At 33.4% G+C, this 72,089-nt stretch overlaps 1 pseudogene; it reads right to left on the bottom strand.

The window, feature by feature from the left end:
* Positions 1 to 31,618: 31,618 nt before the first annotated feature.
* LOC136131884 (nuclear receptor coactivator 7 pseudogene) lies at positions 31,619 to 45,260 on the bottom strand (annotated as a pseudogene).
* Positions 45,261 to 72,089: the final 26,829 nt, after the last annotated feature.

Genomic DNA, 72,089 nt, shown 5'->3' with positions numbered 1-72,089 from the left:
TACCTGCCGTTGGTTGATTCCATAGATGTGGATCCCAGGAATAAGGAGAGCTGTACATTCATCTATAGAGTTGTGCATATGTGCAGGTGTTTTTTGTGTATGTGGAAAAATAGCTAGAAGTTGCTCATTTAAGTCAAATTTATATACAGTTTCAATTTGGAAAAATACAATTAAATATTTCACTCTATTTTTTCTTTTAATTTAAACTTTAATGAAATAAGATACAAATTTATTATCAGGTACTTCTTTGTCAACACTGAATGTTACCAATATTTTATATTTTGCATAATCTGATGGTTTAATAATGACATATTAGTAAACATTAGCACAGTCTATACTGTACATATGTATATATATCAACCATTTGTGGGGTTTTTTTTGCGGTTCGCGGGCCTCTCACTGTTGTGGCCTCTCCCGTTGTGGAGCACAGGCTCCGGACGCGCAGGCTCAGCAGCCATGGCTCACGGTCCCAGCCGCTCTGTGGCATGTGGGATCTTCCCAGACCGGGGCATGAACCTGTGTCCCCTGCATCGGCAGGCGGACTCTCAACCACTGCGCCACCGGGGAAGCCCAACCATTTGTGTTTTTGATGTGCAATTTATCTGGAAATAACGTTAGAATTTTTAGAAAAATTTTGTATTACTTTTCTCAAAAATTTTAAAGATCTTATATTGGAGTTAATAATTTGTTATACATACTGCTAAAAATATCTGCCTCTTTCACGTCTTCTTTTTCATGATATCTTCTTTTATATAAAAAATTGTTTTGTTTACTGTCAATCTTTATGCCTTCTGATTGCGTGTCTAATTTAGGAATGCAGGAAAGACAGCCTAAGCTTAATACCAAAGCAATTATCAAAAAAGAGTTGCTTGATAATTTAATAATGTAAAAATTAAAGAGCTTCTCAACAGGATAAAGAATTCAAATAAGATAAAGGACAAGTTAAAAAATGGAAAAAATATTCACAATACACGTGGTAGAGGGTTCATGTCCATCATATACAAAATTCTTTTACAAAATTTTAAGAAAAGAATTATGAAAGGTAAAAGATTTTAAATATACATATGAAAACTTCCATTGTCCAGGAGGTTATTAAGAAATAGGTAATCTAACAGACTGTAAGAAAAGATCTCTTATGAAATTTCTGGAAGGCACTTGATAAATATGAATAAAGTTATGCAAAATATACATAACCATTGACCCAGAAATTCTACTTCTGGGAATTCATTTCAAAGGAAGAATTTAATAATTATATGACATGCTCATATATATATTAATTGCAACATTGTTTATAGAAACAGAAAATTTTAATATAACCAAAATGGATTAAATATATTTATATCCATAAAATGGAAAATTGCCACAGATCAATTTGATTTGACAAGTAAAAATAGATAAGGCAAATTTCACATGAAAAAGTTATTATCAAATACATATTACTCCTATTTTAAATGTATAGATTTAAAATATATTTCTGTACAAAAATACATATCTAGGCAGACTAAAAATAATTAGAACAATAATAATAATTAGAAAAATTAGTAGATATACTTTGAATGCTAAAATCAATTTTTTACTTTTATCTTTATATATTTTGGAGATTTTTAATATATTATAAAGATTTACTTTGATAGTAAAACAATTGCTAAAACATTTATTTTGATGATAAAAATATTATGACAGAGGCTGTGACTAATTTGGGGAAAAGCAAGGAAAGGAGAAAGTTCTGAAGCAATAATCATCAGATTAGAGTTTTTAAATAATCAAAATGTTTAAATTAAAAATAAGATTTTTCACTTCACTGGACTATTTTTTTTTTATGTTCTTTTCTCCTTTTTAGTATATCTTGGTGCATAATTGCTTTGTCTTTTTGTGATTGCCACCACCATATACTGTTCTTTTTTTTTTCTTCTCAGTTCAATATTCTGTTTCTCAGCATTTCCTATCAATTCCTGTTTGCCACTCCACACTAATTTGCATTTCAAGTTGTTACTAAGACCACCCTCTTGTCATTTCTTTTCTGTTAAAGACATTACATAAATTTTCCTTTCTTTATTTCTCATTCTTTTCTCTCACTTTAATTCAAAACCAGTTTTATTTAGCCAGGAAATTTAGAAAAATGTCTAAATGTGCATTCATTTTGTTAGAACTCAAGAGTATGTGTTTGTTGGTGGATGCTACCATGGATCTATTTTCACCAATATAACTGGTGTGAATTCTGACAACTCTGTGTTTATATTGAACTTAAAATTCAGAACTGAATTATTGGAAGATCAACAGTATGAAATAGTTGTATTTGTGCTATCTACTTCTCATTAGAGCAAAAAAGATTCTCTGTCTTTTTGACCTTGCCATTCAGAAAAGTTCATAACAAAGTAATTTTTTAAAAAATGTCCAAAATTAAAATATCAAAAGGAGATGAAGCATGTATGAATTTTAATTTCTTGGCACATGGTAATAAAATTACATCAATCTGAAACTGTGTAGAGCTGAGTTTTAAAACTTTCAAATATCAAATGATGGCAGAGTTCAATGTTTTATCTATCTAGCCCGGGATGCATAAACATGTCATAGTATGGCATCAAATTACAGATACAGGTTTCTCCCCATTTCACTAGGTATTCAATGATACAAATATCCTGGAGTTCTCTGGAGGTCTGAGTGCAATATCTACAAGCTGAGTAATGGTTCCATTATTTTAAAAACTTTCTCTATAGAGAAAGTTATTATATTGGGACTTATTATGTCTACATTCACTTTACAGAATGTCATGTCATGGGTTGTTTCTTATGATACATTGACCTTCTCTAAAGCACTGAACTGCTGAGAGACCTCACCCAAAATGCAAAATCCTAGATCTAGTGTCATCCTCTACTTCCAGCCACTTTTACATTTGATTACTGTTCACATTTTCACTATCCCTTATAATCAAAAGTTCTAAATTTGCTCTTTTAAAAATCATATATGATGACCATATGGCCATGTCGACTGAATTGTTTTAAAAAGTCACAATGAGAGTTGTAAGTTTAAGTTTTATTTGGGGACCTTACTGAGGATTATAGCCTGGGAAACAGTCTCTCTGTAGCTCTGAGGGCACTGATCTGAAGAGGTAGGAGGAGAGGCCAGTATATATATGATTTTGGCTAAGGAATATGTGCAATCCACATTCATCTTGGTAGAAGGTTACTGCTAGTTATGAGGAACAGGTATCTCAGTTAGTGATTTGAGTGCTTTTCTATGTATGGGAAGATGCAAGAATCTGCATTCATAATTTTTTTTTTACCTAGAGATACTCCTGTCTAACTAAAGAGCCAGTTTTTCCAAAGGACAGAGCGCCTCATTCTGGTTTTTGTCATGAATTCCTTTTAGGGTGCACTGTTGGTCAATAACTATAGTGGCTAATGACTTAATCCTTGTAGAACTGAAAGGTGAGCAACATTCTTTGTTTTCTAGCCAAAAGAGCTAATGATCTTAGAACGGAACTCTGAGCTTCAGCATCACAAATATATTTAGTATGCATTTAAAAATATCCTATATCCACTTCCTTAAAAGAAATGATAAGTGCTTTTATTCCTTCATGATCCCTTTTTCTTCCTCTAGATTTGTTTGGAAAGCTCCTTCACATCATATCAACAATCAAACAATGAAAAAAATGAAAGAACAATCAAATAAAACCCAATTTGAAAACTCAAAATATGATGCTATAATTAATTAGGAAATACAAAATAATAAGAGATGCTGAATAACCAGAATTATAAGGATAATATAAAAATAGCATAAGCTGAAACAGATCATATATTCATACATAGCTTGCTCCAACTATTCATTCTGATTTATTTTTATAAATCCAAAATCATTAAAAATTAGCCCACATATAAACCTTTTTACAGTTATTAAAAGTGACTTTAAATTATTAATACAAATTTAGTGGTTGGGATGGTATAATTGTTTTATTTTTTCTTCTAATTTTTATTATGTTGTATTATATTGCAAAAATCATAGTTAAAAAAGAAAAAACTCAATAGAAATAAGAATTAAAAATAATCTATAGTATCCATGAAAGATAATGAAAAAACCTTTTTGTCTTGGGTTAAAAAATGATAAAATATCCTGAACAATTATATTTCCATTCCCTTCCCTACAATAAAAGGAAGTAAAAGTTTTCAGTTATTATTACCATAGTATTATATTTAGAAGAAATCAAGGAAGCAATCATTGTTTACCTTTGTTTGCCAACTATGTCCTGATAAAGAGGTATTGTACATTATACAAATAGATGTTCTTTGAATATAAGCAATTATGAAATAATTTTTAGAAATTCTGATTTAAACAAAAGTTAACCCACTTACTATAGAGATTTTTGGGTGCTTCAAATTTCTATTGGTAAGAATTATCCATGGTAATGCCTTATGTTTATGTACTTTACTTGATCAGAAATTTTTCCATCAAACATTGAAAAAATTTCTCTTATATTTCATGAAATACCAGCATGCTAGCCTAACAAATTTTAATTTGCGTGCTATCTCTTCTTAAAAAGATATCTTACATTCTAAGTGACTTAAGAATTAAAGTATCCTTACTGTTTTTCCCAAGTCATACATTAATAAAAACTAACTGAACTCAGTGTTACATAATTGTCATTTATCTAACTCTACAATATAAAACAATGAATTTTGGGAGGTGTAACACAGCAGCTACAAAACTCATATCCTTTTTTTGGTAGTTTTGCTCTATTTATTACTAACCTTTATTAATAAAATTCTTCCATTTCATTGTTGAGAAAACTAGAAAATGAACATTAAACTCTGTTAATGGTTTAGAACCTGATTTCAAAGATGAGAGAGTTAAACTTGGACAACTTTGTTAAGATCGATCTACAACAGCAAAATCAGGTCTGTTCTCCATTGGACTACGTATTGATAAGGTTTGCCTTAAAACTTTGGGAATTTTAAACATGCTGCAAACAAAATCAATTCTGTAAAATTTGTCAAGCTTGAGTCTTTATTAGAATTAGTAATTATCTATATCATTTGATTGAGAAGACATATGATTCTGAGCACAGCAAGGGGTATGTAAAACCATTAACTGTCTCTCCCTCTAGATATTACAAGTGATGTATAGACCTAAACTCAGCAGGGACCATATTTATAACAATGCCCTGAGGGGAAGTGGAACATGCTTGAATGGAATACTGTTAAATGAGCCTAATATGACCCTTCTTTCTCTCCTCCTCCATGTACTTATTCTCTGTAGGCCTTGCTTTTTTAAATTCAGGAATTAACTTCCATTCCATCCATGTAAGACGTAACATGGTACATTACTATTTTAAACTAACCTAATAAAGATAAACATTGAACCACAAAGAATGTCAATGATGCAATGCAGTTATATTTTGAATTTTATAAAGAGCTCTGGTAATGTGAAAATTCATTTTGCAGCACAAACTATGATTTTAGCAGGACCATAGGTTTGGGCTACCCTAGAGAGCAATACAATATTTGCTCAGTGCCTTCTCTCAGAATGTGCCCTATGTCAATTGTCTCAGAGAAAAGAAGGAATTTAAATTGGCCTTCACCCCTGGGAGCTCTGCTTCTCTTCACACGACTTCATGAGAAGTTTCCTGGACTATTCAGTGCAAGAACCCTGAGCAGTTAATGCTCTTCCATGATAAAATAAATTCTGTTCTCACTCTATAGATCTACTGCTCCTCAAAAGAAAACTTTGGTTAGAAAAAAGAAAATCTTCCAAATTGAAATAACTCTAGGTAACATTTTTAGCTATGTTAATAGGTCTGTAGGGGAAGAAACAGGAAAAAGGCAGGGAACGTGAAATAGTCACACCTTGCAGGCATTTGCGCTTTTACACAAAGTGCATAGGGAATGCCTCTCATGATTTTTTAGAGAAATGAATTAAACAAGAGTGTGGACCAGTTAATTATCAAACTGTGGTTTGACTATGGTCTATATAGATTGTTGAGCCTGAACATAGAGAGCTGAAAGACCGTATTTTCAAAGATATAATTATTCTTGTCTGGCATAAAATGAAAACTAAAAAAATAAATAACCTTCATAAATATTAGAAATTATCCATAGGATCTATGCCATGTGAACCCAGAGTGAAAATTATGTTCTGGGGCACAATTTGGCTACTCAGTTTAAAATGTAAATGCAATAAATGTTTAAGATAGAATTGTCCAGTATTGAGAGGACAGAAAACATAATATAGAAGAGGTATGCTAACGAGAGAGAGAAATCACCAAACATCAGTAAGTAATATCCAATTCCATAATCTTAAAAAAGGAATTCATATAATTAATATAATTATAGTTCATATAATTCATAGTAAAATATAATATAATTATATAATTAATATAATTCTTATAAGATTTTGCATTTTCAAAGACAGTCATTTTATCAATCCAAAACTAGGTCTTTGAGAAGCAGTGCTCAGATCAGAAATATTACAAGTTGAGTAATCACTGAGAGAACTAAATTTGGCCAAGGGAAAACTGGCTCTGTTTTATAGGGCATATTCAATTCATAGGCTTGAACACATTTCTAAGTTCTGAATTAAAACATGGTACAAGGCATTAAAGTAAACTACAAAAGAAGATAAATTTGATTACTGTAGATCTTGACAGACGTGCCACTCCCCCTAATTTTAACAACACTTTTTTGACCACTGAGTATGGATAAAATTATTTATTTTCAACGACAGGTAAAAGTTTTAAAATCTTTAAAATGAACTCAGAATATTTGTCTTAAAAAGCTAGCAAAAGTAATATTTTCAGTGTATTTATGAAAGATTTATTTCTGAGAGGTCTGTTATCACAGAGAGAAAACTGTTTTCCATGTAATCGATAAAATATTATTAAAAGTATAATCAGGAAAAATGAACTGCCACCAGACAATCTGCCACAACATTTTTCAATGAACAGGATTTAGTTAAACTAATTAAAACAATGTGCTATTAAAATGATGGTGTAAAGCTTTTATGCATAATCATGTGTTTAATGTACCACACTACATAATAATGCATGCTTTATTCAAGTTTGTGAAGAATTTCTGAGTTTTTTTAAGGTTTCATAGAAATGCTTTCATATATTGGTTTGAAAAGGAAAAAAGTGTTCCATTTTCTGGACTCAAATATGAAGTTGCTCCAGAGTGATTAGCTGCACTATCATTTCCCTTTAAAAAGACATGAAACTAATATAATAACCAAAAAATAAAACTTCAATTGATACCCATTTTGGAATTCATCTCAGGGAAAATAGTATATTTTTATAAGAAAAAAAGGCAAAGCAAGTATTTATATGGCACAAGAGTGGTACACTCAGAGTAAATGCATGGAGAAAAGGAAATCTTAAGATGAAATTTCATCTAGAAACCATGCAAATATTAAAACATTAAATATCTCAGTGACGTGGGACTAGAACGATTTATCAAAATGTGATATGTGTATCTAAAACATTACTTTAAGAATTATTCCATATGATACTCTGCTTGTTAAACATTGCAGTAACCTAAATATAAGTGCATGGTTTGATGCTCAATTTAAAATATAGGAACTTCTCCAATCATTTAAATTGCACTCTTCTATTGTATTTGTTTAGTTTTTAAATTAGAACCAATTTTAGTTGTAAATTGAAAGCATCCGAAATCTATTTGTTCTGCAGGTCATCAAATCCTATTTCTTCATGGCTTCAACATGCTTTCCCTCAATTCATGTTTGGACCATCATACTTCAGGACCCATCAGACTTAATCTTGGTCTGTACAGAATTAAAGAATTCCAGTTCAATATTAAGACTGCACATCAAGTCATTTATTGAAGCTAGACTAGCTTTGATGTGTTTTATTCTCTATTTAAAAAAGAAAGTATGTTCATCCTGTTCCCCAAACCTAAGACCTGTCTTATAATCTAATTTGCTTAATTAGATTCCATTTGTTTCCTGTGCCTGTGATCCCCTCTATTAGTAGCTTGCTAGTATCTTTGTCCATGTAAGCCTAGGAGTCTGTCAAGCTTGTGACATTCTCTTGAAGTCATACTGAATTTATTCTGGTGGCTTTGGCCACCATAAGACAGATTTCTATAACATCAGTTGCATTCTGCCTAGCTGTCAAGTTCAATTGTCAAATTCAATTTCTAAATGGATCCAGATTTTATAATCCCTGTCGATGCAGCCTACTTATCCCTTGCTTGTTGTTGTTAAATTCCATGATACTTACTGAAGTTCCAATATCTGAAGTGCTGATTGTCATGTTCTAAATGCTGAGCTGAAATTCCCCCCATTACAGGATATTCCTAGTGTCTCCCACCTTCTAGCAAGAATATCTACTTACAGATTCCTTTCTCAACTCTCTTTTTGTTCCATAAAATTTACCAAGGTAGATTTAGCTATGTGCCGAGATATGACAGAACTGTGTAAGATGGCCACTTCTATAATGACTGAATGGATGCTTTTTTAGGATGTTATGATATTACTATGTTATTTCAGAATCTGCTTTGCAGTTATAATTTTTGCAGAGATTTTATCTTTATAAATTGATATCATTGTGTGTTTTTATACTTAATTGTTAATAGAAGCAGTACCTTTCTTGAGTTCCATATGTTAGAAAAACAAATTGTAGAACATTTTAAGTCCTTTTTAATTCAACAAGATTTGTGTTGACAAGTGTTTGATTCTTAGTTTTTTCTAATAAATACTGCAGCTTTAGTACAGGTTTATTTTAAAATAGGACATGAAAATAAAACATATAGCGGTTGAATAAAACACATAGCAGTTGAATACAAAACTGATATTATTCTGTTTTTAACTGGTATGGCATAAGAAAGATTAAAAAATATTTAGTAACATAAAGGAAACTATATAGGTATCAGAGAAAACCAGTTCCTAAGTGGTGGTATGCTAATTATTAGATGAAGATGATAATGATAGCCTTTGCAATGGTGTAGGGTAAGTCAAACAATGTCTGATTATTTAACTTCTAGCTGAATTTTTGTATCTCCTGAATGTTTCGATAACTTATTCAGTTCTGTTGAATTTATGTATAACAAAAAAGCACATGAGGTAATTATTTAAATATTTTTTAGGGACCAAGATATATGTTAAATTAATTACATATTCTGAGGCATAAACCCAAAGTATTCATTTATTTTTTACAGATGTTTTCTCTATTTCCGTAGAATATTCCTCTTCTATATAAAATAAGTTCCCATAATTTGAGCATCAGAATGAACAATGACTGGAAAAGATTCTAAAATATTCAATTAATAAAAATTTATGAGTCCATGATGACATTAAAAACGGGAGATAAGCATAAAGAAAAGCTCATTTGCCACCAATATTACCCAACTCTGTTGTCTGATTAAAGAGGCAGAATTAAACATAAGTGTTGCCCTTTAATCCAACTATAATTCATTTCCTGTTGATAATCAAAAGATCTTTTTTAAAGAGGGCCAGCTAAAAATATAAAAAGAACGATATAATTAGAAAATTATTTCTTATTGAATAGATGATTTAGTAAATGATCATTAATGCATGCAATAAAAAGTGAGTGAAGTATTATTGGGGATCAGATATTTTTAGGGTCAAAAGTACCTTACAAAAAAAAAAAAAAAGTACCTTACAGGTTGAGATTGACATATATACACTAATATGTATAAAATAGATAACTAATAACTGCTATATAAAAAATAAAATAAAATTCAAAACTTCAAAAGAAAGGCAAAAAGATGTATATCATAAGAGAGTAGTAAAAAGGTGAGGGTTTAAAACAGATTTTTTAAAAAATAAAAAGACATAACCACAAATGCAATGTGTGAAATATTTTAGATCATGATTGAAAATAAAATAGCTGTAAATGATATACTGGCAGACACATGGGGAATTTTGAATATGGACTGTATGTTAAGGTATTGGGAAAATATTATTATTTTTAGGTAGGATACAGGTATTGTGGTTGAAGAGTATTTCCTGTTTAGGAAATGCATGCTAATTTATATATATTATTTATATTTACATATATTTATAAATATAGAGTGTAATAAAGTTGTTCAGAAAAATATGTATATATAAATATTAATAAATAGATAAAGCAAAAAGACAAAATGTGAAAGAATTTTTAATCTAAGTAATGAATATGATACACTGGTGTTTGCTATAAGATTCTTTCATTTTTCTACATATTTCACATTTTTCATAATAATAAGATGAAATGGAAATGTACCAGAACATTTTCAGAATAAGCAAAGTAGGATTATGATGCTGAGTAATTTTCTACCTTAATATGCATATTTTCCTTGGTGTAGTAAATCAGAATTTACAACATTGTTTAAATGATGCCTTGAGCTTGAAACACAAAAAATCTAAATCTCAAAGAAGGTCTAAGATTATGAAAAGAATATTAATTACAGATTTACTAGATTGGTCTCCATTCTCCTTTGAACACTTCTAAATTTGTAATACTCTTCTCTAATTTATAAAACTGTCAAGACCATTATAATCTTGAGATTTTACACATAAACTTTGGTTCATCAAGTTGAAGCAAAGGTTTTTTTCTGCAGCTTAATGAGAGCTACTTCTGTTTTGCATTTAGTTCAGTCTTGCCTAATAAATCTCATTGAAAATCATCCTGTGCGCTGTTGATACAAACTTTGTTAGATAATAAATAAGTAAAAGATTTAAAAACTTAAACAAAAGCAAATCATGAATTATAGACAGTACTTTTGTGAACCACAATAATCAACTTTGCTTTTATGAAACCAAGTCTAACTCTGTGCAGTAGTCACATTCCATTTATATGTGGTATATTGTAGTATCAGTTTTGTTGAAAACAAAATATCTTTCACTAAAAATCAACAGGGTGTCCTAAGAGTATTTGCAGCTATTTTTTTTACTGGGGTATAGTTTATTTACAATGTTGTGTTAGTTTCTGCTGCACAACGAAGAAGTGAATCAGCTATATGTATACATATATCCCCTCCCTCTTGGACCTCCCTCCCACACCCGCCCCCCATCCCACACATGTAAGTCCTCACAGAGCACCGAGCTGAGCTCCCTGTGGTATACAGCAGGTTCCCAATAGCTCTCTGTTTTACCGATGGTAGTGTATATATGTCAAATCTAAATCTCCCAATTCATCCCATTCCCCCTTCCCCACCATGTCCACATGTCAGTTCTCTATGTCTGTGCCTCTATTCCTGCCCTGCAAATAGGTTCATCAGTACCATTTTTTTGGATTCCACATATATGCGTTAATATACGATATTTGTTTTTCTCTTTCCGACTTACTTCACTCTGTACGACAACTCTAGGTCCATCCACGTCTGTACAAATGACCCAATTTCATTCCTTTTTACAGCTTAATAATATTCCATTGTATATATGTACCACATCTTCTTTATCCATTCATCTGTCGATGGACATTTAGGTTGGTTCCATGTCCTGGCTATTCTAAATAGTGCTGCAATGAACACTGGGGTGCATGTGTCGCTTTGAATTATGGTTTCCTCAGGCTATAAGCCCAGTAGTGGGATTGCTGTGTCATACAGTAGTTCTGTTTTCAGTTCTTTAAGGAACGTCCATACTGTTCTCCATAGTGGCTGTATCAATTTACATTCCCACCAACAGTGCAAGCGGGTTCCCTTTTCTCCACACCCTCTCCAGCATTTATGGTTTGTAGAGGTTTTGACGATGGCCATTCTATTAGTGTGAGGTGATAACTGCTTTTGAAAAATGAATGGATAAATGTTTCTTGTGATTTCTAATTATTTGTTACTACATTAGGAGAAGATAGTGCAATGTATATAAGATGGATACAGGCAGAAATATGCCAAGTGCCAGGATCCCAAATAGCCTCAAATACCTGATCACACAATAGCTCAGATTCAGGTGGGATAAATCCTTGTTGTTTGGAAAAAGTTTAAATGAAGACTGCTAGAGATGTTTTAATCTTTTTTTAAATTTTCTTCTTTTTTAATTTCATTATTTTCTTAGTAGTCATCCATTTTATACACATCAGTGTATACATGTCAGTCCCAATCTCCCAATTCATCACACCACAACCCTCACCCCCTGCCGCTTTCCCCCCTTGGTGTCCATACCTTTGTTCTCTACTACTGAGTATCAATTTCTGCTCTGCAAACCAGTTCATCTGTACCATTTTCTAGATTCTACATATATACATTAATATACGATATTTATTTTTCTCTTTCTAACTTACTTCACTCTGTATGACAGTCTCTAGATGCATCCACATCTCTACAAATGACCCACTTTCATTCCTTTTTATGGCTGAGTAATATTCCATTGTATATATGTACCACATCTTCTTTATCAATTCGTATGTCGATGGGCATTTAGGTTGCTTCCATGACCTGGCTATTGTAAATAGTGCTGCAATGAACATTGGGGTGCATGTGTCTTTTTGAATGATGGTTTTCTCTGGGTATATTCCCAGGAGTGGGATTGCTGGGTCATATGGTAATTCTATTCTTAGTTCTTTAAGGAACCTCCATACTGTTCTCCATAGTGGCTGTATCAATTTACATTCCCAACAACAATGCAAGAGGGTTCCCTTTTCTCCATAACCTCTCCACCATTTGTTGTTTGTAGATTTTCTGATGATGCCTATGCTAACTGGTGTGAGGTGATAACTCATTGTAGTTTTGATTTGTATTTCCCTAATAATTAGTGATGTTCAGCAGCTTTTCATGTGCTTCTTGGCCATCTGTATGTCTAATATGGAGAAATGTCTATTTAGGTCCTCTGCCCACTTTTGGATTGTTTGGTTTTTTAATAATGAGCTGCACGAGCTGTTTATATATTTGGAGGTTAATCCTTTGTCCGATGATTTATTTGCAAATATTTTCTCCAATTCTGAGGGTTGTCTTTTCATCTTCTTTATGGTTTCCTTTACTGTGCAAAAGCTTTTAAGTCTCATTAAGTCCCATTTGTTTATTTTTGTTTTTATTTCCATTACTCTAGGAGGTGGATCAAAAAATATCTTGCTGTGACTTATGTCAAAGACTGTTTTTCCTATGTTTTCCGCTAAGAGTTTTATAGTGTCCGGTATTACATTTAGGTCTCTAATCCATTTTGAGTTTATTTTTGCATATGGTGTTAGGGAGTGTTTTAATTTCATTCTTTTACATGTAGCTGTCCAGTTTTCCCAGCACCACTTACTGAAGAGACTGTCTGTTCTCCACTGTATATCCTTGCCTCCTTTGTCATACATTAGTTGACCATAGGTGCGTGGATTTATCTCTGGGCTTTCTATCATGTTCCATTGATCTATATTTCTGTTTTTGTGCAAGCACCATATTGCCTTGACAACTGTAGCTTTGTAATATAGTCTGAAGTCAGGCAGTCTGATTCCTCCAGCACTGTTTTTTTCCCTCAAGATAGCTTTGGCTCTTCAAGGTCTTTTGTGTCTCCATAAAAATTTTAAGATTCTTTGTTCTAGTTCTGTAAAAAATGCCATTGGTAATTTGATAGGGATTGCATTGAATCTGTAGATTGCTTTGGGTAGTATAATCATTTTCACAATATTGATTCTTCCAATCCAAGAACATGGTATATCTCTCCATGTGTTTGTATCATCTTTAATTTCTTTCATCAGTGTCTTATAGTTTTCTGCATACAGGTCTTTTGTCTCCCTAGGTAGGTTTATTCCTACGTATTTTGTTCTTTTTGTTTCAATGATAAATGGGACTGTTTCCTTAATTTCTCTTTCATATTTTTCATCATTAGTGTATAGGAATGCAAGAGATTTCTGTGCATTAATTTTGTATCCTGCTGCTTTACGAAATTCATTGATTAGCTCTAGTAGTTTTGTAGTGGCATCTTTAGGATTCTCTATGTATAGTATCATGTCATCTGCAAACAGTTACACTTTTACTTCTTCTTTTCCAATTTGTATTCCTTTTATTTCTTTTTCTTCTCTGATTGCTGTGGTTAGGACTTACAAAACTATGTTGAATAACAGTGGTGAGAGTGGACATCCTTGTCTTGTTCCTGATCTTAGAGGAAATGCTTTCAGGTTTTCACCTTTGAGAATGATGTTTGCTGTGGGTTTGTCGTATATGGCCTTTATTATGTTGAGGAAGGTTCCCTCTATGTCCATTTTCTGTAGAGTTTTATCATATATGGTGTTGAATTTTGTCAAAAGATTTTTCTGCATCTATTGAGATGATCATATGGGTTTTTTTCTTCAATTTGTTAATATGGTGTATAACATTGATTGATTTGTGCATACTGAAGAATCTTTGCATCTCTGGGATAAATCCCACTTGATCATGGTGTATGATCCTTCTAATGTGTTGTTGAAGTCTGTTTGCTAGTATTTTGTTGAGGATTTTTGCGTCTATATTCATCAGTGATATTGGTCTGTAATTTTATTTTTTTGTGGTATCTTTGTCTGGTTTTGGTATTAGGGTGATGGTGGCCTCATAGAATGAGTTTGGGAGTTTTCCTTCCTCTGCAATTTTTTGGAAGAGTTTGAGAAGGATGGGTGTTAGCTGTTCTCTAAATGTTTGATAGAATTCACCTGTGGAGCCATCTGGTCCTGGACTTTTGTTTCTTGGAAGATTTTAAATCACAGTTTCAATTTCAGTGCTTGTGATTGGTCTGTTCATATTTTCTATCTCTTCCTGTTTCAGTCTTGGAAGGTTATACCTTTCTAAGAATTTGTTCATTTCTTTCAGGTTGTCCATTTTATTGGCATAGAATTGCTTGTAGTAGTCTCTTAGGATGCTTTGTTTTTCTGTGGTGTCTATTGTAACTCCTTTTTCATTTCTAACTTTCTTGATTTGAGTCCTCTCCCTTTTTTTCTTGATGAGTCTGGCTAATGGTTTATCAATTTTGTTTATCTTCTCAAAGAACCAGCTTTTAGCTTTATTGATCTCTGCTATTGGTTTCTTTCTTTCTATTTCATTTATTTCTGCTCTGATCTTTATGATCTCTTTCCTTCTGCTAACTTTGGGTTTTGTTTTTCTTCCTTCTTGAGTTCCTTTAGGTGTAACGTTAGATTGTTTATTTGAGATTTTTCTTGTTTCCTAAGGTAGGCTTGTATAGCTATAAATTTCCCTCTTAGAATTGCTTTTGTTGCATCCCATAGGTTTTGGATCATCGTGTTTTCATTGTCATTTGTCTCTAGGTAGTTTTTGATTTCCTCTTTGATTTCTTTAGTGATTTCTTGGTTATTTAGTAACGTATTGTTTAGCCTCCATGTGTTTGTGTTTTTTACGTTTTTTTCCCTGTGATTGATTTCTAATCTCATAGCATTGTGATCAGAAAATATGCTTGGTATGATTTCAATTTTCTTAAATTTACTGAGCCTTGGTTTGTGACCCAGGATGTGATCTATCCTGGAGAATGTTCCATGTGCACTTGAGAAGAAAGTGTAATCTGCTGTTTTTGGATGGAATGTCCTATAAATATCAGTTAAATCTATCTGGTCTATTGTGTCATTTAAACCTTGTGTTTCCTTATTAATTTTCTGTTTGGATGATCTGTCCATTATTGTAAGTGAGGTGTTAAAGTCCTGCACTATTATTGTGTTACTGTTGATTTCCTCTTTTATAGCTGTTAGCAGTTGCCTTATGTATTGAGGTGCTCCTATGTTGTGTGCATATATATTTATAATTGTTATATCTTCTTCTTGGATTGATCCCTTGGTCATCACATAGTGTTCTTCCTTGTCTCTTGTAACATTCTTTATTTTAAAGTCTATTTTATCTGATATGAGTGTTGCTACTCCAGCTTTGTTTTGATTTCCATTTGCATGGAATACCTTTCTCCATCCCCTCACTTTCAGACTGTTGTGTCCCTAGATCTGAGGTGGGTCTCTTGTAGACAGTATATATATGGGTCTTGTTTTTGTATCCATTCAGCAAGTGTGTGTCTTTTGAGTTGGAGCATTTAATTCATTCACGTTTAAGGTAATTATTGATATATATGTTCCTATTACCATTTTCTTAATTTTGGGGGGTTTGTTTTTGTAGGTCCTTTTCTTCTCTTGTGTTTCGCACTTAGAGAAGTTCCTTTAGCATTTGTTGTAGAGCTGGTTTGGTGGTGCTGAATTCTCTTAGCTTTTGCTCGTCTGTAAAGCTTTTGATTTCTCCATTGAATCTTAATGAGATCCAGGCTGGGTAGAGTAATGTTGGTTGTAGGTTCTTCCCTTTCATCACTTTAAGTATATCATGCCACTCCCTTCTGGCTTGTAGAATTTCTGCTGAGAAATCAACTGTTAACCTTATTGGAGTTCCCTTGTATGTTATTTGTCATTTTTCCCTTGCTCCTTTCAATAATCTTTCTTTGTCTTTAATTTTTGCCAATTTGATTACTATGTGTCTCAGTGTGTTTCTCCTTGGGTTTATCCTGTATGGGACTCTCTGTGCTTCCTGGAATTGGTTGGCTATTTCCTTTCCCATGTTAGGGAAATTTTTGACTATAATATCTTCAAAGATTTTCTTGGGTCCTTTCTCTCTCTCTTCTTGTTCTGGGACCCCTATAATGTGAATGCTGTTGTGTTTAATGTTGTCCCAGAGGTCTCTTAGCCTGTCTTCATTTCTTTTCGTTCTTTTTTCTTTATTCTGTTCCGCAGCAGTGAATTCCACCATTCTGTCTTCCAGGTCACTTATCCATTCTTTGCCTCAGTTATTCTGCTATTGATTCCTTCTAGTGCATTTTTCATTTCAGTTATTGTATTGTTCATCTCTGTTTGTTCTTTAATTCTTCTAGATCTTTATTCAACATTTCTTGCATCTTCTGAATCTCCATTCTTTTTCTGAGGTCCTGGATCATCTTCACTATCATTAGTCTGAATTCTTTTTCTGGAAGATTGCCTATCTCCATTTCATTTAGTTGTTTTGGGGGGGTTTTATCTTGTTCCTTTATCTGGTACATAGCCCTCTGCCTTTTCATCTTGTCTATCTTTCTGTGAGTATATTTTTTGTTCCACAGGCTGCAGGATTGTAGTTCTTCTTACTTCTGCTGTCTGACCTCTGGTGGATGAGGCTATCTAAGAGGCTTGTGGAAGTTTCCTGATGGGTGGGAGTGGTGGATGGTAGAGCTGGCTTTTGTTCTGGTGAGCAGAGCTCAGTAAAACTTTAATCTGCTTGTCTGCTGATGGGTGGGGCTGGGTTTCCTCCCTGTTGGTTGTTTGGCCTGAGGTGACCCAACAGTCTAGGCTACCTGGGCTCTTTGTTGGGGCTAATGGCGGACTCTGGGAGGGCCCACGCCAAGGAGCACTTCCCAAAACTTCTGCTGCCAGTGTCCTTGTCACTTGGTGAGCCATGCTGCCCCCCTTCCCTGCAGGAGACCCTCCAACACTAGCATGTAGGTCTGGCTCAGTCTCCTGTTGGGTCACTGCTCCTTCCCCTGGGTCCAGTTCGTACACTACTTTGTGTGTGCCCTCCAAGAGTGGAGTCTCTGTTTCCTCTAATCCTGCCAAAGTCCTGCAATCAAATCCCACTAGCCTTCAAAGTCTGATTCTCTAGGAATTCCTCCTCCCGTTGCCAGGCCCTCAGGTTGGGAAGCCTGATGTGTGGCTCAGAACCTTCACTCCAGTGAGTGGACTTCTGCGATTTAAATTTTCTCCAGTTTCTGAGTTACCTAGAGATGTTTTAAAATGCGATTAATGAAAGTATAACACAGTAAGAGTAAAATGTAGAGAAATGTAACAAAACTTATATTGGTGTCTACTAATAATTTATTGCAAATTTCTAATTTTATCTGGAAAAAGCAGCCCACAAATATTTTAAGTAATCTCACTTTTTTTCTGTATTTTGATTTTTCCTTGCAAATCTTGAAGCAATTAAAATTAGAAAACCCAACTATGTATGGCACCTTAACTATTCCTCTTGTAAATAATTGGATTTAAGTTATTGTTGAGTCAAATTTCTGAAATGTAGATGAAAGTTGTCAGTAATACCAATTTAATGTTTAATCAGTTATTTAGAAGGAAGTAGTGAGCACAGTTGCCATGGATATATATCCAAAACTATAGGTTTGAGTATCAAATATTTCCAATTTAAAAAAATCACTTATTATAAGTGAGTTTTACTGGATTTTGCTTTTAGTGATTTCAATTTTTTTTAAAGTGTATCTAATTGGAGAAATAAATTCTGCTTATTTAAGCCTGGTTGAGAAGGCTGAGTATTTTGTGATGTCTTGCCAGTCCTCACAGACAACAGTCTACACTGCTACAGTGAGGCAGCACCTTACTCTATGCTTTCTGTAAGGCCCTTAATGTATTTTATTTAAATGATTGATTTTCACATATGACTATCTGTGAATAATATAATCTCTTTAGGTGATGGATCATGTCTGATTTATCTTTAACTGACTGGACAAAGCACATACCTGATCCTTTTTTTTTACAACTTTATTGGAGTATAATTGCTTTACAATGTTGTGTTAGTTTCTGCTGTATAACAAAGTGAATCAGCTGTATGTATACATATATCCCAATATCCCCTCGCTCCTGTGTTTCCCTCCCACCCTCCCTATCCCATTCCTCTAGCTGGTCACAAAACACGGAGCTGATCTCCCTGTGCTATGTATCTGCCTCCCACTAGCTATCTATTTTACATTTGGTAGTGTATGTGTGTCCGTGTTACTCTCTCACTTCGTCCCCGATTACCCTTCTCCCTCCCCGTGTTCTCAAGTCCATTCTCTATGTCTGTGTCTTTATTCCTGTCCTGCCCCTAGGTTCATCAGAATCTTTTTTTTTTTAAGATTCCATATATATGTGTTAGCGTACAGTATTTGTTTTTCTCTTTCTGACTTACTTCACTCTGTATGACAGACTCTAGGTCCATCCACTTCAATACAAGTAACTCAGTTTCATTTCTTTTTATGGCGGAATAATATTCCATTGTATATATGCCACATCTTCTTTATCCATTCATCTGTCAATGGACACTTAGGTTGCTTCCATGTCTTGGCTATTCTAAATAGTGCTCAATGAATATTGGGGTGCGTGTGTCATTTTGAATTATGGTTTCCTCAGGGTATATGCCCAGTAGTGGGATTGCTATGTCATATGGTAGTTCTATTTTTAGTATTTTAAGGAACTTCCATACTGTTCTCCATAGTGGCTGTATCAATTTACATTCCCACAAACAGTGCAAGTGGGTTCCCTTTTCTCCACACCCTCTCCAGCACTGATTCTTAATATATTTCTGTTGAATGTAATTTAAGAAGCTGGAGAAGAGTTGCTGACTTGGTGCTGGCAGAGACCTGGCTTGTGTACCAGCTCACCTGCTCTACCACTTAGGGTCTCTGAGTGAACTTGAGAAAGTAACTTGGCATTACAGATTCTCAATTGTGTCATATTCAAATTGTCAATAAGGTCATCTACTCACAGGGTTGTCATGAGTATCAATTGTGATGATAGTAGTAATAGGTAATCTCTACTGAGTAACTTTTTTGAGTGCCTACTATGTAACAAGTGTGGTCCTTGATGTGATGTGCCCAATTCTCTCCTAAAAATTTTAGATAAATGATTTTATTTAGACCTCCACAGCTCCATAAATTGTGTATTATTACTTCCCAATTTTACAGATTGAGAAAATGAGACAAACGGAGTTTAAATAATTTGCTCAAGGTCAAACAGAAAGTGAACTAGGAACCCAGGTGATTTGATTCCAGAGGCTTGTGCTATGTAAAGGGTTTGTATATAATACACGATCAATAAAGATTAGATTTAAAAAGACAAAAGAAAAATACTTCAGTTGCTATTCATGAGTTTCCTTTCTTATTTTTTTAAATGCAGAGTTTCCTTTGGTTCAATAATTGCTAATGAGTGTGTCATTTTTATGAACGTATGAGTATACTTAAGCCTTCAAAGACTCTCACTTCTGCAAGTGATTGAACACTAAATGGATGTGAATAGCTGCAGGGAGATACTCTCTGCATAATAGGAGTGTCCTTTCTTTTAAAGAAAATCATGTGTGACTCGGGTAGGATGTGGCACTTCTGCCATATAATTTACAACATATCTGTTCCTTTAACTCCTCCTAGAAATTTCAAGTCAACTTATTCATGTTTCTGGCTTAAATTGCCCTTGCCTTTCTGTGGAGATTTGACATTTGAAAATATGAAATAACAAGTGTTATTTCCACTTAATTCTAAAAGAATTTGGTTTCCATCTAGACAGGCACCTGATTTAGAGAAAAGCAGAGGCTCTAGCCAGCTGGAAAGAAGGAAAAAGTAAAAAAAGAGTCAAGGTTTTCAAAAATGTGGGTCTCTCCCCACTTAAATTGTTCCAACCCACACTCACTTAAAAGCATAGACCAAAAAAGTCTTGACTCTTTCTCCATAGAACCTTTTTAATCATCTATGGCAGGCCAAGGGCTATAGCTTGAGGCAGCCACATGGCCAGAATCTCTGTTCTCATGTATTTGGCTATAAGAAAAGTCTGTAAACCAATTTCCAGACTATGTTAAAAGCAGTTTAAGTGTCAGAAGAAAAAGAAAGTACTTTGATGTTCAGTATTTGAAATTAAATGTTTGGTTTATATATGTGGACTTTTTAGGATTATTAAACCATAACCAGTCACTTATTCTTGAGACTCACATTGCTATACCTAACTAACAATTATACCACTTTTCAGCGGCCTCCAGTATTAAGTTTACAAGGGCCAGTTATAATTAAAAGTAATATTTAAAGAAAATTCACTTCACAGTTTATCCATAATACTACACGCATTCACTTTGTTGAGTTCCCTGTAGGTAAGCTACGCTAAACAGGTAAAGTTCTTCTAAAAACTGCCCTCCAATTTTTTCCCCCCAATATTTATAGCTTTACAAAAAAAGTGTTTTCCATTATTTTTTGACTTATAGCTGCTATGACATAGGAAAAACACTGGTTTGAGTGACTCAATTCTAGGAGAGTCTGTATTTATTTTCCCCAATATAGGAATATTTTTACCTTTGTGACTATTTCCTCCATTAATACTAGAGAGTCAGGGTACAAATTCCGACATAGAAATAAAACTTTTAGTATCTGAATAAAACTGAGACTAGTTAGCTTGGTACATCCCAGCAGAGCAGATGAGTTCTTCCTGAAAACAGTCTATTCTCTGCATTGCAAACCAGCTACTGAAGAACATTCATGAGTCTCTAAAGAGAAGTTCTATTTCCACAGGACTGTTTCTACAGAATACTATTAACTGGCAGCAATAAGGTGTTTGTGGTATGTTATTTTCCATCTCCATTCATTCCTCTAGGTCATCCCACGTAAATACCAAATCGAAATACACCGTGCTTGGTATTCAAAGGAAGCAGTGTTCAATTGATCATGAATTATATGCAAACCCTTTACATAGCACAAGGCTCTGGAATCAAATCACCTAGTGTTGAATCTTCAAAGGAAGATTCAACACTAGTCCCCAACAGTCTCCTTCCAGCCAGACTGGCTCTCCTAAGCCCCACTTAAATATACATTCTGAAGCTACCACTGGTGTTATTCCTTCTATTTTGAAACAGCTTAATCAAAATAAATTTTGAATGCAGTAGTTTTCTTATTCTCATGCTTTAAAGGTTTACCAACTTCACAGAGTCCTATTTGTGCTGCCTAAGTAAGAACGGTTAACATTTTTTTTCCTTCTATGAAATTAGGGAAAAGGGTTCTAATTTTGTGTAACTGTAAACCTTGGATGTAACATAAAAATTTGTTTCGAGTCTTCATCTCGACAGCATCACTTCTAAATTGTTTGAAATATTCAAAACTGATACATAGATTTTACTTAGTAACCAGACTTCTTATCAAACCCAAATTTATTGAACAATGTTTTAAAAATTAATTCTATAAAATACTTAAAGTAACCCCTGATGATGTCAGCATAGTTGCTGCATTTTTGTACATTAATGAATTAGAAACAATGAAAGAGAATAACCTTCAGTTATTCAGCAGGTACAAAGTGCTTACATATTTCATCCAGAGAATGATTAATACTTTCATACTTCTGCTTATTAAAGGAATATGATATTCATTTTGGCTTGTAGACCTTTCCTCTGTAATTCAATTGAACAAAACTTTTCTCATAGAGTCTCAATATAAGAAAAGTGTATTTGCCAATACAGTTTATGAACTCACAAACATTAATGTGTCCACTATTTGATTTATTGGGGAGATATACACATTGCTAACTTCCCTTAACTATATTATCCATTAGACTGTAAATGTAGAATGAGATCCAAGTAAGAACCTTTATTTTCAAGCTTATTTAGTAATTTCATGAATTTAATATAAATATTTTTTTGCCCATGATTGATATGTCATAGAGGCAGTATAAAAGAAGATGGCTTGTAAGCTACAATTGGTGGCTTGAAAAGTAGTTTTATTTTCTACTTCCTACTTTGTAAAAAATAGTGTGAAATTAATATAACTATGGTAAATTATTCAAATACAAATCAATGTAATTTCCCTAATATTTAACTTCAGCTTTATATTTAAATGTATATAACATGCATAAAGGTAAGTGAACCTATCAGAGGAAGACAGCTGGCAAGGTTTTGTTTGTGTTTGGTATGTCAAAAGAAGTACCCACATTTAACCATTAAACAGAGCAAGAAATAGAATTATATCTGTATTCTAGAACCCTCTACTATGGCAGGGAGGGGGGCTCCTTCTAGTTATAATGAACACAAAGGTAAGTACTTTTCTTACTTCCATAGATTTAGTCACCTGGTTTAAAAGTTTATATAATAGAATCATGTAGAATGCATCTTTTTGTGTCAAAAGTCTATCTCTCAAAATGTTTGGATTGTGAGATCTATCCATGTCAATACGTGTTACAGTATTATTTCATCTTCATTTCTGTGTTGTCTTCCATTGTATACATATACTGTAATTTATTTATCCACCTATTATTAATGAACATTAGGTTGTTTCTAAATTGGGGAATTTTGAATAATGCTGCTGTGATCATTGTTATGCATGTCACCTGTTGCACATATGTACCTGTAATTGGGTCAACATATGCATGTATGTAGAATGGAATTACTAAGTCATATGGTATCTGATGTTCAGCATTAGTAAATGCTGCCATTTTCCAAATGTATTCTACCAGTATATGCTCTGTTCAGCAGCGTATGAGTGTTCCAACTGCGCCGCATCTTTGGCAATTCTTAATAGCGTCAATGTTTTGTTTTGTTTTAATGTTCTTGATGGATGTGAAATGTCATCTTATTACAGTTTTAATTTTGTATTTCATAATCACACATTTACTGTTTTTTGAATATAATGTTTAGACAATGACCTATTTTATTAAGTTATTTGTTTTTTCTAATTGACTTGTAAGCAATCTTTAATCCAGATAGGACTCCTTTGTCAATCAAATATATTAAACATAACTTCTCTCATTTTACAATGATATTTCACTTACTTAATAATGCTTTATAATTTAAAACATATCACTATTAATTGCTATTAATATCATTATGAATGCTTTATAATTAAAAATATTAAAAATTAGCCTAAGTATCACTTTTTAAATTTTATAATTGATGCTTTTTGTGTCTAAATATCATTGTCTATACTCATGGCCTTGAAGATATAATTCACACACCATAAAATTTTCCCTTTTTAAGTGTACAGTTCAGTAGTTTTTAGTGTATTTATAATTAGTGCAAACGTCACCACAAATCTTATCGCCTTAAAATAAACTATCTCTTAGGAATCACTCTCCTGTTTCCCCTTTCCTTAGCACTCAGCCACAACTAATCTACGTTCTGTCTCTATGAATTTGTCTATCCTGGAAATTGCATATAAGTGGCATCATACCTAATGTAGCCTTTTATGTCTGGCTTCTTCCACCTAGCATAATGTTTTCAAGGTTTAATCATTTTGTAACATGTATTAATGCTTCTTTCCTTTTTATGGCTAAATATCAATAATTTACAATAATCCATTGTACGGATAAACCTTAAATATCTATTTATCAGTTGATAGGAATGTGTGTTGCTTCCACTTTTTAACTATTATTAATAATTCATCTATGAACATTTGTGTACAAGTTGTTGTGTAAACGTAATTTTAAAATTTTCTTTGATACTTATCTGGAAAGGAACTGCTGAGTCATGTGGTAAGTCTATGTTTAAATTTTTGTCAAACTTACGTCAAATTATGTTTAAACATTTTGTCAAATGTTTTTCAAAGTGGCTGGACTATATTACATTCTCATCAGCAATGTATGAGTGCTATAATTTAGTAGTGTATTCACAAATTGTTATGGTCCCTCTTTTTGATTAGAGAAATACTAGTTGATATAAAATAGTATCTCACTGTGGCTTTGATTTGCATTTCACTAGTGACTATTGATGTTGATCACCTTTTACTGTGCTTACTGTCCGTTTTCATAGGTTCTGTAGAGAAATATATTTAAACAGCCCATTCCTAAAGTTGGGTTTTCTCTTTATTGTTGAGTTGTAAGAGTTCTTCAACTCTTATGTGGACACTAGTCCTTTATGATTTTCAAATATTTTCTTGATTCTGTGGGTTGTCCTTTACAAATTACTGATGGTGCTTTGGAGCCCAATGATTTTAAATTTTTGTAAAGTCCAATTTATCTATTATTTTTATTTTGTTGCTTTGCTTTTGGAGAAATATGTAAGAGACATTGGCTAATTCAGAATTACGAGGATTCACACCTACGGTTTCTTCCATGACTTTTATAGTTTTAGCTGTTACATTTAAGTCTATGATCCATTGGTGTATTTTTGTTTATAAATGAGGAAAGAGTTCAGCTCATTCTTTTGCTTATGTATATACAGTTGTTTGGTCATCATCATTTGTTGAAAAGAGTATCCCTTCTCCATTGATTTGTCTTTAAAACTTTGTTTTTAATTAATTAACCATAATTTAAGTGTCTATTTCTTCACTCATTTCTATTTTGTTGACATATGTAGCTGTACCTATGCCAGTGCCATACTGTCTTGATTACTTGTAGCTTTGTAGTAAGTTTTGAAATCAGGAAGCTTGTGTCCTCCAATATCCTCCAAATTTATTATTTTTCCCCTAGGATTTTTTTGGCTGATCTGCATCCCTTAAAATTCCATGAAGTTAAAATAAGCTTGTCAATTTCTGCAGAAAAGGCAGCTGGGCTTTTGATTAGGATTGTCTTCAATCTGTAGAACAGTTTGGAGAGTGTAGGCATCATAACAGTATTAGTCTTCCAGTTGAGTTTTTTTCATTTATTTATGTCTTGTTTAACTTCTTTTAACAATGCTTTGTAGTTTTCAGTGAACAAATCTTGCATTTTTTGTTACGTTTATTCCTAAATATCTATTCTTTTTGATGCTATTGGAAAAGAAATTGTTCATTTTGGAACTTTTCATTGCTAAATTGTTGAAATGCAATTGATTTTTTTAATAGATCTTGTGGCCTACCAACTTGATGAACTTGTTGATCAGATCTAATACATTTTTGTTTATTCCTTAAGTTTTTCTAAACAAAAGGTCATGTAATATGTGTGCAGAGATAGTTTAATTTCTTTCTTTTCTATCTGGATGCTTTTTAAAAATATTTTTATTGCCTGAATACATTGACTATAACGTCCATCTTTATGTTCAATAAAATGGTATGGTGGACATCCTTGGCTTGTTTTTACTCTTATGATGAAATCTTTCTTTTTTCCATTCAGTTTGAGGTTAGCTCTGGGTTTTTCAAATATACGTCTTTTATCTGCTTGAGGAATTTCTCTTCTATTTCTAGCTTGTTGAGTGTTTTCATTATAAAAGGGTGTTGATTTTCTCAAAATTTACTATTGACATAATCATAAGGTTTTGTTATTTTTTCTATCACTGTAGGGTATTACATTGATTAATTTTGATATATTAAACCAACTTTGTCAGCTTGAGCTAAATCTACATAGATCATATTGCTGGATAAAATCTGTTCGTATTTTGTTGGGAAATTTTGTGTCTATATTCAAAAGGGATATTGTTTTGTATTTTTCACTTCTTGTGATTCTAAACCTGGTTTTAATTTCTGTTTAATCCTGGAATGAGTTTGGAAATATTTCTCCCTTTTCTACTTTTTGGGAGACTTTGTGAAGTATTGGTGTTAAATATTTAAACATTTCTTACAACTCAAAAATGAAGTCTTCAGGGCTGGACTTCTATTTCAGGGGAGTTTTTTGATCAATAATTCAGTTATTTTACTTGTTACAGGTTTATTCCAATTTCCATTTCTCCTTGAGTCATTTTTAGTAGTATGTGTCCTTCTAGGCATTTGTCCATTTCATCTAGGTTATCTAGTTTATTGGCATACATTTGTTCATAACATTTCCTTATAATTATTTTTTTAATTTCTGTAGGATTAGAATTAATATTCCATTTTTATTTAGTAATTTGGTTTTCTTATACAGTTTAGCTAAAGATTTTTTTTTTTAATTTTGTGGAAATTGGTAAAGCAACAAACTTAGGTTTCCGTGATTTTCTCTATTTTTCTATTCTTTATTTATCTACTCTAATTTTGTCTTCTTCCTGCTTGCTTTGATCTTAGTTTACTCTCTGCTGTAGTTTATTTATTAATTTGAGATATTTATTTGTTTTTAATATATGCATTAAATTTATGAATTTCCCTTTAAGCACTGCTTTAGCTAGACTACAAAAGTTTGGACATGCTGTGTCTTTATATTAATTCATCTCAAACTATTTTTTAAATTTCTCTTATGATTTCTTGTTTTGATCCCAGGGTTACTTTAGGAGTGTGTTATTTAATCTCTATGTATTTCCTCCTGTTATTTATTCCTTTTGAATTCCCCAAATTTCCTTCTGTTATTGTGGAATTTCCTTCCTTTGAGATTGAAGAAAAAATTTTGATGATGAGTCCTTTTAAAATTTTTGAGACTCATTTTATGGCCTGACATATGGTCCATCCTGAAGATTTGCTCGCTTTTTCATTCATTTTTCTTACTGTTCCTCAAAATGGGTAATAGCAATTGCTCTACCTCCAAGTATGCTGATTCTTTCTCTCTGTGGCTTGAGCCCCTTTAGTGAATTTTCATTTCAGTTACTGTACTATTCAACTCCAAAATTTTATTCCTTCTATCTCTTTATTGATATTCTCTGTTTGGTGATAATCACTATTTTGTTCTCATACTTTGTGTAGTTATCTGGACATCATTTGTTTGTTTTAGTTCTTTGAAGATATTTTAAATAACTGATCTAAAATTTTTGTCTCTTAATCCAGTGTTTGTGTTTCCTCATGGGCTGTTTCTTTCAACTGCTTATGTTCTCATGTATTGACCATATTTTCTACTTTTTATATATCTTCTAATTTTTTGTTAATGTATGTTTTAAATCAAATAATGTGGCAACTGTGTAAATCAGATTCTTTTCCCTCAATGTAGTTTGTTGTTGTTACTATTTAGTATAGTTTTTCTTTGTTTGCTTAGTAACTTTTTCAAACTAATTCTGTAAAGTCTATTTTCACTGTCACATGTGCTTACCGTCTGCTTGGCTAGTTTAGTGGCCAACTAGTGATTGGATAGAGATTTCCTTAAGTGCCTTGGACTAAGAAGTCTTTCAGCCTTTGCTGAGGTGTTCTGTATGGATTCTGGTGTATGTCTTCAATATTCAAGCAAGCCGTTTACAACACTCTATTATTCTTCACTTTCTGTTTGTGCAGAACCTCAAGTTAAGCCACACTTGAGAGATGGGGGCTTGATCAGGTCTTTCCTGGGCATGCACAAACCCTGAGTATGCATACCATTCTGTGCATGTGCGTGGTCTTCTAAATTCTCAGGGGCATATCAGAGCTCTTCAAGGTTCCCTGTGAACACACATTCACCAGCTTTTCCTTTTAAGTTTTTTGGTTAACCTCTTGTTTGCCACAAATATTATCACAGCCTTAGGCAGCTGAAATGTTAAGCAGTTTCTGCTAATTCTCACAACCACTCTGGGAAAGGGCTGTGCTGAATGAATTCTGAGTGAATTCTGAATAAATTCATTCTGAGTGAATTCAATTTAAGAATGTCTTGGCCATTATCTCTTCAGTATTTATTCTGTCCTTTTTCTCTCTCCTTTATCTGTGATGTCAATCTTGCAAACGTTAGATAGTTTGATATTGCCCCAAAGCTCTTGGATGCTCTGTTATGCATTTAAATTGATTTTCTCCTTGCGTTTCAGTTTGAATACGTTTTATTTATTTATTTTCAGACTCAATCCTTCTGGGAAAAAATTCTGTTTTTTTGTATTGGGTATAATTGGAAAATAGGTGAAGTTATAACGACTACAATAAGACACACTTGTTTTATGGTGGTAGCAAGAGAACAATAATAATCTTATCAATCACCTGAAGGTAAGACTTCAGACACTGGGAGGGAGTTACACTAAGTGTCTTTTAGAATCATCCCTAGAACCTTCTTCATAAAGGACAACCCTTCCCATGTGACTCTCCTGAACTATTGCAAGTACTTTTAATGTTAAAGTGCAATGTGCAAAATTTTAAATAAATAATATTTATTAATATGCTTAGTAAAAAAAATTACAACTAGATCTACCAGTCTCTGACAGACAACACCATCCATGATTTTACTGCCATTCTTTTAATTTTTACTCATACATATATTGGAACAGAGGAGAGGCCCCCAGCAACCCCATCTCCAACACAAAACACCTGTCAAGGTCTTTGGACGTCTTGCCCACCTGCATTCCCGAACCATCTCCCAGTCATTCTGTGGGGCAGACAGATGCCATTCTGTTGGTACCCTAGACAATCCCTTTGAAACAAGAATTAGATCAATTATTCAAACTGAACTTGGAAACCCAAAATTTATTAGTTTTTAGGGAGACTACATTGCAGGCATTCTCAATCTCTGCCCTTTCCAATGGATATTAGTTCCACTTACAGGACCCCAAATTTTTGAAAATGAATTTCTTTTTTGGAACTTTGTATCTCTCTGTGGCTTTGTGCTTCTTCTCTGGTAACAGTGAACTTACCCTGCTCCCCAATTCACAGTACCTTAAAACTTAGGGGAAGATGTAAGAGACCTTCAGGTATTTTATGAAACACTAATAGTAGATCATGCAGCTCACATATAACTGTGGATATCTTTTTCAAAATGAGGCAGCTCTTGGTTGCTTGGGGATCTTCCCAAAGGACTAACTGATTCATTATTTATATGCTCCTTGGAGGCAGTTATCTCTACCATGTGTCAACAAATTAGAAATCATGGTACAACATTTATCCCTGACTTTAACTGAATTGATCAGTTACATTGCAATGGTCCTGGAAGGCATTCAGCCTGGACTCACTGGTCATAGTAGTTATGGATGATTGCTTGAAACTTGTTCCTTACAGGCAAAGGCAGAATCTGTGCAATCACTAACGCATCTGCTGTGCCTGGACTAATACCTCTAGCCAAGTGGAAATGTCAGTGCTGAAACCTACAGAGTAAGACACCAGGTTTTCTGAGTTAAAGCCTGACTTGTTTGCTCAGCAGTGTCTGGTACCTTGGATGGCATATTTTAGTCAAAAGCTTAGGCTGTCTTCATCAGGCTGCTTGGAATTTTATTGAGAAGAGCCTTAATTAAATATTGTATGGAACAATTGAATGGATTTTGTTACTAGCCTCTCTAGATCAGATTAATCAGAGTGGCCGATAAAGTGGCATCATATTTATTGGAAAATTCATCAGAATTCAAGTCAATGTAGAAATGAGGGGCAAATATTTTGGGGAGTCAATAATCCATAAATCTCTTATGTTTCTGCATGCTTTGTGAGTGAGGCACTGATGGACCTTTTCAATGACATTTGCAGAGGATTTCCTTGGAAGACACAGTTATCACCCTCAAGATCAAAGTGCACACATTCTTAGTGTCCAGTACAATAAAGAAAATGACTCCCTACAGAGCAATAAGTGTAATTATTGACCACTATTTAAAAAATAGGTTTCCTAAACTTAGGTTTAATTTCCTGAAACACAACCCACTTCATGTGGCACACTTTAACCAATGTGACAGTGGGAAATTCTACAGGACAAATTAGCCCATTTATTCAAATAATAAATAGCCTGAAAAAACAATGTATAAAGATAGATGATGCCCTAGAGTAGAAAAAAAAGTCAACCAACTGCAATATGTAGATCTTGTTTGATCTCATTTCACAGGAATCAACAATAAAAACACATTTTTGAGACAATTGGTGACACTAGCTATCAGCTCTGTATTGGATAAGATCAAAGAATTATTATTAATTGTGTTTATTGTGGTTACTAAATTAAGGTTGTGTATAAAAAGAAAGTTTTATCTGTTAGAAATACATACTAAGTATTAACACGTGAAAGGACATTTTTGGGAATTTTGTTTCAAGTTAAAAAAAATTTAATTAAATTCTTTGCAAAAATATTGAGGTTTAGCAAAGAAAACAAGGTACATGCAGATAAATAAATACTGTGACTATAATCAAGTAAAAAAATTTAAGTAGTCAAATCCCTAAATTATTCAGCTATAATGGCACATAATTACTTTCAGAATGGCCTACAGTCCGTGGTCTAATGGTCCTATAACTGACCAGTGGTTCTCAATGTGAAGCAATTTTATTCCTCAGACGATATTTGGCAATGTCTGGAGACATTTTTGGTTGTCACAACTGGGGAGGTGCTACTGGCATCTTGTGGGTAGAAGCCAGGGATGCTGATAAATATCCTAAAATGCATAGGACATCCCCTCAAACAAAGAATTATGCAGTTCAAAATGTTAATAGTGCCAAATTTGAGAAATCCTGTACTAGATAATTAAAATAAGGTGGAATTATCCACTGTTGTCATGTTTAAATTAGCACCAAGAGTGAGAGTAGGAAAAATCTGGATGTGCCAGTATATGGTCAGGCCACTCATGATGGCTGTTCTCTTGCTGTTTGTATGTCCCCTGCTCGACCAGTCCTGCTTCACCTACACCCTACTCATGCAAACATGCTTGACCCAGCCCCTTAGGCCAGATGGCTCCACCTGCTAGTTTATTAAAAGGAAACATTTGCCCTCATTATGATCGTTAAACTGATGGGCTGTGAGGGATGTACCTCAGCTGCTGGTTTCCCTGGTAGTTGATGAGCCAGCCTGATGTCAATTCCCCTTATAAATGGTAGCTTCCTTCTCCCCTGAGTAGCAAAGATGGCTGCCATGTCCTTTCTGCCGTCTGCTGAGCATATGTGTAAGATCTCCTGTCTATTAAACCAGTGATGTCTCTGGTGCTGTCTTGAGGCTCTTCCTTCAGTCTTGAGGCTGGGCAACTACAAGGCTTGCAGGCCTGCGAGGTGTAGCCCAGAAGCCAGTTTTAGAAGTCAAGTTCTGGACACTTGCAAATAGCCCAAGCACACCACTGTCATCCTCAGCTGATTCAAGGAAGGATGTGATTCTGCAAGCTGCAGTGGAGACAAGGAGGGTTTAAAGTTGATATGCACTTATCTTCAGTGAATGTGAGCATCTCTCAGTATGTAAGAAGAAACTGCCATCTTTCCTGGATCCATGGTGATCTTTTATCTTCTGACAACTTCTCTCCAAGGAACAACAGACCAGTACTCTGGTTGCTTTCTTCCTTTGTTGTACTGCTGGATCACAGCTGCAGTGTGAGTAACAAAGCCTTTTCTCGTTGGTTTTCCCACTTTATAGAAATATGGGTGGAATCTTAATACTCTTCTCTTCTTTGGAGGGACATATATTTCCAATGGGTACCTGAATTAACTTTAACAGTCATAACTGAATTTCAGATTTATTATCAATGTGCACCTTAACAGCTGATATCTGAAGTAGATACCAAAGAGGAATCTAGTGACTTTTTACTCAGATTTTCTTCTGTTAAAGAACCTAGTTGCAGTGAAAGAGACTTTCTCCTTCAGGTTTTATCCGGCTCTTAATTGCCCTCAGTTGAGGGATCACATGCCTGGAGAAAAGAACTACTAAGGGTGATGTATTTTCCCACTGTTTCAATAATTTTTCCATCATTTAATTCTGTCTTCTGCAAGTTTTCACGTATCTGTGACCCTTCTTTGTTCTTATTAAGGTAATATTCGATAAGTTTAACTTTATATCTCCATGTATGTTCAATGTGTTCTCCACCTGGCTTTCTGGGGAACCAAATTGCTTGTCCACTTCCAGCATTATATCATGATTATCATGGGCTTCTAAATCTAGGGCCCCCTCAGTTCAGCATCACACCCTGTTGCTAAAAAATTCAGAGTTGAATGTATTTGAATTCCTGTAGCAGAACCAATTTTTTGTGACTTAGCTACCTTAGCTCCTTGCGGTCAAGAGAAAGGTACTGCTTTGAGGTGTCTTTTTTGGTCTTTCCACTATCAGTTTGAGAAGAAAGTTCTTCTAAGTAAGCAAAGTCATCATCTTCCCCTAAAAAAGGAATTTTCTTTGCCTATAGATTCAAATGCAGCATGAGTGTCAGAGGTTCTTGCTGACCTTGCTCAGTTCCATCTAACACTAAAATGTGGATATGTTGGGGAGGATACAGTTAAAACAAAATTGGGCAGATATTTCTAGTTGTTGAAACTGGGTGATGAGTATATGAGAATTCATTATGCTATTATCTCTCCCAACAAAACAAATATGGAACTTAGGGTATAGCTTTTATGATGAATCCCAGGTCCACTGGGATCCATAGTTGTGTGACCTTAATATTGTTTCTTCAAATTTTCCTCAGCTGAAAGTAGAAATAATATTTATTTGTACCTATTTTATAGAGTTGTAATGAGTTTTAAATGTGTTAATATTTTTAGGCACTTAGAACAATGCCTTGCTATGTGTATTACTTAAATAATAAAAGATAAATATTGCTGGATTATAGTAATTATAAAGAATTTTGCCTCACAATTATATTTAAAGGATTAATTAATAATGCATACTATAGAATAAATACGTACCGAATATTAAGCACATGAATGGTAATGCTTTGTAGAGAATCAATTAACAAGATTTATAACCATTCATGTACTTGTATTTTTACCCTAGAATGATAATGGGAGCCTTTTAGAGAGTTTGATTCTAATTCAAAATCTCCCAGTATTAAAAAAAAAAAAAAAATCTCCCGGTATTTTCATGACTGCCACTGTATGCACTAAATCTAGGAAGTAGTTTAAAAATTCCCTTTTACTTATATTCAAGTTGAAAAATCATTTCACTTCTCCTCCAGGTCTGAATAAATATAGATCATTTTTATGAGAAAAAAATCCCCAGAAAGCAAAGAAGATATTTTCTTTACTGAAATATACATTCAGAATTGTAGCCCAATGCTTGGCAAATAGATAACATTCCATTAACCAAACAAATAAATCAATATTTAAATGAATTACTTAACAGAATTCAAATGTTTCCTGATTCAAGGTAGCACTAGTAAAATTGTCTGCTTCATAAAATTCACCTGTTAACTCATAATACAGACTAGTATTCACAGCAAGAAAATGACATTATCTATTCCCTCTTCCCCCAATAAGTTAAAAGTGGTACTTATATCTACTTCTGCCAGAGAACTGCATTTCCTACTCACTGCTGAATGCCCTTGCCTCAAATATAATTCACAGAAGGATGATAATTTACCTTTCTCAATAAGAAATAAATGTTCAGTGGTTTAGAGGAGAGAAAAGTCTCACCTACTTGTTCATTTCAAATGTCTTCCCACAAATTAACCCCAGTTATACTGGCTTTCTCTGAACATGAGAATGTAAATTCCTGGAACAGATATTCCATTTCCCAAACTAAACAGATGTAGTAGTTTTACAACTCAAGTGGCTATGGTACTTCATTTCACATTTTCTCAATTAGGATAATAAACCCTGGAACAAGTGAATGGTTGTTAAGAGCTACTAGAGAAATTTACATAAAAAAGAAAATATAAAGTAATATCTTTTTTAAATTAATTAATTAACTAATTTACTTTTGGCTGCGTTGGGTCTTCTTTGCTGCGTGCGGGCTTTCTCTAGTTGTGGCGAGCGGGGACTACTCTTCGCTGCAGTGCGTGGGCTTCTCGTTGTGGTAGCTTCTCTTGTTGTGGAGCATGGGCTCTAGACAAGTGGGCTGCAGTAGTTGTGGTACGTGGGCTCAGGAGTTGTGGCTCACGGGCTCTAGAGCGCAGGCTCAGTAGTTGTGGCGCACAGGCTTAGTTGTTCGGCGGCATGTGGGATCTTCCCAGACCAGGGCTTGAAACCATATCCCCTGCATTGGCAGGCAGATTCTTAACCATTGTGCCACCAGGGAAGTCCCAAATTAATATCTTTTTAGAAAGAGCAAGTCTACTTAAGTTATGTAACAAGCACAATGAAACAATTCTGGGGAAGATTTTGTATGACAAATTTTACATGATTATAATATCAATTCAATTAATAATCTCAAAAATAAATTTATACTACAGAATTAGATAAAAACTTTTTTTTAAATTTGAGTATAGTAGACATACAATATGTTAGTTTCAGGTGTGCAACATAGTGATTTGACATTTAAATACATCATAAAATGATCACCACAATAAGACTAGTAACCATGTGTTACAATACAAAGTTATTACAGTATTACTGATTATATATCTTACGCTGTATATTGCATTCTCATGAAATTTTTATTTTATAACTGGGAGTTTGTACCTCTTAATCCTTTACCTATTTTATGCATCCCTCATCCCCTCCCCTCTGGCAACTACAAGTTTGAGACTGTTTCTGTTTTGTTTGTGTTTTAGATACACATGTAAGTGAAATCATATGGTATTTGTCTTTCTCTGACTTATTTTACTAAGCATAATACCCTCTAGGTCCATTCATGTTGTCACAAACGGCACATTTTCATTTTTCTGTGGCTGAGTAATATTCCATTGTATATACATACCACATCTTCTTTATTCATCTATCCATTCATCTATCAATTTGATACCAAATTTTAAAAGTCAGCATTTGATCTTATTGTCAATTAATGAATCAGTCCTTTGTTGTAAGCATCTGTACCTGTATAAACTCAGAATGAGTCAGAAGTTTCATTCTGAATTTTAATCATTTGAAATAAAATTAGGAATACTAATATATATATTAATTACTTCTACATTTATATCTACTTTAAATTACTTAAGATCCAATTTATATTTTAAAATTATTTTAAAGACAATTTGCTGATGAGAGTGTGAGCTCTCTGACAGCAAGTTCTGTGAGGATATAATGCTGTATATTGTTTTAGAAATATGTATTTTATAAATAATATGGCCTGGATTCTAATTCTGACTTCATCATTTACATGACTTTAGGAAATGACTTAATCTTTCTGAGTCTTAGCTTTCTAATTTTATAAGTGAGGATAATATCCATAAAATATAAATACACATAGAATTTAGAAAATGGTTGAAAGGCACCTAATTATGAAGCACATATAATCCTGCTAAAACCTGCCAAAATAACACAAAACAAACAAAAATTACAAGCTAAAACATAATAAACTGTGAGTGAAGTAGTCATTGCTCTAGTTATATTTATATCTAGTTAGGTTTATATCTTAAAAGAACAAATTCCTGGTAAAAAGAACAGGGATTATACATTTCTGTAATGCACAATGGGTTGATATGTTAACTGCCATAACTTTCCTAGAAAGAGGATATGATACATGAGGTTTATAATTCTCACTTATGAAAAAAGATGTTAATTTCTAAATAAAATACTTTGAGAACACATTAAACATATACTAAAATGCCTTTTTTGAAATTCAAATAAAACAAGCAAGAAAAGAGAACTAGATAAAATAATAGACAAGTACACAACAAATTAAGAAGTGGTATATTCAATCCAACAATATTAATTAGATTAAATGTTAATGGACAAACTACTTCAACTAAAAGGCAAAGATTGTCAGAAGGGAATAAAACTGTAAACAAGTAAAACCCCTGCCCCAACTAGTTTTCTGTACAGATATGCATATGGTTAGTTAACAACACTTGGTGAAGAGTCTTATTTCATACTGAATTACCTGTCTACATTTGTCCAACCTTGTTTTTTTTCCTCAGGGTTGTTTTGGCTATATTAGGTTATTTGACTCTGCATAAAAATTTAAAAGTCAACCTGTTGACTTATAAAACCTAGGATGTTGATATGCAATTACAGATCAAGTTGGGCAGAGTTGCAGTTTAACAATATCAAATCCTTCAATCCATTAACACCAGATCTCCGTTTATCACATTTTCTTTAATTTCTCTTTGCAGTGCTTTGTAGTTCCCTGCTCTAAGCATATGTGACTAAATGTATTCTTTAGTATTTTAATTTTGATGCTACTATGGTTGGGTTTTTTTTTTTTTTTTTGAGTATTCTGAATTACAAGTGGCATTTGTAATTGATCTTGTGTCCTGTGACCTTGCTAAAATTGCTTGATAAAGTAACTGTTCTAATAGATTTTTCTATATCTTTTAGAGTTTGTACCTATAATATTAATACAGTAAAATACCTATAAAAAGACAGGTTTATTTCCATTCTAATCTTTGTTATTTATTTGTGTTTCTTCCCTTATTTTACTAGCCATTATTCCTGTTGAATATTGTAGTAAATTATGTAATAAAATAAAGATGTATTATATTATAAATAAATTGTAGTATAAATATACAATGAATATTATCTATAATATATATTTAAATTACATTTTAAATACAAAGAACATAAAAATGATCGACACACTTAAACAGACACTTCTGAAAGGAAAATATGCACATGGCCAAAAAACATATGGAAAAGTACTCAACAATAATACTCATCAGAAAAAATGCAAATTTTGCCATAATGAAGTACTACTCTATGTTACTAGAATGACTATTATTAAAAATACTAAAACCTCAAATGTACACCAAACTCTCTTACATTACTGGCAAAAGTATAAAATTAAACAACCACTTTGTAAAAATTATTTGACAGTTTTTGTAAACAGAGGAGTTCCACTCACATGTTTATCCAAGTGAAATAAAAATATATTCACAAATGACTTCTAAAATCATATGCATAGAAGTTTCCTTCATAGTGGACAAAAAAAGGAAATATTCCATATTAAAAGGGTTGAATAGATAAATATATTGTAAAATAACCATACAATGGAATACTTCCAGCAATTAAAAGGAGTGAACAACCATTATATGCAACGAAAATTTGACTCTCACAAAAATCATGCTGTTCTTACACAGTCTTTACCTTCTGATTTGATTAATGTGAATTTTCAGAATAGGCAAAAATTAGGTAACCGAAATTGGAATAGTGTCTTCTTGCTGAGTAGTAGATGTACTGCAAAGTGGCAAGAGGGAACTTTCTGATGTGAAGAATTTTTTACGTCTTAATATGGATATGAGTTATATGGGTACATTCATTTGTCTGAACTGATTAAACTATATACTTAAGATGTGTATCTTCCTGTATATTTATTATACTGAAATAGAAAAAGATTTTTAAAAACAGAGAGGGAGAGAAACTGTGTATATATATGTAGATATATAAAATTATACCTAAGTAAATGAATAGAAATATATGTATAGACCTTGTTTTATTATATTACTTATAGTTTACTACAGTATTGTTCAATAATGTACTACTATTAAATTGAAGTTAAACTGTCTTATTTGACAAATCAACAAAAATATTTTTTGTAAAAAAAAAAGTGACAAATCTCAAATTACGGACATTTTAGGGTAAATTAAGATTTTTGGTAAATTTGTTTGCTTAAAATTAATACTGAATTTATGCTAATAAAACTTATCTCTAGAGATATATACAGAAGTTTTTATAGGTATATTACATATCTTGAATTTGAAAGAAAAGGAAAATGGTGTTGGTGGATGAAATAAAGAAAACAAGATAAGCAAAGTGATAATTTTTGAAGTGCTACACGTGGGTTCATTTGTAATACTTTCTCTTTGGGGTACATTTGAAATTTGCCTAATAAAAGCATGTCTCTATGTGTTTTTTTTAGTTTTGATATCATAAGAAAATTTTCCCCACTATAAGATTTCAAATGTCTCCCATGATTTATTCTAGTTAAATACTTTTTAAAAAATATTACTTTTCATCAATATCTATTCATTGTAGAGCAATTAGAAACTATAGATAGACCAGAGGAAGAGGATAAGCATGCATGATCAGACTACTTAGAGATAAGGACAATGTTAATGATTTTCACTTAAATAAATATGTCTTAATTGAAGAAATGACACAAAAACAATCTCTAAATGCATCTTACCATATTAAAGGCTGTGGTACATTCGACTATAAAGAACACTGATTAAATTTGCCTGGTTACATGTGTGTTCAAGTGTGTGTGTATTTGTTTCTGGCATGGGTGTGAATGCCCAAGAGTTTACGCAGAAGAATTAGGCAAAACTTGTTACAATTTTTATAACTCAGTTTCAGATACTATCCATTTACATTTTCATATAATTTTACCTTTTGATATAATAAAATAGCTTCATATTCAGCATTTATGAATTTTTTGACGAATGTTAAAATTTATGAAATGCAATTTTGGTATATATTGAATTGATTGTAAGTCTTTCTGATGTTAAGCTATTTTAACTGAATTGAATAATCAACCAAGAAAGTGAAAATATTAGCAAACAAGAAAGGAGTAAGAGAAATTAATACTAAAATGCATAATATCAATTAAAAAGTATAATTGTTTTAAAATAATTGTAATGGATGTTTTTATAAAGTATTGACATAGGAAGCATTGGAAGGTAATTTTTTTAAAAGTTATAAAGCATAAATGTACTCTATTACAGAGAACATGAACATGCTGGAAATAATTTAGACAAAATCAATAAATACAGTTCAGTTAACAACTCTATAGCACAGCATTTAAAAACAAATCAAATGCCTGGATATAAAGGTGGCTTTTGTTATAGTTTAGTCTGTGTGTGGAGTCACAATGTGTATAGAGATTGTGGCCTGGCCCATAAAATTGATTGAGATTGTCTTTGAACAAACTTTTATTGGTAAATATTTCATTGGTGTAAAAAATGTAGTTATGGGGCTTCCCTGGTGGCGCAGTGGTTGAGAGTCCGCCTGCCGATGCAGGGGACACGGGTTCCTGCCCCGGTCCGGGAAGATCCCACATGCCGCGGAGCGGCTCGTCCCGTGAGCCATGACCGCCGAGCCTGCGCGTCCGGAGCCTGTGCTCCGCAACGGGAAAAGCCACATCGGTGAGAGGCCCGCGTACCGCAAAAAAAAAAAAAAAAAAAAAAAAAAAACCCCCAAAAAAAAAATGTAGTTATAAAGAAGGTGAAAAAGATAATAGAAAGTGTATTATCCCTTCAATAAATTAACCATATTACTTATACCATTAAATAAACACTATCTTTGTATAGGTTTTGCCCACTTGATCTGCTAAAGATAGGAAAGAACACCAAATGTAATAATTGCTTTTTTACTTCTGTCTACTTATATTTGCATTTCCTAACAGTTTTACACAAAGTATTTTTATGACTTTGCAAAAATTTTCATTACAATTATATTTTGATCATGAATTTCACCCTTTCATTCAAGGTATAATTTAATGTTCATTATCTTGAGTTCTATTTTATGCAGTATTACTATGATTTGGAGGGCTCTTTTTATTTACATTAGTTTGACATGCCTTTAATCAACCTTTTGTTTTTAATATTTTTTGTATATTTTTCTTGAGGTATACCCTATATCTACAGCATAGGCTATATTGCGTGTTTGAAAACTTAGGAAATACATTTTTAGCAAGAAATTTTAATGCATTTAGTTTGTTTTTATGAGCTATATTTGTTTATAATTTGTCATCTTGTTAAAATTTTTATATTTCTTACCCTCTTAGATTTCTTGCTTTTATTTTTGGTTGTAGTATTATATATTTAGTGTGCTTTTTCTAGTTGTCAAAGTAAAGATTTAACAGTATCTTTAAAGACTGAAGCCCTCCATTTAAAGCAAAGCTTATATAAGCTCTTTCTTGGCTCTCCCCCAATTTCCTTCGATTTTCAGTAATTGTTGATATTATCTGGCCTTTAAAAGCTAGACTTCACATTTATACATACTTTCTCTTTTCAAAAAAACTTATATTGCATTTGCTAATAATATGGTCAGAAATTATTCTACTTTTTTTAAAATTTAATAGTGTTTATCTGTTAATCCCATAGTCCCAGTTATCCCTCCCTCTCCCTTCCCCTTTGGTAACCATAAGTTTGTTTTCTATGTCTGAGTCTGTTTCTGTTTTATAAATAAGTTCACTTGCATTATTTTTTAGATTCCACATGTAAGTGATATTATATGATATTTGTCTTTGTCTGACTTCACTTAGTATGATAAACTCTAGCTCCATCCATGTTGCTGCAAATGGCATTATTTCATTCTTTTTATGGCTGAGTAATATACATAATACTGCATCTTTATCCATTCATCTATTTGATGGTCACTTAGGTTGCTTCCATATTTTGGCGATTATAAATAGTGCCGCCTTGAACTTTGTCATGCATGTATCTTTTCAAATTAGAGCTTTTATCTTTTCTGGGTATATGCTCAGGAATGGGATCACTGGATCATAGGGTAACTCTATTTTTAGTTTTTTAAGGAACGTCCGTACTGTTCTCCATAGTGGTTTCACCAATTTACATTCCCACCAGTAGTGTAGGAAGGTTCCCTTTTCTCCACACCCTCTTCAGCATTTATTTGTAGATTTTTTGATGATGGCCATTCTGACCTGTGTGTGGTAATACCTCATTGTAGTTTTGGTTTGCATTTCTCTAATAATTAGTGGTGTGGTGCATCTTTTCACATACCTGTTGGTCATCTGTATGTCTTCTTTGGAGAAATGTCTATTTAGGTGTTCTGCCTATTTTTTGATTGGGTTGTTTGGTTTTTTTTTTGTTGTTATTGAATTGTATGAGCTCTTTGTATATTTTGGAGATTAAGCCCTTATTGGTCCCATCGTTTGCAAATATTTCCTCCCAGTCCTTAGGTTGTCTTTTCATTTTATTTATGGTTTCCTTTGTTGTGCAAAACCTTATAAGTTTGATTAGGTCCCATTTGTTTAATTTTGCTTTTATTTATATTGCTTTGGGGGACTGACCTAAAAAACGTTGCTAAGATTTATATCAAAGAATGTTTTGCCTATGTTCTCTTCTAGGAGTTTTATGGTTGTCATGTCTTAAGTCTTTAAGCCATTTTGAGTTATTTTTGTGAATGGTGTGAGGGAATGTTCTAACTTCATTGAATTACATGTGGTTATCCAGCATTCCCAACACCACTTGCTAAAGTGACCACTTTTTATGTATTTAATTTGTAATCCTTACAATGGGTCTCATCATAAAATGATACCCTTTTTTGGTTATTAATATTCAAGTTTTATATGTTACTTGGAAACCACCCTCAAATAATTTTTAGAAGAATAAATACATCAAATGTTTTTTGAAATCTTACTTATCTGATGTTCTTTCTGTGACATTTGTAATGAAAATAGCTGGGTATAAAAATAGTCTGTGCTACACATTTGTTCATTGCAGTATATATGTTGTCATGGTAACAATTTTTATTTAAATTTGTAAAACATGTTTTGGTCATTTCTGAGTTTTGTTTCTTTACATATATATTTGCGTTCAGTACGATCTTTCTTTATCTTTATAATAGAATCATAGTATGCATGGAAGTGTACATTTTTTTAGAATATCATTTGGAGTTTTTCTGGTTTATTATTCTACTTTTACTTTGTTACATTTCTTTTACTTGCCTTGGTTTATTCTTCAGGAATATCAATTAACAATTTACTGTATATCCATTTCCTGAATTACACATATAAACTTTCCTCAAAGTGTTTTTTTCAACTCTCTTGAATTTATTTGCATTTTTGGATGTTTTCAAATCTGTTTCTACCTCATTGATTTGATTTTCTTTAATGTCAAATTGGCTTCTTAGTTAAGGGTTTAACTATTTGATTACACTATTGTGATTTAGTAGATGCACTCTTATGTTTTCTTTTTCTTATTCATATTTCATTCTACTGCCATCTCATCTCACCCTTTTTCACTTTTAGACTGTTTTTTACTGATGATATTTTCTTGTGTTCTTATTTCATGAAGAATGTGTCTTTTTTGTGCTCATGACAGTGCCAAACTTTTTTTCTGAAATTTGAAAAGTGAAGACCCTAAATTATGTCTTTATTTCAGATGTAGCCACTTGTGGTATTCACTTTCCCTTCTGCTATATTTTTAGTGGAAATATTTTCAGATTTTTTTTAGTTAATAAGGTGGTTTTGGCTTATAATTTATGGTTATGTACTTATGTCCTCTGAAAGTATTATTTTTGACAATTAAAAAGAAATCCTGGGGATTCCCTGGTGGCGCAGTGGTTGAGAGTCTGCCTGCTGATGCAGGGGACACGGGTTCGTGCCCCGGTCCGGGAAGATCCCACATGCCGCGGAGCGGTTGGCCCCTTGAGCCATGGCCGCTGGGCCTGCGCATCCGGAGCCTGTGCTCTGCAACGTGATAGGCCACAACAGTGAGAGGCCTGCATACCGCAAAAAAAAAAAAAAAAGAAAGAAATCCTTTTCTTATATGTGAAGCTACAGTTCAAGTTGATATGTTTACCATGTCATGCTTTAGATATTTACTGGCTTTCTCCAGAAACTTCCTTGTACTCCTCTACTTGGTTCTCTACATAATTTTAAATAATGTGCAAACTAAAGTTCTCCAGAATGCATAATTAATAGTATGCTTTTGTCTTCAACTCTTTCTCCAGTGGTGTATTTGATAAACTATTCCTCCAACAATAGAATCAATGGTTTCCCTCAATACATTTTTAGAACTTCCTCCCTATTCCTTTCTTTATGCATAGATATATCCTGTTATTTCTCACTCTAAAAAGCCATTAAAAGATGATATCCAAGAAGTACTGATGGCTCACAGAGGCCCCAGAACAAAATCCTAAGAGGCGGGTTGAAAGTTGTCCAGTTTTCTGATTGTTACATGCTCTGATTCTCTAACACAGAAAACAGATGGTGTAGGGAACTGCATAATTCTTGTAACATTTTTTTAGGTATATTCTATATTATATTTTTAAATGGGTGTTTTAGGCAAAGAGTTGAAGCTTAAATATACTTGAAAAAAATCTGGCTCCATCTGTCTTTAATAAGTGTTGGTACATCCACAATTCAGGCATTCAATTGTCTGAGTCTAGTTTGGAGAGTACACCAATGTGTTTATGGTTATCTTACTGAAAATTTTGTATAGACAATATTGTCAGCTTTTAGCCATATTATTTTGAATTAGATGTATTACTTATTTAATCAGAGAAAAATACATTTGCCCCAGTCTTCTCATAATCTGTTAGAGTAATCATAAATTAGTTGAAACTTTTAGAGGGCAATTTGATGATATCTATTATGTTCTAAATGTTACATATTTGCTGTCCAAATAATTTAACCTAAGAAAATTTATAGAGATATGTTCAAAAAAGTGTGCAGTAATTATATGTTCATTAGTCTTTGTAGCATTACTTGAAATTGAAATAAACCTGGAAAAAGTTGAAATGTTTATCAGCTGAGGGTTGTTTAGATATTAAGCATACCTTGAATAGAATGAGGTGCATCAAATTGTATTGGTTTATAAATTCCTCAAAATTCTATTTTAAAGCAAGTTTTTGGAGGATATGAATAATATTTTCCATTTGTATACATAAAGGCTATAAGATTATGCACATATTAATATTTTATAGTCTTTATAAAATATGTGTGTTTCTGTGTTAATTTGTTTAACTCAGGTGTATAACTGGAGGATTGTGAAGAAGCAAGGAGAAGTTATACTCTTGAGTATATATATTATTTTGTTTTACTTTTTAAGCAGATTTATTTTCATAAATTATAAAATAGCTAAGGAAAAAAGCAAAAGGAGATTTTTTAAGTAATCCTATTTCAAAATATAAAACAAATATGATGTGCATGATTAGAGATTTGTAATCTATAGCATACTATAAAAAAGTTATAATTATATTTTGTTTGTGAATCCCACAGGACAACACTTAAGCACAGGATTTTTTACATATCAGATAGTGTGCTTTTGTAATATACATATCTATGGGGTAAACATGATTCTTTTTTTATAATCATTTAACTCTTACTTATTTTGAAAAATTATTTACAGCCAGAGAAATTCTGCTTGAAACACATCATTTTACTTGTGTTTCAGTTACTCTTTTACTCTTAAAAACAATAATATATTAGCTTTTGAAACAACGTATGGAAGAATGTCCTTTGCATAGTCTTAATAGGAAACAGCTATATTTCAGTTAATTATCAGACTATTCTAATTTTTATGTCTTTTCATGTACTGTTTTTAATAAAAAATAATGCTTTAGGGACATCCCTAGTAGCGCTGTGGTTAAGAATACACCTGCAAATGCAGGGGACATGGGTTCGATCCCTGTTCCAGGATGATCCCACATGCCATGGAGCAACTAAGCCCGTGAGCCACAACTACGGACCCTGCCCTCTAGAGCCCACAAGCCACAACTACTGAGCCCACATGCCATAACTACCAAAGCTCATGCGCCTAGAGCCCATGCTCAACAACAAGAGAAGCCACCACAATGAGAAGCCCGTGCACTGCAACAAAGAGTAGCCCCCACTCGCAGCAACTAGCAAAAGCCTATGTGCAGCAACGAAGACCCAGCACAGCGAAAAATAAATAAATAAAAATAATGCTTTAAAATATCATAATGATGAGTAGATAGATTTACCGTTTTGAAAATAACAAATCTGACTTTATTTTCTATATTTTCATTTAACATTGCCATATTGATTGAGAAGAATGGTGGGAGAATGTCCTGGCAGGTAGCAACCGTCTGTGTTAGCATCAACATGTCCAAACCAGAAGGCATATATGTTCATAAAGGTAAGATACTGAATTAAGAATGACTTTTACAGTCTTTTAAACAATAAGGAACTATGGATATACTTATGTAGCACAAAATTGATGTATATGCAGAGTTCATAGACTGGTTGAAAGTAGGGCATCTCTTATTAACCAGTGGACAATTTAATCTTTAAGAATTAGTTGAGAACTTACAGTATACTATTAAAAATATCTAATCTACGTTGACAAAAGGCTCATGAGCTTCAATAGCTGGCTAGGAACACACCTTTTGAACAAACATCCTGGGCTTTCCATTAGCCTCTTCCTGCCTTTCATCCTCTGAAAGTCATCCAAAGCCTGACTATTATTTCCTTTATATCCACCAACTGTCCCACCACTGCTCCTGTGCGTTTCACTGACAGGACTCCTGAGGAGACGCATTACTGAGTGCCCGAGTGGTTTGATTGCAGGGGTTTTTTCCTCTGTAAAAAATCTCTCTAAAATTTAATGTTTGTTTTTTTTATGGAAAAGATAATGGAAACATAACTGGCACAGTGGTTTTTTATTAAGTAATTAATTTATTTTTGCTGTGTTGTGTCTTCGTTTCTGTGCGAGGGCTTTCTCTAGTTGTGGCAAGCGGGGGCCACTCTTCATCGCGGTGCGCGGGCCTCTCACTATCGCGGCGTCTCTTGTTGCGGAGCACAGGCTCCAGACGCCCAGGCTCAGTAGTGTGGCTCCCGGGCCTAGTTGCTCTGCAGCATGTGGGATCCTCCCAGACCAGGCCTCGAACCCATGTCCCCTGCATTAGCAGGCAGATTCTCAACCACTGAGCCACCAGGGAAGCCCGGCACAGTGGTTTTTATGGCAAATGTTATTACAAATATGGTGATGTGCAAAATTCATTAAGTGGTTCTCATTTAAACTTCAAATTCTAATAGGTGCTGGAGTTTCACAAAGCAAAGCAGAGACTCTGTTGGAGTCCTGGGTTCTGTTCAAGGTCATGCATCTGATTTGCTGGGCAATCTTTGGCAAAGTCACTTATGTCACCTTAACCTAATCTAGTGGGTTTTCCCCCATCTGTGAAAAATTAGGTTAATAACACATGTTTATTTGTAAAGTGCTTTGGTATGCTCAGAGTAAAAATGTCACAAGTACAAATATTGTTAGTATTGTGTTTATTAATTGCTGAGGATAGCTTCAGTGCACCTTTGCTATTTAAAAGTCCTGCTTGCAGCTGAGAAAACATGCTTAACACAAGTAATTTTCACTGATGTTTGTTGTAGAACTCACAGGGAATGCAGCTGCTGGAGTGGCCATTTATTAAGAGAAGAGTGCTAAAGAAAAGAAAAACTGTAGATATTTAAAAGATAGTGGTGAAAAAAAAAATATATATATATAAGTTAAATATCAGATTATTCTAATTTTATGACTTTGTACTATTTTCAATAAAAATAATGCTTTAAAATATAATAATGAGTAGATAGATTTATGGTTTTAAAGCTTAAGTAGATCAACAAACCTAATTGTATTTTCTATATTTTCACTTAACATTGCCATATTAACTTGGAGAAGGATGGTGGGAAAATGTCCCAGCAGGTAACATCAAAATGTCCAAACCAGATGGCATATATGTTCATGAAAATTGATACCGAATTAAAACTTTTCCAGTCTTTTAAACAAAAAACCTTATATTTGTGTATATATAATATACATATACATACACACACACACACACACACACACATATATATATATATATATTATCTATCACCAAAGAAGGAAAAGACTGTGGGGCGTTTTGTTTTGTTTTGTTACTGTCAGTGTCTTGCCTTTACCATCTTCCCCTAGGCCCATCAATTCCTTTCTCTTCCACAGAGTTTGCTTTTATGTACAGTGTATTACTGCATTTTTGTTTCTCAGTAAAGATAGACATATTAAAATATTATAATAAAATAGAAAGGGGAAAAAATTAGACAACAAGTATGAAAGATACAGATCTTTGTAAAAATTACATCATCTCCTCTTTGATCCCTTCAAGCCCAATGGCATTTGTTCAGTTTGGCAGCAGAGGGATTAAAAGTATTTGTTTTTCTTCACCTACATATTTTTTCTTTTACTGATCTCTGTCCATGTGTTATATTATTTACTACACCCCAAATTACCTATAGTCACAAACGTTTATTGTCAATCTTTAAAAGGTGGTGTGTATAGATTCTTTGAGCTTCATACCATCAGCAGTTGTGTTGCTGCTTATGGAGAGGCGTGGGTTGACAGAAGATAAGACCCTGATGTGAGGGGGAGAGAAAGGCACTAAAGCCCTTCCTTAGCTACCTGCTTCTTGCTCTTCACCATCTAGCTGAATTAGAACTCCTCTATACAATTTCTTTTAGTGGAAACAAAATAAGGTTTTATATTCCGGGAGGATATAATTAGTAAAACAGTCCTTATTTACAGAAGGAGAAACAGAGAAAAAGAAAAAGCCCTAAGAGGGCTGGATTTACAATGTCCAGCTTGTTTTCCACTTTTCTCTTGCTGCTGCTTTCAATTGCCTCTTTCATCTCTCATTTTTCCTTACTCTATTTTTTCATTTTCCCTTTTATTCTCCTTCTCTGCTTTCTTCACTCTGTAGATTGTGCAGTTTTACTTGTGGCCATTTAACTGATAGGAAAAAGTCATCTAAAGAATGTGTCAGCTAGTAAGCTGAAATGGAACCATGACAAAATAAAGTGACTGTACAGATTATTCAGGTAAATTAAAAACAAGTCAATCTGAAAGGGAAGTGACACACACAGATGTTTTACATTAACCAAATTAAATACTGTTCACAACATGTTTTGCTTAGGTTTTATGGGCCTTATATAACAGACACCCTTGTGAATACAATATTATCAGGCTGTTTATTTTTAACCTCATTTGGAGAGGGTTGTGTTAATAATACACTTTTATTAGTGTCACTCTCTTCTCTTATTTCATTTATTCCTTTTCATTCACATATTCCTCTCACCTCCCTACCCATTTCTACTCTGCTACAATCTTTCTATACTATCTTTTTTTATTGTTGTTTGCTTCTACATGTTCTTATAACAATGTACTACTGTATAATGTTATAAAACTTATTGCATGTGCTTGGTTCACTGAGCACTATGATTTTAAGATCCATTTTTGGACGTAGGCGATATTTTACTGTAATGCTCCTAAGAGAGGCATCCTTTAAAGTGGAATGAGTTTTACTTTGGGGGGTAGTTAAGCTACTTTGGGATCAGTTTGAGACTTTAAAATTTTGTTCGGGTAGGCTAGCCTAGACTTTACCTTAACTGGTTAAGACTTACTACAAGCTGAGGCCCTTCTAGGCTGTCTACTGAATATCATAGGTGTTCAGTTAATTCTTTCTTATCTGGGTGGTTGGATCTTGAATATCTTCTACTCTGTTTGAATCTGAAGAACTTTTTTTTTTAAACATCTTTATTGGGGTATAATTGCTTTACATGGTTGTGGTAGTTTCTACTGTATAACAAAGTGAATCAGCTATACGTATACATATATCCTCATATCCCCTGCCTCTCGCGTCTCCCTCCCACCCTCTCTGTCCCACCCCTCTAAGTGGTCTCAAAGCACTGAGCTGAAAAAAAAAAAAAAAAAGGCACCGAGCTGATCTCCCTGTGCTATGCGGCTGCTTCCCACTAGCTATCTAGTTTACATCTGGTGGTGTATATATGTCCATGCCACTCTCTCACTTCTTCCCAGCTTGCCCTTCCCCCTCCCCATGTCCTCAAGTCCATTCTCTACATCTGCGTCTTTACTCCTGTCCTGCCCCTAGGTTCATCAGAACTTTTTTTTTTAGAGTCCATATATATGTGTTACCATACGGTATTTGTTTTTCTCTTTCTGACTTACATCACTCTGTATAACAGACTATAGGTCCATTCACCTCACTACAAATAACTCAATTTCATGTCTTTTTATGGTTGAGTAATATTCCATTGTATATATGGGCCACATCTTCTTTATGCATTCATCTGTTGATGGACACTTAGGTTGCTTCCATGTCCTGGCTTATGTAAATAGTGCTGCAATGAGCACTGTGGTACATGACTCTTTTTGAATTATGGTTTATCTCAAGGTATATGCCCAGTAGTGGGACTTCTGGGTCATATGGTAGTTCTATTTTTAGTTTTTTAACGAACCTCCATACTGTTCTCCATAGAAGCTATATCAGATTACATTCCCACCAACAGTGCAAGAGTGTTCCCTTTTCTCCACACCCTCTCCAGCATTAATTGTAGATATTTTGAAGATGGCCATTCTGACTGGTGTGAGGTGATACCTCATTGTAGTTTTGATTTGCCTTTCTCTAATGATTAGTGATGTTGAGTATCCTTTCATGTGTTTGTTGGCAATCTGTATATCGTCTTTGGAGAAATGTCTGTTTAGGTCTTCTGCCCATTTTGGGGTTGTTTGATTTTTTTATATTGAGCTGCATGAGCTGCTTGTATAATTTGGAGATTAACCCTTTGTCAGTTGCTTCGTTTGCAAATATTTTTTCCCATTCTGAGGGATGTCTTTTCATCTTGTTTATGGTTTCCTTTGCTGTGCAAAAGCTTTTAAGTTTCATTAGGTCCCATTTGCTTATTTTTGTTTTTATTTCCATTTCTCTAGGAGGTGGGTCAAAAAGGATCTTTCTGTGATTTATGTCATAGAGTGTCCTGCCTATATTTTCCTCTAAGAGTTTGATAGTGTCTGGCCTTACATTTAGCTCTTTAATCCATTTTGAGTTTACTTTTGTGTATGGTGTTAGGGAGTGTTCTAATTTCATTCTTTTATATGTAGCTGTCCAGTTTTCCCAGCACCAATTATTGAAGAGGCTGTCTTTTCTCCATTGTATAGTCTTGCTTCCTCTATGAAAGATAAGGTGACCATATGTGCATGGGTTTATTTCTGGGCTTTCTATCCTGTTCCACTGATATATATTTCTGTTTTTGTGCCAGTACCATACTATCTTGATTAGTGCAGCTTTGTAGTATAGTCTGAAGTCAGGGAGCCTGATTCCTCCAGCTCCATTTTTCTTTCTCAAGATTGCTTTGGCTATTTGGGGTCTTTTGTGTTTCCATAGAAATTGTGAAATTTTTTGTTCTAGTTCTATGAAAAATGCCATTCATAGTTTGATAGGGATTGCATTGAATCTGTGGATTGCTTTGGGTAGTATAATCATTTTCACAGTATTGAATCTTCCAATCCAAGAACATGGTATATCTCTCCATCTGTATCACATTTAATTTCTTTCATCAGTGTCTTATAGTTTTCTGCATACAGGTCTTTTGTCTCCTTAGGTAGATTTATTCCTAGATATTTTATTCTTTTTGTTGCATTAGTAAATGAGAGTGTTTCCTTAATTTCTCTTTCAGATTTTTTCATCATTAGTTTATAGGAATGCAAGTGATTTCTGTGCATTAATTTTGTATCCTGCTACTTTACCAAATTCATTGATTAGCTCTAGTAGTTTTATGGAAGCACCTTTAGGATTCTCTATGTATAGTATTATGTCGTCAGCAAACAGTGAAAGTTTTACTTCTTTTATTCCGATTTGGATTCCTTTTATTTCTTTTTCTTCTCTGATTGCTGTGGCTAAAACTTCCAAATCTATGTTTAATGATAGTGGTGAGAGTGGGCAACCTTGTCTTGTTCCTGATCTTAGTGGAAATGGTTTCATTTTTTCACCATTGAGAACGATGTTGGCTGTGGGTTTGTCATATATGGCCTTTATTATGTTGAGGTAAGTTCCCTCTTTGCCTACTTTCTGGAAAGTTTTTAACATAAATTCATGTTGAATTTTGTCAAAAGCTTTTTCTGCATCTATTGAGATGATCATATGGTTTTTCTCCAATTTGTTAATATGGTGTATCACATTGATTTGTGTATATTGAAGAATCTTTGCATTCCTGGGATAAACCCCACTTGATCATGGTGTATGGTCCTTTTAATGTGCTGCTGGATTCTGTTTGCTAGTATTTTGTTGAGAATTTTTGCATCTATGTTCATCAGTGATATTGGCCTGTAGTTGTTTTTGTGTGTGTGTGTGTGTGTGACATCTTTGTCTGGTTTTGGTATCAGGGTGATGGTGGCCTCGTAGAATGAGTTTGGGAGTGTTCTTCCCTCTGCTATTGAAGAACTTTTCAATGCAAATTTTCTTGGTTGTTTTTCCCCTGAATTTCTTCTTTAACATGTCTTATGGATCATATACTTATATCCCTAAGTATTTACTCAAAGACTCAAGATTACTCCTACTTAGAAGCATGGGGCTCTTTTTGGGGGGAGGGGTAGCTTTCTCCTCTCCAATAATCTCCTTCACAAATTCCAGGTGCTAAACTCCCTAAATGCTTCTCTCTGTCTCTTTGGCAGTGCTTGTTGTCCAATATCTGAACAGTTGTTTAGTATATTTTTCTCAGTTATCTATAATGAGTGGTTAATTTCAGTGCCATTTCTTCCATTCTGGCCACAAGCAGAAGTAAGAAAGTTTGGAATCTACATCTTTTCTGCTTAGATAGTATCACTTGATTATCAAAGCTTGAACTTTTCAACACAAAAGAAAAAAACTACAAATTATAAATGTAAAATGCTTTGTTGGATGCTGAAAAATGCAAACTAGCATAAAATATAGGCAGATTAACTCATCTCATCTAGTATTAGCCAAATAAATTTGTATCAGTTCATATCCCTAGTGATATGGTTTCCTTGGAAGAAACCAAAACACTAGATTACCAGTAGATTAGATAATCAAAAACTAGTCTTTATGAAAGAAATAGCTGAAATGATGCTATAATCCCAGAAAGGGTGAACATTGACAAATAGGTTATGTATTGTATTAATTAATAAGATATGCATAAGGTATTTATTACCAGATTACATAAAGCCAAAAATTAAAATTGGTTCTTTTTTCTAGAAACTCAGTCCAATGTGGTGGGATGGGGCTTGTGAAGAAGAACGTACCTTTTAAAAAAAATCTGTGTATATAGAATAAAAAATAAATAAATCAATTACATAAATAAAATGCAATTATACTTATGAGTGTTATTTATACAATTATAATAAATCTTCATAGAATAGTGGTATTGATTTGGGTCTTGAATTCCAGAAGGGATTTTTGCACATCTGGAAGAGAAGGAAGGAAATTGGTGCTGGAAGAGAAAAAAAAGGGAGAATAAGAAATTTTTCATGAACCAAAGCATAATGGTGAAGAATAAACAATTGAGAAGATCACTGTCGTTAAGTCAGAGTTCTGTTGTAGGGTGTCACAAAAGAGAAAGATTAAAAAAAAAATGAAATATGTATATTGTTATTAAGACAGTGAAATTTATCTTGAAATTTAAATTCAAGTTTTAAGTTTTTTTCCAATATGTACAGGGCAAACAAATTCAAGAAAATATATTTTCTAAAGCCTCACTATCTTCGTCTATAAAAATCCCTACCTAAAACTTTGAAAGGTTATTTTTTTCTCATCAAATGCAATAGTGTTGATGGAAAATATTGGATTTTGAACATGTTTGAAAAAATAAATATCCTAGTGAATTTTTTGTTATGGAAAAATCTAGCAGTTTGAAAATTATAGATTTTGGTAAAGAAAGGCAGCAGTAATATAATGCGATAGCTCTTGAAAGAGTTCCCTTATTAGACAATAAGGTATGACTGTTTATTTTTATTTATTTATTTATTTATTTTGACCATGCCACATGGTATGTGGGATCTTAGTTTCCCAACCAGGGATTCAACCCACGCCCCCTGCAATGGTAGCATGGAGTCTTAACCACTGGACTGCCAGGGAAGTCCCAGACATGACTGTTTATTTTAAAAGAACAAAAATGGATAGGAAGCATTTTTCAGGGTTTAGATACTGAGCTTAGGAGAGATAATGGAATAACTGGTTGTTTTATTGTGACTTTAAGAGGATTCAAGGAAGTTTGATGGATCAGTAGAATATAGAATATATTTTACTGTAAATATACTGAAATTCCTTATAATTTCCTATTCTGTCATGTATGAGTCAAATCCTCAAATTTAAATGTAATAAGGAAGATTAACTAAAATTATCTGTTTTCTTATTCCTTATTTTCCTGAATCTTAGAAAAAGTTAGTTCTTGTAAGCAGTACTTTTGAATATATTAAGCACAACTGATTTGATCATTCTTATTTTTTTTTAAAGAATAAGGAATGGAAAAAATAAAAGCTGCAGCATCTGGAGAGTGTTAAATGAGACAAACAGAGCTTATTATCAAAGAGCTTAGACTTCAAAATTTTTACAATATAAACAAGTACAGACCACATATATCAACCACTATAAAAAATCAGTTTCCTACAAATTAATTCTGTGTTGTGTTTTTTTTCAGACTATATACTCCTTTAATTTTTATCCCCTATTTTCTTTGACTAATCATTTTTAACTCTATAGAATTCAATCTAATTTAAATTTAAATGTCATGTCATGGGGGGTTGTGGACATCAGACTAATTCTGGACAAGAAGAATCATGCTCTGTTCTTATTTACATGGGTTTTTTCTTCTTTAAAATTATTCTCAATTCTGTCATTGCTACCTTATGTATTTTGATCTGTTCTTCCTATCCTCAAGTCATTTTTCCCAAACTGAATACATATCCAAGCTTGCAGAAACATGAGTATACTAATAAGAAATTTCAGCCTGTTTGTGGGTGCTTAAATTTCTCTTCTAAATATGGCCTAACACCTGCAGAATGATCTGTGTACACCTATAAATCAAATAGAGAAATGGACAAATAATATAGAAAGGATATTTACAGGAGATATCATCCAATAAGTGACAATGCTCAGAAAGAAACAGATGTCAAAATCATTAGCAATCACAGAAATGCAAATTACATAGATAAGATATCATTACATGCCTATAAGACTGACAAAAATTACAGAGTTAGATGATAAAAGTATAATTTGGGGGGGAGAATGAATCCCTAGCATTGCTAGGGGATGGTTGTTGAGGAAGTCTTTCCAGAGAGCAATTTGGTTCTGCTTAGATGAACTGAGGATAAAACTACTTATAACCCAGAAATAACATTCCTGGGGATATTTTCCAGATAAATCTTCACAGTGATTCATGAGGGAATATGTTTAAGAGGCTCATCAGTGTTATTTGTGGTGGGAAGAAGATGGAGGTAATCTTGAGTCCACGCCAAACCCAACATAGTGTGTACGCAAAGTCTGAAGGACACTCAACAATGTAACAATCACAGTTTCTGGCATCTAATCAAAAGTATGAGGCATGTGAGAGAGGAAGAGAAAAAGAGAGAATAAATAAATATGACCCATAATAAGGAGGACAACCAGTCAATAGAAACAAACTTGAAAGTGAGAAAGATTTCAAAATGCTGATTTTAAATATGTTGAAAGAATTAAAGAAAATATGAATGTAATGAGTAGGAAAAAAAAGAAAATGTTAAGAAAAGCTGGAGATTAAAAATAGATCTAAATTTTTATTGAAGTGTGATTTATTTACAATATTGTATGAGTTTCAAGCGTACAGCATAGTGATCCCTGTACTATACAGTAAATCGTATTTTATCCATTGTGTATACAGTGGTGAGCATCTGTTAATCCCATACTCCTAATTTATGCCTCCAGCTCCCTTAACCTTTGGTAACCATAAGTCTATTTTCCATGTCTGTGAGTCTTTCTGTTTTGTAAATTAGTTCAGTTGTACTATTTTTTTAGATTCCACATATAAGTGATATCATATGATATTTGTCTTTCTCTGACTTATTTCACTCAGTATGATAATATCTAGGTCCATCCATGTTGCTGCAAATGGCATTATTTCATTCTTTTTTATGGTTGAGTAATATTACACACATATATTCCACATTTTCTTTATCCACTCATCTGTTGATGGGCATTTATGTTACTTCCCTGTCTTGGCTATTGTAAATAGTGCTGCCATGAACATTGGGATGCATGTAACTTTTAAAATTAGAGATTGTTTCCTTTCCAGATATTTGCTGGATCATATGGTAATTCTAATTTTTTTGTTGTTGCTGTTATTCTTTTTAGGGAACTTCGATACTGTTCTCTGTAGTGGCTGAACACTCTCACCAACAGTGTAGGGGGGGTTCCTTTTTTCCACACCCTCTCCAGCATTTCTTATCTGTAGACTTCTTTTTTTCTTTTTTTTGCAGTATGCGGGCCTCTCACTATTGTGGTCTCTCCCATCGTGGAGCAAAGGCTCCGGATGTGCAGGCTGAGCGTCCATGGCTCACGCTCCCAGCCGCTCCGCGGCATGTGGGATATTCCCGGGCTGGGGCACAAACCCGTGTCCCCTGCATCGGCAGGCGGACTCTCAACCACTGTGCCACCAGGGAAGCCCTGTAGATTTCTTGATGATGTCCATTCTGACCGGTGTGAGGTGATACCTCATTGTAGTTTTGATTTGCAGTTCTCTAATAATTAGCAATATGGAGCATCTTTTCATGTGCCTGTGGACCATCAGTATGTCTTCTTTGGAGAAATGTCTATTTAGGTGTTCTGCCCATTTTTTGATTGGGTTGTTTGTTTTTGAGTTTTATGACCTGCTTGTATATTTTGGAAATTAAGCCCTTGATGGTTGCATTGTTTGCAAATATTTTCTCCCAGTCTTTAGGTTGTCTTTTTGTTTTGTTTATGGTTTCCTTTGCTGTGCAAAACCTTATTAGTTTGATTAGGTCCCATTTGTTTATTTTTGCTTTTATTTCTTTTGCCTTGGGAGACTGACCTAAGAAATATTGCTAAGATTTATGTCAGAAAATGTTTTGCCTATGTTCTCTTCTAGGAGTTTTATGGTATCTTGTCTTATGTTTAAGTCTTTAAGCTATTTTGAGTTTATTTTTGTGAATGGTGTGAGGGAGTGTTCTAACTTCACTGATTTACATGCTGCTGTCCTGCTCTCCCAGTACCAGTTGCTGAAGAAACTGTCTTTTCTCTAATGTATAATCTTGGCTCCTTCATTTAAGATTAATTGACCAGGGGACTTCCCTGGTGGCACAGTGGTTAAGAATGTGCCTGCCAATGAAGGGTACCTGGGTTCGATCCCTGTTCCAGGAAGATCCCACATGCCACAGAGCAACTAAGCCTGTGTGCCACAACTACTGAGCCTGGCTCTAGAGCCTGCTAGCCACAACTACTGAGCCCATGAACCACAACTACTGAAGCCCGTGCACCCTAGAGCCCACGTGCCACAACCACTGAGCCCACACGCCGCAACTATTGAAGCCCACGCACGTGCCTCAACTACTGAGCCCATGTGCCTAGAGCCTGTGCTCCACAACAAGAGAGGCCACCACAATGGGAAGCCAACTCACTGCAACAAAGAGTAGCCCCACTTGCCACAACTAAAGAAAGCCCGTGTGCAGTGATGAAGACCTAACACAGCCAAAAATAAATAAAATTTAAAACATTTTTTTAATTAAATAAAAAGATTAATTGACCAGAGGTGTGTGGATTTATTTCTAGGCTCTATTCTGTTCAAGTGATCTACATGTTTGTTTTTGTGCCAACACCATGCTGTTTTTATTACTGTAGTTTTGCCGTAATGTCTGAAGTCTAGGAGGGTTATATCTCCAGCTTTGTTATTTTTCCTCAGGATTGCTTTGGCAATTCTGGGTCTTTTGTGGTTCCATATAAATTTTAAGATTATTTGTTCTAGTTCTATGAAACATGTTAGGGGTAATTTGATAGGGATTGTGTTCAATCTGTAGATTGCTTTGGTATGTATAGCCATTTTAACTATATTAATTCTTCCAATCCAGGAGCATGCGGTATCATTCCACTTCCTTGAATCATCTTCTATTTCCTTTATCAGTATTTTATAATTATCAGAGTATGTCTTTCACCTCCTTCTTTAGGTTTATTCCCAGGTTTGTTTGTTTGGTTTTTTTTTTTGATGCAACGTTAAACAGGATTTTTTGTTTTGTTTTACTTTCTCTTTCTGATATTTTATTCATGTAAAGAAATGCAACAGATTTCTGTATATTAATCTTGTATCCTGCTACCTTGCTGAATTTATCAGTTCTGATAGTTTTTGTGTGGAGTCTTCAGGGTTTTCTATATAGAGTATCTTGTCATCTGCATATAATGACAATTTTATTTCTTCCCTTCTGATTTGGATAACTTTTATTTCTCTTTCTTGTCTTCTTGCTGTGCCTAAGACTTCCAAAGCTATGTCAAATAGAATTAGAATAGCAGGAGTGGGCATTCTTGTCTTGTTCCAGATTTTAGCAGGAAGGCTTTCAGCTTTTTACCATTTAGTATTTTTTGTGGGTTTGTCATAAATAGCTTTTTTTTTTTTTTTTTTCCTGTACGCGGGCGTCTCACTGTTGTGGCCTCTCCCGTTGCAGAGCACAGGCTCCGGATGCGCAGGCTCAGCGGCTATGGCTCACGGGCCCAGCCGCTCCGCGGCATGTGGGATCTTCCCAGACCGGGGCACAAACCTGTGTCCCCTGCATCGGCAGGCAGACTCTCAACCACTGCGCTACCAGGGAAGCCCATAAATGGCTTTTATTATGTTGAGATATGTTCACTCTATACACAATTTGGCAAGAGTTTTTATCATGAATGAATGTTGAATTTTATCAAATGCTTTTTCTGCATCTACTCTGATGATCATGTGGTTTTTATCTTTTCTTTTGATGCTGTGGTATATCACATTGGTTGATTTGTATATGTTGAAACACCTTTGTGACCCTGGAATGAATCCAACTTGATCATGGTGTATGATCTTTTTTATGTGTTATTGGATTTGGTTTGCTAATATTTTTTGAGGATATTTTCATATATATTCATCAAGAATAACAGCATGTAATTTCCTTTTCTGGTAGAGTCTTTGTCTGGTTTTTGTATCAGGGAGATGGGGCTTCACAGAATGACTTTGGAATATTCCCTCCTCTTCAGTATTTTGGAGGAGTTTGAGAAGGATAGGTATAAATTCTTCTTTGCACAGTTGACAGAATTCCCCAGTGAAGCAATCTGGTCCTAGACTTTTGTTTGCAGGGAGATTTTTTTTTTTTTTTTTTACAAATTTTATTTCACTTCTAGGTATCAGTATGTTCAAATTATCTGTTTCTTCTTGATTCAGTTTTGGCAGACTGTATGGTTCTAGGAACTTGTTCATTTCTTCTAGGTTGTCCATTTTGTTAACATATAACTGTTCATAATATTTTCTTAAGGTATTATTTATTTCTGTGTTACCAGTTGTTATTTCTCCTCTTTCATTGCTTATTTTGTTTATTTGGGTCCTCTTTCTTTACTTCTTGGTGAGCCTAGCCAGATGTTTGTCAATTTTGTTTATCTTTTCAAAAATCCAGCTCTTGTATTTATTGATTTTATTTTCTTTTTTTAATCCTTATTTTATTTATTTTCTCACTGATATTTATTATTTCCTTGCTTCTGCTGACTTTAGGTTTTGTTTGTTCTTTTTTTCTAGTTTAGGTTGTTTAGTTAGGATTTTTCTTATATTTTGAGAAAGGCCTGTATTGCTATGAACTTCTCTCTAAGGACTGCTTTTGCTGCATCCCATGGATTTTGTATGGTTGTATTTTCATTGTCATTTGCCTCAAGGTTATCTTAAATTTCCTCTTAGATTTCATTATTGACTCACTGTTTTTCAGTAGCATGTTGTGTAGTCTCCATATGATCTTTTCCTTGTTTCTCTTTCTGTGCTTAATTTCTAGTTTCATGTGTTGTGTTCAGAAAAGATGCTTAAAATAATTTCTATTCTCTTAAATTTGTTGAGGCTTGTTTTGTGTCCTATATGCAGTATATCCTAGAGAATGTTTCATGTGCACTTGAAAAGAACGTGTATTCATTTTTTTTTTTTTTGGATGTAGGGTCCTGTAGATATCAGTTAAGGCTATTGTATCATTCAGGATCTCTGCTGCCTTATTCATTTTCTGTCTGGAACATCTGTCCATTGATGTCAGTGAGGTGTTAAAGTCTCCTAGTATTACTGTATTCCCATTAATTTCTCCCTTTATGTTTATCATATTTGTTTTATGTATTTAGGTGCTACTAAATTGGGTGCATATATGTTAATGGGTGTGATATTCTCGTATTAATCCTTTTATCATAATATAGTGTCCTTCTTTGTCTTCCCATAGATCTCATCTTTTGCCATCATTTTTTCATTTGTTTTTCTGTCTGCTGTTCTGATTGGGTGATTTTTGTTATTCTGCCTTCCAGGTCACTTATTCATTCTTCTGCATTATTTAGTTTGCTATTTATTGCCCTTAGCTCAGTTTTCATCTTGGCAGTTGAGTTGTCTAATTTTGACTGGCTCCTGTTTATTATTTCTAGTTCCTTGTGTCAATGATCCACATTTCTATATTCTTTCTTAATTCCTTCAGCATAGTTATTACCTCCTTTTTGAACTCAGGGTCTCGTAGACTGGAGAGGTCCATATTATTGTTCTTTCAGGAGATTTCTCTTGTTCCTTTAATTGGGAATAGTTCTATTTTTCACTTTTTCTTATTTCTCTTACTGTATGAATTTAGGAGAAACAGTTATCTACCATGGTCTTAAAGGGCTGTTTTTATGTGGGAATGACCCTGTGTAGCAAGGACACAGACATCATGTCACTATAAAAGATATAAGGTATATGTCTGTACCTTAGCAATAAACAATTGAAAATTAATTTTTAAAAAGTACCATTTACAAAAGCATCAACAGTATGAATTGTAAGAACCAGTTTAAATATGAGCAAGATATGTATTCTGAAAACAAAATATTCATGAGTTTGAAGAATCAGTATTGTTTACATGTTGATTGTCTCCAAATTTTCTTGTAGATTCAATATAATTCCAATCGCATTCTCAGAAGTTTTCCCCAGAAATAGAGACGACTCTAAAATACACATGGAAATCCAAAGAACTTATAGTAACCAAAAGTTTTTGAAAATGATGAAAAAATTTGGAGGATTTACTTTTTTCAGTGTCACTATAAAATCACTGGAATCAAGATAATGTGAAAAAAGATGTTAAGGTAGACATATATATCAATGAAAGAGAATAGAGATCCTATAAAAAGACCTGTACAAGGTTAATTAATTTTCAATGAAATTCAAGATTAAATTAAAAGGAAAAGATTGCTTTTTTTCAACAATTGGTACTAGTCCAACCAAATCTACACTTGAAAGCTGGAAGTAAACACTTCAACCTTCACTTCTCAGCATAAACAAAAATTACTGCAAAGGTAAAAGCCCCAAATATAAAATATATAGATGAAAGCAAAAGAAAGACCTTTGTGAGCTTGGTATAGGCAAATATTTCTTTGACAAGCCACAAAAGAATGTTAACTATAGAATAAACAGTAAATTGAACTTGAAAAAAATGAAAACAAATATCCAGAGTACAAAGGACTACAATCCAGAATGTATAAAGACAAAGATTTGCAATCTCGAAGATATTAAAAAAAAACTTTTATAATTAGCTAATATGGTACAAATGTATTAAAATGGGCAATAGATATGAATGGACACTTTACGAATGACATATAAATGTACATACCCTATAATCATATGAAAACATACTTAAAATTCTAGTTATCAACAAAATGGAAATCAGAACCACAAAAGATCCACTTAAGACCCTCTAATGGCTACAAGTAAAAGGATGAACACCACAAGGTGTCGGTGAGGACCAGGAGCAACTGGAACACTCATCTATTGCTGGTAGTAGTAGAAAATGTTGCACACACTTTTGAAAACCATTTATCACTTAAAAAAAAAATAAGTTAAACACATACATTATATAACCTAACAATTTTACTCCTAGGTAGTTACCCAAAAGAAACGAAAACATGGATCTACAAGAAGAAGTGTACACGAGTCATATTCACAATAATTTTATTCATAATAAAACTGGAAAAAATATTCAACAAAAACTGAATAAATTGCTTTATAGCCATACAATGGACTATTATTCTGCACTTTTTTAGAAACAAATGGTTGATACCTATAAAAAATACCCATTGAAAGTACATCCATAATATGTACAATATACATGAAAATATAGACATGTAAATACAAAATATATTTTAAAAATGCTATGGCAAAAAGCATAACAAAACCAAACAACAAAACCACATACATATTTATATGAAATTCTAGATGAGGTACAAGTAACGTACGTTGCCAGAAAATAGTTGGGCAATTCACTGTTAGTTGGGCCAGAGATACAGAGAAGTGAGGAAGTAATTGACATCAAAGTTACATGAGGCAATGGTTTGTGGTGATAGAAATATTCTATATCTTGACTGTTGTGGTGGTAATTACATGGAGATATACATTTGTTAAAATCATCACATTGTTCAGATAAAATATATGAATTTTATTTAGTGCAAATTATACCTCAATCAAATTGAATTTGATTTTAATGGGATCTGACTGGGATGTTCATGTTGCTGCAGACTGCCAGAGAAAAGAAAATTCTTTCATGATTTGTTGAAAATGTATATACAGACATTAGGCTTAGCTTCTTATATTTTAAATTACTTTTGTATTATAAATTTTTTTTCAAAAATGAGGAATAGTTCTACCTTATAAATGTAAGAAAACAAAGCAATGAATTTAATTTACACATTTTAATCACTTATACGTAAAATTAGAAAAATAAATATCATTTAATTGAAAACATTTCTTGAAAATGAATGACAGAAATATTTGAAATTATATAATATTGCTTAGGAGGGCTTTGTCATTTATACAGATGAAAAGTGATTAATTTCCTATTATGCACTGAAAGCCTCTTTAAAATAAAACTTCTTATAATTGGAATAACATTATAATTAATTGACAGGCTTTAGGTCATCCCAGTCAAAATGAAACCATCCTGATAGCAATCTGGGATGCCTGAACCAGTGCTCTATATGGAGAGATTTCTGTATGGTTAAAATATGCTAAGGTAAAAATTTTAAAGCTCATAGTTAGAAGTTAACACATTAAATTTTATCACATTGATAGGAAAGTTTCAAAAAATAGAAGGGAATATCTTAACCCCTCTAAAGAATGCCATATTATTTTAAATAAATGAAATAATCATAATTCTGTTACTGAAGTTGCAACAATGATATTTGGTGAAGTATGAAAAATGATTTTGTAGCACATTATCAAGATTTATTTTATCTTTAACAATATAATCAAAAGATAAAAGGAGGAAAAGATTTCAATATCATAAAGTTAGATTTTTAATTTTATTTAATTTTGCCTTGCATATGTTGTTCCAACCTATATAACCTTTGTCGAATGACCATAAGTGGCATGCACCACAGATGGAAGAACTTGGCTACCTACAGCTATGTATATCTGGTGTGTCAGTTTGTTCTTGCTAGCTTGCCAGAATCCACATTTTTGCAGGGGTGGTAGTAGGCAGGCAGTAACACACAGATGTTTTACTTAAAACAGAAAGTATAATCCAAAGACTGTGAATAAATGCACTTCAACACTAGGGATAAGAATACAAGTAAGAGGGATTGAAAACAATTTACTCTTTGTATGGTATAAACTCAAAATAGCTAAAGGAATATTTAAATAATTTTTAGTCAGATTAGGTGATTCACAAACTAGGCAATTTATTCTATTTCGGAGAAGAGACTTATGAGGAAGTTTGTTTTGGGTTGTTTCTAACAAGATTTACATTTAAATTTGCATGATGAGTGGCCAAGTGCAACCCCAAAGTTTCCTGTTACAGATTACTTAGAATAATAATTCCACAAATATATGTAACGTTAGCAAAACTTTATCACAATGCAAAATTGGGCTTATTATTTTGTTTACAGATAGAAAATAATAAGAAACTTGAGCCTCATATTAACAAACGTAGTCAATGATATTCTTATTTATAAGGTAATAGAACTTTGAGTTAGAAAACAATACACCCTTTATAACCTACATAGTCTGCATGTTTGTAGTTCTCTTCATTTTGTCTAGAATGTCTTTATATGTCATTTTCTTGTTCACTAATCTAATTAGAAATTGGGTTGTTGTGCACACTGACACAAAATCACTCCAAATACATAATCTATACTCGGGCCAAGAGTGACAGTGGAACATATGCTGGAGTGATCAACATGAAGGCAGGGGCAAGCAGCTCCCATACTACCATTCAGGGGTTCCCAGCAAGACACTGAATGAGAGGGCAGTCTTTACAAAAAAAAAAAAAACCTTTTTATATTACATTTTTTTTCTCTTTAGAGAAAAAAATTCTATTCTGATTATTAAAGTCACATATGCTTAATTATATAACATTTGGAAAATACAGAAAAATAAATTTAAAATCATTGGTAATCATTGGTTCAACAGTTTAATGCATACTTCATAGCTATGCTATGCAAATATAAAAAATAATGTATTTATAGTTTTTATTACATATATTAGAAATCAAGTACCAAAAATTACTTGTGCTTTTATATAAAAAATCAAATTTGTAATCAAGTGCCTAATGCAGAATTATTAGAAAATAACATCGCAAACCTAATGATCGTCAGTATATAGTAACTATACAAACACTTGCTCTGAAATTAAATTTGAGTTTCTTACAACACTTAAAGACTTTAATCAACAAGCTTAGCATTTCCTGCTTCTAAATTTTGTGTGCATTTGATTTGTTCAAACAAGCGTGACATTGTAAAAAAGTAATTTACTTTTTTTTTTTTTTTCTCGTACGCGGGCCTCTCACTGTTGTGGCCTCTCCCGTTGCGGAGCACAGGCTCCGGACGCACAGGCTCAGCGGCCATGGCTCACGGGCCTAGCCACTCTGCGGCATGTGGGAACTTCCCAGAACGGGGCACGAACCCATGTCCCCTGCATGGGCAGGCGGACTCTTAACCACTGCGCCACCAGGGAAGCCCAAAAGTAATTTACTTTTAATCTCAAATACTCAGAGAAATGCATTTAAAATATTAGCTGTGTTTTTCACATTTTAAAGGTATATAATAACATTTTACTAGTATTGTCTCTCATAATTCATTCTTTGTATGTACCTATGACAAAAGTAAAATTTTATATTTATGTACATAAGGATTTAATATTAGAAGTGTTATGTATACATATATATTAATGTTTGTATGTATGTTCAATATCTTGCAAATGCTCAGTTAAAATAACAATTTAAATAAACTCATCGGTTGGAAGTAAGGGAAATAGTAGAATGAGACATCTATGGTGCAGAGAACAAAAAAAGAACCAAAAATTTAAAAGAAGTGACAACTTAAGGGTGTGTAAAACATAGGTTGAGCAGATTAAAGCAACCAAGTATGCAATGTCAGTTAATTTTCTCTATCCCTAACTTTATTTTAGAGTGTTTTAAAAGTTTTTATTAAGAAATTGTCTTAAGTTTCTGAGTATAGCACCTGGTTGTTAATACCCCCTACTGTGTCTATTCATTACTGTAAACTATTCCCCTTTGTAGATAATTCTGGTCAGAGTTGTACTTTTGATTTTTCTGAGATATAGAGGAGCAACATAGCTTTGGAAAGTCAAGAAGTTGAGCAAATAAAGGTTAATTATATAACAGACACTAAGGGATTCATTTGTGTCCTTTGAAAAGCAACCTATTAGGAGATATAATTTTGATATGGAAAAATAAGATATGCAGGAAAACTGTACTCCTCCTTTCTTGCTGCTGTGAAAACTCCCCAAACTAAACCTTAAATTTTATAGAACTATATAATGAAAAATATTATTTAATTATGCTTAAAGATACCTGTATTTGTTCATATCTAATTGGTCCCACAAAAGTAATTTAAATATCTGTTCCTGATTACAGAGAAACAAATTTTGTGTTCAAAAGATAAATGCAAAAGAAAAATTCATAACCTAGGATGACCTATTCATCTGGAGTATTTTATTTTAAAACACCTAAATTTAACCTACGGAAGAGAGAAGTTTCCACCGTGTAATAAAATTATCACAAATGGTCATTATTTACTTTCTTATGAAATACCTCAGGCACGATTAAACTATATTCATAAACTCGAGTAGTAACATGACATGTAATGCTTAGGGAAGTATAGAATCTGGTATAATTGAAGGAAGATATCTTCCATCCAAGCAAACAAATACTAAATTATACATTAAAGTAAATAGATACTGAGACCTGGCCTAATACCTCCTCATATTTTCCTATATAGTAAGCCAAATATTTTGGCATTAAGGATTTAAACCTAAAGCTTCTATTCTTTCCTTTTCAGTTTTGGGTGTTAATTACATTTTTTGACTGTCAGTGACCTAAGATTAAAATCAAATCAAATATGTCTTTTTTTTTTCCTGTCACTTCAGATGTAACAAGATTCAAGTGAAAGGTTAAGATAGAAGTGAAACTTGAAAAATTTACTTTTTAATAAAAAGCATATGGATGCTTTTTCTTATAAGTATCAAAACACAAGTCTTAGTCATTATTATATGCGATTCAAAGGATAAATTGCTCCTTAGAGTCTTAGGAATTATAATTGCCTCTTAGAAGTTTCATATATAGGTTACGCTGAAAGTTACACCCAGAACTGGCCAACAACTGAATTTTAATTTATTAGCAACATATTGGCTATGCTATTGAAATTAAATTTAATGCTTTGAAAAAACTGACTATAGATAGAAATAAAATTTTATGCAAAGTAGACAAATTGAGCAACATGTTTTGATAATGTAGGTGCAAACTTGAAGGCTAAATTCAATATAAACATACACAAATTAATAAACTTCTTTGTCAAGGATGACAATGTTTTGTCAATACAAGGACATATGTTCTAGCTATGTATTGAGGAAATGAACGAAACCTGATTCTAGCTAATTAGATATATAGCATTATGTAGACATGGCATAACACTCATCTCAGTAGGGTTAATTTTTCAATAATTATTTTACTCTGAATCATTTTTACTGAAAAATTATAAGTACATTTTGTATACAAGACTGAATTCTGCATAAGATACAGCACTTCAGGAGCAATTCCTCTTGAAAGGGACACAGATGTAACTAAACGTAATATTCAAAGAAAGAGAAATGCTGCAAAAGAGGTGCAAGCAACATATAAAAAGTAGTTAGAGAAAGATACGATTCACTCCACCAGGAGCATTAAGAATTTCTATGAAGAGATGTCAAATAAACGTAGCAGTATTTCAGTGAGTAGAGGGTAACAGAGGAACTTGAGAATATAAAGAGAGGAAATAAATGTGGAATAGTGGTTGGTTATCAGGTGCTAGAGACTGTGGTTATACACTTTACATAAACTGTCATTTAATCGCTACAAAAATTGAGGTAAACAGCAATATGTACAATTTCAGTGCTGAGTTACAACACAAAACTATCTTTGAGTCATGCCAGAGCCCATTCTTTTAACAATCAAAGCAATCTATCTTTCTGGACAGAAGAAAGCAATATTTCTGGATCTTATGCTGATAGACTAGCTTTGAGCATCGTTTCAGAGCTGGCCAGTCTTTGTATCAAGCTAGGTCTGCAACCATACATGCAAATCCATTTTAATTTTTTCACTTTTTTCTGGATCTTTGACATCATATTTGTGACTTTAGGGCATTCATTATCAATTTATGAACTTAGTGACTTTTCACCAAATAGAAGGGAATAAAAGTAAATTTTTTGGAGAAGAAAACCCAATTCAATACAATGAAATGTTTCTAGTTCAAAATCTCACCCATGTGTTTATGCCATAAGGGCTCTGTATGGCATATTTAGCTTGTATTGGAGTCTGGAAAATAAGAGGGGGAACACCGGAAATTATTTTAAAATACCCCCCCCAAAAAAAGATAATAACTGATTTAAATAAGAATACTTAAACCTGATCCTATGATTTCAGTAGAAATAGTAGAAAAGTCTCTAGTGCCCATTTGTCTTATGGAATCTCTATTTTTTTTTAGCACTATTGTGAAATAATGATGGTCCTTTTCATAGGGAATCAACAGAGAATCTTAAATGTTTCTTTTTACCCAATGTCAATTTGTAAACCATATTGTAAAATATTTTAAAGTTGTAATTTTAAAGCACATGTTGGGATAAGAATATTCTAATTTTCTCCTCACTGCTGTAAATATTACATTTCCTCAGGCGGTGCATAAAGAACTCTGTTTCAACTCCAGTGATTTTTGAAGGTAACCAATTCAGTTTCTAACTAGATATATGACCTTGGAAAATAATTCAAACTCTCAGATACTCAGTTCTTTCATATGTAAACTGCTAGGATTGAAATATATGTTCCTTAAGGCCCAATCAACTTTAACATTCTGCTGGAAGTAGATGTTGTCTTGAATTACTGCTGTCATAGACTGGAAGGAAAGATGCACAGCTATGGTAGACTGATTAGAGTATGACTAGTTCAGTAGGAAGACATAAAACTTGAAACCAAATGTACATATACTGCAATTATTTTCTGGAAACTGGAAACCATATTTAATGTGTTGTTTTCCTTTAATGAGCCAAAATCAAGAAAATTTATGGACCTATTGACCAACCTTTCTAAAAGGCAAATAAAATGTTTTTTTCTATTTCCTCATTTTATTGCCTTTCTTTTTTCATACTCCATATGATCAGAATCGTAGAATAGTCTCAAAGTCTCAAACAGTATAATTTAATGTAAATTATGTTGGTTATATACATAAATACATTTATATTTCTCTATATTGAAATCATTTTATTGTTCACTTATTTATTTTTTATTCTTTGTTATATATATAAAACTTTTGTTACTTGCATTCCTTCCTATCTAATATTTGTAATTCATTCTATTATTACTACAGTTAAGAGAAACTGTGTTTTGGAAGGGGTCAACTCTATGGTGTTGGATGGCAACTAGACTTCTGGTGGTGATGACTTTGTATTTCAATCAAATGTCAAATTATAATGCTATACACCTGAAGCTCATATAATGAAAAAAAAAGCAGCTATGATTTAAATTACATAAACATTTTATTGAACACTATCCATTAGAAAACACATAGTCAATAATCATTGCTAATTTTATTTATTTTATACACATACACACACACACACACACACACACACATATGTAAGGTGCTATGCAATCATTGAAAACTATATAGCCTGCCTGATGGCAATATTTCTCAAAATACTAGGAAATAAGTTGCAAGGTAGTATGTGGAAACACCTCCTGGAATAGGATTTCACTTCACAGTCAGTCATGAATCACCTTGGTGACTCTCCTTTTCCCTCAACTATATGTCCTACTCTCAATGTCTCCACTATGAACAGACTGTTTGGTTTGCCATTTCTTTTTTTTTTCTTCCTAATTTTATGTTATTGAAGTATAGTGGACTTACAATGTTGTGTTAGTTTCTGGTATACAGCAAAGTGATTCATATATATATATATATATATGTATGTATATATTCATTTCAGATTCTTTTCCATTATAGGTTATTTCAAAATACTGACTATAGTTCCCTGTGCTATACAGTAGGACATTGTTGTTTATCTATTTTATACATAGTAGTGTTTATCTGCTAATTCCAAACTCCTAATTTATCCTCTCCACCCCCTTTTCCCTTAGGTAACCATAAGTTTTTTTTCTATGTCTGTGAGTCTGTTTCTGTTTTGTAAATAAGTTCATTTGTACTATTTTTAGATTCTACATGTAAGTAATATCATATGATATTTGCCTTTCTCTGTCTGACTTCACTTAGTATGATAATCTCTAAGTTCTCCCATATTGATGCAAAAGACAGTATTTCATTCTTTTTGATGGCTGAGTAATATTCCATTGGGTATATGTTTATATGGTGATCTGATGTGTCATTGCATACACACACCCTGAGCCTGTGCCATCAGAGCACAGATGGAGGAGCAGCGTTTGCAAGTCCATCTGTCTGGCTTCACTCCTTGTGGACGGGCTGTGTCCCCACAGGGAACACAGGCCACTCCCACAGCTCCAGGAGCACAAGCTCACACCCAGCAGTTGGTGTGAGATATATATATATACACATATATATATATATGTATGTATGTATATCACATCTTCTTTATCCATTCATCTGTTTGATGGACACTTAGGTTGTTTCCATGTTTTGGCTATTGTAAATAGTGCTGCTATGAACATTTGGGTGCATGGTATCTTTTCAAATTAGAGCCTTAGTCTTTTCTGGATATATGCCCAGGAATGGTATTGCTGGATAATATGGTAACTCTATTTTTGCTTTTTTAAGGAACCTCCGTACTGTTCTCTATAGTGGCTGCACCAATTTACATTCCCACCAATGGTATAGGAGGGTTTCTTTTTCTTCACACCATCTCCAGCATTTATTATTTATAGAGTTTTTGATGTCCATTCTGACAGGTGTGAAGTGATACCTCATTGTAGTTTTGATTTGCATTTCTCTAATAATTAGCTATGTTGAGCATCTTTCCTGTGCCTCTTGGCTATTTGTATGTCTTCTCTGGAGAAATGTGTCTTTTGCTCATTTTTTGTTTGGGTTGTTTGTGTTTTTTTTTTTTTTTTTTTTTGATATTGAGCTATATGAGTTATTTGTATATTTTGGAAATTAATCCCTTATCTGTTGCATTATTTGCAAATATTTTCTCCCATTCTGTAAGTTTTCTTTTCATTTTGTTAATGGTTTCCTTTGCTATTCATAAGCTTTTAAGCTTAATTAGGTCCCATTTGTTTATTTTGCTTTTGTTTCCATTATTCTAGGAGACAGATCCAAAGAAATGTTGCTGCGATTTATGTCAGTGTTCTGCCTGTGTTTTCCTCTAGGAGTTTTATAGAATCCAGGGTTACATATAGGTCTTTAATCCATTTTGAGTTTATTTTTATATATGGTGTCAGAGAATGTTCTAATTTTATTCTTTTACATGTAGCTGTCCAGTTTTCCCAGCCCCACTTTTCTCCAGTATATATTTTTTGTCTCCTTTGTCATAGATTAATTAACCATAAATGAGTGGGTTAACTTCTGGGCTTTCTATCCTGTTCCATTGATCTATGTGTCTGTCTTTGTGCCAGTATCATACTGTTTGGATTACTGTGGCTTTGTAGTATAGTCTGAAGTCAGGCAGTGTGCTTCCTCCAGTTCTGTTCTTCTTTAACAAGATTGTTTTGGCTATTTGGGGTCTTTTGTGTTTCTAAACAAATTTAAAAATTATTCATTCTAGTTCTGTGAAAAATGCTGTTGATAATTTGATAGGGATTGCATTAAATCTATAGACTGCTTTCAGTAGTATGGTCATTTTAACAATATTGATTCTTCCAATCAAAGAACATGGTATATCTTTCCATCTGTTTGTGTCATCTCCAGTTTCTTTCATCAGCATCTTAAAGTTTTCCAAGTACAGGTCTTTTGCCTCTTTTTTTTTTTAAATAAATTTATTTATTTTTGGCTGCATTGGGTCTTTGTTGCTGTGCACACACTTTCTCTAGTTGCAGCGAGTGGGGGCTACTCTTCATTGTGGTGCATTAGCTTCTCATTGTGGTGGCTTCTCTTGTTTTGGAGCACGGGCTCTAGGCTCATGGGCTTCAGTAGCTGTGTCATGTGGGCTCAGTAGTTGTGGCTTGCAGGCTCTAGAGCTCAGGCTCAGTAGTTGTGGTGCATGGGTTTACTTGCTCCACAGCATGCGGGATCTTCCCGGAACAGGGCTCAAACCTGTGTCCCCTGCATTGGCGGTGGATTCTTATCCACTGCACCACCAGGGAAGTCCCTCATTTGTCTCTTTAGTTAGGTTTATTCCTAGGTATTTTATTCTTTTTGTTGCAATGGTAAATATTGTTTCCTTAATTTCTCTTTCTGATATTTTGTTGTTAGGGTATAGGACTGTAATAGATTTCTGTATATTAATTTTGTATACTGCAACTTTATTTAATTCATTGATGAGCTCTAGTAGTTTTCTGGTGGCATATTTAGGATTTTCTATGCATAGTATCATGTTATCTGCAAACAGTGACAGTTTTACTTCTTCCTTTCCGATTTGGTTTCCTTTTATTTGTTTTCCTTCTCTGATTGCTGTGCTAGGACTTCCAAAAGTATGTTGAGTAAAAGTGGCAAGAGTGAGCATCCTTTTCATATTCCTCACCTTAGAGGGAATACTTTCATGTTTTCACCATTGTGTATGATGTTACCTGTGGGTTTGTCATATATGGCCTTTATTACATTGAAGGAGGTTCCCTATGCCCGCTTTCTGAAGTGTTTTCCCAAATCCTAAGCTTTGCCCATCGGATTTGACCATGGACTATTTTGTCTCAGCTCTAGCAATGAGTCTGATTCTGCTAGATTACTTCTAATCACATGGCCTCCTGTGCACACGAAAAGCAAATCACATGATATTCACCTAAAAGGACAACATGAAATCATCTTCTTAATTTGATGGTTTAGAACTCAAACACCAAATAAGATTGACCATAGTATTTTTTAAAGGTATCTAACTTAGAGGATTTTACTTTATCTTTAAAGTACAAATGTCTCAAAAGTCTCTAAGCTACATTATCTTTACCTCTCACATTTGTGCATGTTCAAGGAAATAATATTTCTTCAAACTCTAATGAATTTTGTAAGAACTATACATAAATTATACTCAAACATACTTACATGTATGAATATTCAAATAAATTACTGAATAAACCAATGAGGTATTGGATATATATAGTATTGGGACTTTTCTTTCTACCCTGTTTTTAAACTCTGAATTTTTCTATATATTGCATTTTGTCAAATTTCTTTAGATTTCTTTGTTTACCAGTGTTCTCATCTACTGTATCTAATATTCTAATAAATCCATATGAGTTTTATATCAATAATTCATTTTCTGTTTGGAATTTCCTTTTATATTTTATTATATTTTTTTATATAGCTCCCTTTTAATTCAGTATGCGTGTATATGATTTTGGGTTCCTATTCTTTCACTTTGTTTTTTTTCTTTTATATTTGTAATCCTTTAAACATATTCATTATGTATTATCTTTCAGATTATTGTATTATCTCTTAGACTTGGGGTTGTGATACTCTTATTTGGTTAATCTACTATCTCTACCTTATGATGAATTGCTTCTTTATATAGTTTTACATCTTTGTTGTTGAACTCATACTCAGTGGGAGACTATATTTTATGGGATTCCAACATATTCCTAAAATGCGGAAGTATCTCTAGACTGTGACTTTGCCCTTGTTTCTGCCCAAGGGATTTTACTTATTTTTGTGATATTATCTCACCTGCTAGATTCCAGCACCACATGGGCTATGGAAAGTCTGTCCATATATCCATGCATGATGTAGACATGGTG

Source organism: Phocoena phocoena, chromosome 12, assembly GCF_963924675.1.
Source record: "Phocoena phocoena chromosome 12, mPhoPho1.1, whole genome shotgun sequence".
NCBI classification, from domain to species: domain Eukaryota; kingdom Metazoa; phylum Chordata; class Mammalia; order Artiodactyla; family Phocoenidae; genus Phocoena; species Phocoena phocoena.
Note: the sequence above shows the minus strand (reverse complement) of the source record. Positions and strands in the feature narration are given on the sequence as shown.